Source organism: Ixodes scapularis, unplaced genomic scaffold (genome assembly GCF_016920785.2).
Source record: "Ixodes scapularis isolate PalLabHiFi unplaced genomic scaffold, ASM1692078v2 PGA_scaffold12__126_contigs__length_90152505, whole genome shotgun sequence".
NCBI classification, from domain to species: domain Eukaryota; kingdom Metazoa; phylum Arthropoda; class Arachnida; order Ixodida; family Ixodidae; genus Ixodes; species Ixodes scapularis.
In genome coordinates, this window is record NW_024609838.1 from 77,241,593 (window position 1) to 77,313,681 (window position 72,089).

Below are 72,089 nucleotides of genomic sequence, written 5' to 3' on the forward strand. Positions count from 1 at the left end.
TCGGGACTTACACCTTAGAAACTCTAAGAACACTTGCTGAGCTGCAACAAGCAGGAGTTCGGATTTACGCTGATGGGTCAAGCACGCCTCTACCCATCCTTGGCAAACTAAGCGCCACGCTGACATACAAGGACAGCAGCATAAGAGAAGACATTTTCGTTATGGAGGGTTCAATGAGGTCATTGTTAAGCTTCGCTGCTGCGAACAGACTGGGCCTCATCAAAATCACGTACGCCGTGGATTCGTCCCAGCAAGCAGCACCTCTGAGCCCGAGCGCTGAAGCCACGTCGAGCTCCTTTGGGACACCACTTAAGGCCTTTTCTGAGCTATGTGCCGGTATTGGCAAACTAAAAAACATCCAAGTACATCTTCACGTTGACAGGGGAGTCGTTCCAGTCTCTCAACCTCACCGAAGAATACCCTTTGCGCTGCGAAGCAAAGTGGAAGAAAAAGTCAGCTAGCTTCTATCCTTGGATATCATTGAAAAAGCAACAGGACCCACCCTGTGGTTTTCTCCAGTTGTAATCGTGCCAAAACCGCAAAACCCAGACGAGATTCGATTATGCATCGACATGAGATGCGCAAACAGAGCCATCCTTTGTGAGAGGCATGTCTGCCCTACTTTCGACGACTTGGTCGTCGCACTGAATGGGTCAACGTTATTTACAAAACTTGACCTAAAGGATGGATACCATCAACTAGAACTTGACGAAGAATCAAGAATAATAACGACATTTGCGATACACAACAAGCTCTATGGATGCAAGCGCCTAATGTTTGGCATTAACGCGGCCGCCTTTCAGTCTTTCAGGAAACTATTCGCCAAGTCCTTAAGGAATACCTCACGTCCTCAACATCAGTGACGACATACTAGTGTTTGGTAAAACAAAACAAGAACACGACCAGGCCGTAGAGGCCGCACTTGTAAGGTTGAAAGAATGGGGCCTCACAGTTAACCCAAAGAAATGCCTCTTCGCACAGACGAGCCTGTGCTTCTTTGGACACATCTTCTCCGCTTCTGGCATTACTGCGGATCCCCAAAAGATTGCAGCATTTAGGGAAATGGAAGCTCCTACTAACGCGCATGAGGTTCGAAGCCTGCTTGGCACTGTAAATTACAGCGGACGCTTCCTTCCTAATCTCGCGGACCTTACACACCCCCTTCGGCTCCTCACCAAGAAAACTGCCAAGTGGGTCTGGGGACCAACAGAGCAGGCTTCCCTGGACAACTTTAAGGGAAAACTCTCTGAAGTACATAATCTCGCATTTTTCGATGGCACAAAGGAGATCATTCTTACAGTTGACGCATCCCCTGTTGGACTCGGTGCCATATTAGCACAGAAGACAGACAATATCATTGAAACTGTCGCGTACGCTAGCCGTGCTTTGACCCCCACGGAATCACGATACTCCCAAATTGAACGTAAACTACTTGCTATGGTATGGGGAGTTGAGCATTTTCACCTGTACCTATATGGCAACACATTTCTTCTCCACACAAACCACAAACCACTCGTGTCAATCCTTACCAATCCAAGAGCCTCTCCCACGGCACGCCTAGAGCGTCTCGCTCTGAGAATTCAGCAATATAACTTCAGAGTGGAACATACGCGTGGAAGCAGCAACCCTTCAGACTACTTCTCTCGCCATCCCTTGCAAAACCTTCCCGCTGATGCCAACCTGGATCATGCCACTGATGCGTATGTCAACCTTATTGCTCAATGCCATCTTCCAAAAGCTATGACTAGCGCAGAAGTAGTTGAGGCCACGGCTAGTGAGCAACATCTACAGGAAGTGATCGCTGCCCTCAAGAGCCCTGCCATATGGCGCAACCCAGCTCTCAGGGACTTTGTGTCAATACAACACGAGCTCTCTGTAGCAGACAATGGCCTGCTGCTGAAAGGTACTCGTCTCGTTCTACCCGCCGCTCTCCAGCAACGAGCCATATCCCTTGCACATGTGGGGTACCAAGGGATAACCAAGACAACCAAGCTCATGAAGCAGAAGGTCTGGTTTCCTCATCTCGATACTAAAGTGCAAACAGCTCTGAAAACCTGTATGCCGTGCCAAGCGACCATTCAGTACCAACATGCCGACCCCATCGCCATTCCAGAAAAGCCCAGCCGGCCTTGGGAAGCCCTCTCACTTGACTTCGCCGGTCCATTTCCAAACGGCAAATACCTGATGGTCCTTATGGATGACACGTCCCGCTATCCTGTCGTAAAGATTTTGTCATCGCTCACCAGCCAATCCGTCATCAATAGCATCACCAAGATCTTCAGCATCCTCGGAATTCCAAAGGTGATCAAAACGGACAACGGACCCCCATTCCGGAGCCACGACTTCAAGCAATTCGCCCACACGCTAGGATTCCGCCATCAGCGTATTACACCGCACTGGCCGCAAGCGAATAGGGAAGTGGAGAGATTCATGCGAACATTGAAACGGTTCATACAAGCGACAACACTGGAAAACAATAGCTGGACCTCCAAGCTGGGCAAATTATTGATGGCCTACAGGGCAACACCCCATTCAGCAGCTGAAACCCCACCTTTTGGTGTGCTTTTCGGCAGGTCCATGGGATATCTTCTCCCAAGCTGCTCCTATAACAGCCCACCTCAGAAGTGGCAAGACACAGATCTCCAAAATCGCACAAAACACAAGATATACGCTGACAAACGTAGGCACGCCCGGCCTCACAACCTTACTGTGGGAGACCGAGTTCTCTCCAAACAAAACCAAAGAAACAAGCTGACCCCTGCCTATGATCCCAAGTCATACCACGTCATCGATGTCAAGGGGACGCAAATTACGGCACGGCGGGATCACGGCATAATAACAAGAAACGTTAGTTTTTTTAAACCCATGCCCCCCACCACGAGCAAAGGGTCCGGAGGTGACTGTGACTCAGACAACGCGTGGTATAATGTCCACCTCTCTCAAGATGGCTGCAGGGGAACGCTTCCAGACCCGACTGATCGAGAAACCGAGCAACGCCTCGTTCGGGGGGAGGACGAAAGAGACCGATCTGTTGAAGCCCCTGTCCCTGATCCACCAGGAACATCGCGACCGATCCGTACCAGGTGCCCTCCTGCACGACTCAAGGACTATAATTATAATGCAATTAAATGCATAGGTGCAAGCGAGCTGGACAAGAATGACGAAAGTAATCCACTTGTAATGGAGAGGTCCACTTGTAATGGAGAGGTCCCGGGTTCGATACCCGGACCAGGCGGATTTTTTCGGTCGCTCACCAGTCACCTAGCTGTGTTTGGAGATTTATGTTTGTCCTTTGTCCCTCTTGTTCCCCTTCTCCAGGGATTACTTTCGTCATTCTTGTCCAGCTCGCTTGCACCTATGCATTTAATTGCATTATAATTATAACTTTAAATTTCAAGCTTCACCCTTGTTGGTGTTCGACTCGTGGCAGCTGATAAAACCCGTTTGCTCTAGTGACGTCTAACCCCTGGTTAGCTCAGTTGGTAGAGCGCTCCACTTGTAATGGAGAGGTCCCGGGTTCGATACCCGGACCAGGCGGATTTTTTCGGTCGCTCACAAGTCACCTAGCTGTGTTTGGAGATTTATGTTTGTCCTTTGTCCCTCTTGTTCCCCTTCTCCAGGGATTACTTTCGTCAATCAAGGACTACGTCTGCTCTTAATGGGCCTTTCGTTCTGGTCATTTGTCTGCTTCTTGGGGGGAAGTGATGTAGTGATGTGGATTTTATGTGTGCGCGTGCAACACATATAGCAGAGGGGAAAAGGAGAAAGAGGAAGAATAAATCCACGGAATGGAAATGGCTGCCCCTCGTTCATTCTACACGGAGTAGTAGCACACCGCTTATGCACCGCGACTGCAACTCGACAGGCACCTCGTTCGCCAACATTTTTGTCGACGACGTCCAGCACTGCTTCTTTAATTCCTTCCCACACATGCACCCGGAATTCTATGCTCATTATATCTTTGGTTTGGCTCATTATCTTTGGTTTTGACTGCCCTCTCGAGGTTGACCGCTTCACCAATGCACTCGGTAACGCCTACCCCTCCCTCAAGTTTACCTCACTGATATTGAAATCCGCGGTCAACTTTCCTGACTTAAAGAGTAAATAATAAAAATGAGAGCCGTTTACAATTCTCTGTAACGCCAGTTGGAGCGCAGCTCTTGAGGAGGAGGATGGAAGCATACTGAGGGATAGGTGACTCCCTAAGGTCACGTGACCTCAGGGGTGGTCGTGTGACGTCAGGAGAGTCACGTGACCTCGGGGGAGGGGTCACGTGACCTCAGGGGGTCATGTGACCTCAGGGGGACAGGTGACCTCAGGGGGACACGTGACCTCAGGCGGTCACGTGAGCTGAGGGAGTCACGTGACTTCAGGGGGTCACGTGACCTCAAGGGGTTCACGTGACTTCAGGGGGTCACGTAGCCTAAGGGGGTCACATGACCTCAGGCGGTCACGAGAGCTGGGGCACGTGACCTGGGGGGTCACGTGACCTCAGGCGGTTACGTGACCTGGGGTGTAACGTGACCTCCGGAAGTGGTCACGTGACCTCGGTGGGTCACGTGACCTTGGTGGGGTCAGCGGCGTTGGGGGGTCACGTGACCTCGCGGTCACGCTGACGCCGACGGCAACGCCGCTCAAGCCGGAAACGGGCCCCTAAGAGCTGCGCTCTAATAAAGAATTCTCACCGCTGGTGCCTAGGAGAACTTTTGTTTAAATGCTCCAGCTCCCTTTGTGAGATAGTTTAAGATGGCCTGCTGACACACTTGTCAATGTGTCCTTCGGTGCTTGCTGCCTTGATAGTCTCCCTGGTGAGCTGATTGGGTCTCCTTCCCAGCACTTCGGAGTTGCTCAACCGAGCCGAACACCCACAGTCCCTACAGTGCACTCCCAAATGTCCAGAGTTGGCGTTGACGACGTTGTTGGCATGCTCCCGAAGGCGGTCATTCACACACCTAGCAGTAGTTCCTATGTTCGCTCGCCCACAGGAAACTGGGAAGGAATGAATTACTCCTACACAGGGAAGAAAGTTGGTTCGGTGCTTTTTGGTGCAACTTACAGTGCTATTTGAAGTCGAATTTACCTTTTTACACAGGCTGTAGAGGTTTTTTGGGTCCGAGAAGACTACATCTACGTTAACTCTATTCGCTGCCCTCTAAGGCTATGAGAGAACTTATGCATGTATGAAATTACCACCGGTTTTCTTGGCTTGTCCCTGGGGTTTCGATTCACGCCATCACCTTGCTTGATCTCTTTAAGTAGCCTTTCAACGACCGATGTCAATAAGGAATCAGGGTATTCTGCGGACTTTAACCTTGCAACTTGCCCACTGAAGCTATTTTCAATTGTGTGTGTGCACGATTTGGTGATTGAATTATTTAGACACATTCTCACGACGCCTCTCATCACTAGTTTGGAGTGCGCTGAGTCAAATGGAAGGAGCGGTTTATTCCCTCTAAGGTCATAAGACCAGCACACATGCCCAGCTAACACTTCTAGTCTAAGGTCGAGCAGTATTAATGATCCTGCGACCGGGAGTTGATAAGTGATTTCCAAAGTTTCCATTCCATTTTGAAAACTGGCAGTAGCTTCGGTCACTAAGGCAATAAAGGTGTTGTGGGTTGTGTCTAGGAATATTAAGAAATCATCCACATACCTACACATCTTCACTACTTTTGACATGTCTAACCTTTCTTTTAGAACTATGTCATAGTGTGCTAAATAGAGGTGCGCAAGTCGCAAGCTTAAAGTCAGCAGAATACCCTGATTCATTATTGACGTCGGTCCTTGAAAGGCTCATTAAAGAGATCAAGCAAGGTGATGGCGTGGATCGAAATCCCAGGGACAAGCCAAGAAGACCGGTGTAATTGCATACATGCATAAGTTCTCTCAAAGCCTTAAGTATTCAGCAAATACAGTTAACGTAGATGTAGTCTTCTCGGCCCCAAAAAAGCTCTACAGCCAGTGCAAAAAGGTAAATTCGCCTTAAAATACCACTGTAAGTTGCACCAAAAAGCACCGAACCAAATTCGTTCCCTGTGTAGAAGGATCAATTCATTCCTTCCCACCTTCCTATGGGCGCGTGGTAGGTGTGTGAATCACCGCCTTCGAGAGCATGCCAACAACGTCGTCAACGCCAACTCCGGACATTTGGGAGTGCACTGTAGGGACTGTGGGTGTTTGGCTCGGTTGAGCGACTGCACAAGCCCAATCAGATCACCAGGGAGATTATCGAGGCAGTAAGCATCGAAGGACACATTGACAAGTGTGTCAGCAGGCCGTCTTTAACTCTCTCACAACGGGAGCTGGAGAATTAACCAAATGTTCTCCTAGGCACCAGCAGTGGGAATTCTTTATTGTTTTTATTTTTTATTTTTTAATAATTATTTTTAAATAATTCCTAAATCATTGTTGTTGTTTTTTTGTAATCGGCATTCGGGGGTCGCCATCTCTTTCTTAGGACATTGAAAAAGAGGAGGTGGATTTTTTGCATAGAAGAAGGACAGTACAAATCCAAGAGTTGTGAGTCAGCGCAGAGTGAGTGTAAAGTTTTTGGTGCGTTTGTGTTTGCGAATCTTTTCTTGTTGTGCGCTGTCACGTTATTCGACAAAAGTTTTTTTTTTGGTTCTTAACTCGCATGACAGTTTAGGGACCTTGAATTATCACTCGGCATCAACACTTTTATACTTTGATGTGTAATAGTGAAATACAAGATGTATAGGCTTGAGTACGGCTCAACAAGCACACATGTGTAGAAAGATACTGCTGAAAACTCAAATGTCAAAAAAAAATTTTTAGGTAGAATGCGGATACAATTATGGATATGGTCATGAATTAAGTTAAGTTCTTTGTTAAGTTCTTAAGTTAATTAAGTTCTTTGGGAGAACGTTCATTAACTGGAAACACCTAGCGTAGTTCCAGAAAACCTATTTCCAGAATCTTATCTCAGCATCGTAAACAATATGAAACGTTTGCTAGAGACGAGGTTAGAGCAGGAGTTCAATAAAAACATACTTTGCGAAACTATTTTGCCGTAGTAAACGTATAAAGTTCCCCTAGGTACAGCTAGTCACTACGGACGATTGTGCCCAATGCATAGCATAAAATTTAATTTGCGACCTATAATATACACAGGTTTTGACCAATTCTGAATAAGTGAAACATCTGACATGATAATTTCCATGAACCTATGTATTTCAAGAAAATACTTCGTGCGAGCTGTTAAAAACACCGTGACACTTTTTTAGCACTAATAGAAAGCCTGTAGTGGGCCACAACTGAAGCAGTTTTCACTTCATTATAAAAAGCAAATACACATATGTGAACCTTGAGACTATGCCTGCATTGAATTGTTTTTTTTAAATGGGCAGTGTAACAGTGTTTGGACTTTGGTCAAAAAATTATGCTAGTTGTACCATGTCACGTCCGGATTAAAGAACTGAATACACATTTTTTCCACACGCGTTAGTTCTTTGGAAAAAGGAAGTGAAACGGTCGACGTTTTGGGCGCCTCAAAACCACCATCAACTCGTACACCGTATTCCGAGTAACGTGCGCAGTAGCACGCAGTGGAGATGTGAAAGGACCGATGGGGTTTGTTTTCAGAGCCTCCGGCGCGCGCGGCTCCTGTTTTTCATTCAGATGGCGACCTTGAAGGTTGGTCTGAGCTAGAGTCACTGTATGGGTTCCCAGAGTAACGAAACTCCGAAGGTTCGTCTTAGAACCGCGGCGTGGAACTGAAACCCAAACCATTACAACAGGTATGAGGTGGTGAGAGGGATTTAGAAAGGGGTCATGGTGCCTGGCTTGACTTTTGGAAACGCAGTGCTATGCATGAAATCCGAAGTGCATGCAAGACTAAAAATAAAACAGCGCGGGGTAGGTAGGTTGGCTTTGGGGGCACATTGCAAAACTCCAAACCAGGGAGTACAAGGAGACACTGGATTGGCGTCATTTGAGATCAGGGAAGCGGTGAGCAAGATAGAATTTAATGATCGGTTGAGGCAAATGCAATGAACACGAAAGGTTTTCAGCTACTTATACATAAGGAGTATAGACACAAAGTGGAGACAGCGCACTAGGAAATTAAAGGGATACTACAACGAAATTTCGGTGCTCATTTTTTGGTCTATATGTGTTCAAAACAGCAAAAAAGCAGCATCACATCGAACATACCAATATCTTTATAAAAAGTAACGAAAAAGAATTTTAAAATGAATTAAACGATTAGCAAAAAGCACTTGGTGGATGTCGCTAACGCCTCGCTTGTAATGCCCGTCTAGGAACCTTGACAGCTAGTGACGGAGGTTGTCTCGCCTCCGGCCATGACGAGAGAGGAGGTGCAGGAGGAACTCCCCTTTTCCCGAGAATGCCTTTCGTGTGTCGCAGAAGTCGCTATTGTCCACCTACAAGATTACAGAAGATTAACCCGTCACTCAAAATTCGTACAAAAGCAGCCGCTTCGGTGGCTGGAACGACTAGGCCATCCTCTCGACGTCAGCCTCGCCGTAGCTTTGTTCATCCTGAGACGACCTACGTCACGATTGCGTTGGATGACACGTGGTCTCCGCTGGGCCTCCTCGGAGCGCTTGCCAGAGTGGGCCGTTTATAACGAAAAATACAGCCATCAGGCTCAAAATACAAGCGTGCGATTTTCATTTACGGATATTGTGGATCATATTCATCCTATTTATGAACACGACGGGTATATTTCAAATTTCGTTAAAGTATCCCTTTAAGACGAAAGTTTTTAGGCTATAGTGGAGTTACAGAAGAGCAAATCTCGGTTAAGAAGAAAGTTAAGGCCACAGAAAGAGATCGGTGGCTAGAGGGAATGCGGACAAAGACGAATCTGGAGAGCTTTAGATTAAACAAAACAGTTATTGAAAAAGAAAGCGTTAATGACACTTCTAGGAAAAGCTCATTGTTGTTTTAGGCGAGGACAGGTGTTCTGCCAACCAGAACAAACAAAGCGAAGTACCAGGAAATAGATACAGTGTGCACTGCTAGTGGAGAGGAGGACGAGACGGCTGAGCACTTGATACGCTCCCGTAAAGGGCTTCACCCTATGTCTACCGAAGACAACATAGATTTAATAAAGTCATTGGGTTTTAGAGACAGCGAAGGAAGAGTGGATTTCAAGGCAGTAGAGACTACCAAGCAAAGATTCATTGAATGGTGGCAGAAAGCGAGAGAAAACTAGGTATTTTCTGATTAACTGATGGCATGGGGGTTTTATAACCTCACTTTCTTTGCAGTGCGGAGTGAATATAGTTTTCACATTTAAATATTCTAAGCTTAAATGGTAAAGCAAAATGGTTAGGTGGCGTAAACTACCGCACGATCCAAAGGGCTCAGCCGGATTCATCCATCCATGCAGCGCCGCCAGTTTGGGTCCACGCGTCTACGGGTTTATGAAGGCAATAGGGGCATGCATTGGAGTGTGTAGAAAGAGCTTTATTTAAACTGGTGGATGGGCTACACAAAAAGATTCTGTGTTGCTGTGAGTAGCTTCCGTATATAATTAACATTGCATTACATAATTTTCTCTCTACCGAAATTTGTAAACATTAATTCAAGTCGATATGCCGCACGTGAGTCTTCGGTTTTTTTTTTTTTGTTTTTGTTTTTCGCTGCACTCTGATCTCCACATGCATCCGAGCCCGGACTTGTACAATTACTTTTATTATTGGCATACGTTACACATGCTGAGTAAACTATTTTGAAGGCTCGAAGTTTCGGTGGAAAACTTCAGCATGCGGCCAACACGGTCGCAGGCCCACAACGCAGGCGAAGGCGACCTGCGTATTGCTTCCTCTTGTCGCGGGGAACTGCGTCGCTTCGAACCCAGCATCCTTTGAAGATTTGGTCAAATTAATCAGACGTCAAGCTGCATTGCTTGTGTTCATTTGTTAAAGCAATTAAACGCTGACGAGTCTTGGGCGTATTCTATGCATGTATGCTGACGGCCAGCTTAGGGACATAGCATTTACTTGATTTTCCTGTTCAGACAGGAGCTTTCTTCGCTTGTAGGATATTTTTTCCCCACCTAGATAACTTAAACGATGATGTTCAAAGGCGATTAGTAGTAGGATGGTTTCACCTCACTGTAAAAATACTATGCCAAATGTCATGAATAACAAGCCCATGAATAACAAGTCCCCTGTAATACATACTTATTTGCTTTGTTTTCATTGCCACAAAAACAGCTATTTGCTTTTTAACAGTGCAATATATCGGAGAGAAGACAATACCATCCACAAAACAAAGGTTGACATGTCAACGTAAAAGGGAAACATCAATGCACTCAGGCAACTAATCTGGACTAGATTTTGTACAAAAACACTATACTGATAAAGAAAAGTATGTGCAGGGTGAACGTCATTGATTGAACGCATTTTTAAAAAATCGATTAATCCTGTTTTGTGATCTACGGTACCATAATTTACAATAAGCATGCAGCCATGCTGATAGGTAGTAGATTTGTCTTGTAAAAATATTGAAGAAAAAGCTTGCACAAATTAAGTTTCAAATAAAATTTTTATTTATCTTTCATGGACTGAGTTAGGAAAAGACCTTTTTCGGGCGAAAAGGAAGATAAGTAAGGAACAAAGGTTTGATTCTGTCGGGGTACATAGGCAAATTATCACTTTTATTTGTAACTTTTGATTGAAGCAAGTTTGTTCTTCGCTATTTTCACAAAAAAATTAATCCACTACCTAGCCGCATCTTCGTGGTAAATCAGAGTACCGTAGCTCACGAAATAGGTTTATACAATTTTTCAAAGTACACTCAATCCATTAGGTACACATTGTACATGAACATTTTAAAACCTGAGAACAGTAAAAACCATTTAAAAAAATGCCATGTCGCATACAGATGAAGATTAAATACTTTGCAAACATCATTTTACATTCTTTGCTGAAACTCTCATGCGACGCTGCGGCTACCACATTTTGGGCCTGTCTTCTTTAAAGCAAGGAGGTTCAACTTCTGTAGATAAAAGCGAAGTCTCACCAAAACAAACATGTGTACAAGCTTGTACACCAGGGTGGCAATGGTGGCCCGAGATACGTAGCAATTACTGTTGCAGTCAGCTTGTTGGTAGTGATCTTCAGGGCATTTGTTTCATTCAACCTCAATGTATTCTCTGCATGCTGCAGCAGTTGAAGCACATTGCGAGAGGGCGTAAAGAGGGGGTTGGCTTTGTCTATTGTGCACGACTTAAACTCTATCAAGGTGGTGTTTCTTGTCGCAAGTGCGTCTTTCAAAAATTAAGTGCACACTTCACACAATTTGTGATTTCTCAGAACAGACCGCCAAGTATAGCCAGCCAGATAGGTTTGAGACTCCTGTTCGCTTTCAGTTAACGCTGCCTCCGGTAGAAAAAGTGGGTAGAAAACCTCCTGATCCTGGCTGGGTGCTGGTGGTGACTGCACAAAGGATGTCAGATCTGCACTGTCGTCAATGACGTAATTTCCATGACGGTTTGGATAAAAAAAAATCTGACAGAGCAATCAATCTCACCGCCAACTTGAAGTCAATTGCTCGAGGAAATGAATGTTTGTGTCTCACACACGAAAACAAGGTTTCTAGCGCCTCTTTGCTGACACGACTCAAAAGTACAAACTTAAAGTCATGCTGAGGCAACAGCTTCTTTTGAAGGATCAAAGCGCTCTTGGTTGAAATAATCACTCCTGTCTGAACAGCGTTTGAGCAATCTTTCTGAACTGGCGCTCGGATTGACAGGTGTCTGCACATGCTCTTGAACATTTTGAGGAAAGTCACTGCATTTTCGTGCTCATTTTCCTTCGAATTGCTCATTGCAACTTTAATGCTTCGAGATGTAATTAATGTAAACCACTGTTCTATTGCCTAAAGGAACCAAGCTTTCCTCAACGCCTCACGAGGAAGCAGTCCAATCTTTACCAATAGCCTGTTAGCTGAAGCCACAGCAAGATTAAGAACTGCTACTGCACTTGCAACATTCATCTTTTCGAAGTGATTCCGGTCCAGATGCTTTTCCTTGAGGTTAGGAGCAATTTTCGAGTCTTGCTTCGCAACACTTCCAACAAGCTTCTTGATGTACGCAACAGAGACCTGGAAAATGTTTTCGTATTGTATTGTTAGGCTATCATTTTTCTTAAATTACCCGAGTCAGGAGTGAAAAGCTAAAGCAAGAAAAAGTAGAAGGGACAGATGCAAAGACTTCCTTCTCTGGCCCTCTTTTTGTGTCATCAGTTTGTCACGTTTCTCGAGTCTTTTAAAACATGGTTCAATTACACAAGCTCACCTGTGCCCGCATTGTTTTAGCCCATAACGTTGTCTACAATACATACCTCATTTGTTGGTAGGCCGTGCTTCTGAACAATATCGCCTGGCAGATATATCACCTGTTCACGTGTGAGGTGGCCTCGGACATTTTTTAGAACGTGCTGAGCATGGGCGAAGAACCAACATGGTCCTATCCTCTCCCTCACCAGCACATGGATGGCGGCAAGAAACAACGACATCGCTGTGCCTTGTTGCAGACACTGCACACTGTCACCATAAGCCCTTGTTGCATGCCCCCATGTCCGAAATGGTTCCGTCGAAAAAAGTCCAACTTTTTCTCCCTCCACAATTATTTCGAAGACAACCTTCTTCAGCTCGATCGGTGACACAGAGTTGCATAAACAAAAAAAAAAGTGATTAGATATCGCTCTCTAAAATCAATAATATAGGTCTCCAGACCTAAATCAGGTTAGAAAAAGAGATTACAAAATCTAGTCATTTCCATTCAATTTAACAAATTGCTACATTTACCTGTAAAATAGTAGCCAATGATCTTCTTCCACCTTGATGAAAGTCCGGCAAGCATAAAAACAAACCCGTGTGTAGCACAAGTCCTGATACCATCACTGCTTGCAGAGTGGCAATCTTGCAGTGTCCTTTAGCCTATAACCATCTTTGTTGTTCCATTGTACTCAAGGCCTGGTGTCTACTGTGTTTCATTCATAAGCAGCACGCAGTGACGTTCTTGAAGACCCGTGCTTGCTACCTTACACTCGACTGCAGGAAGTAGTCCCCACACAAGTCCTGAGATAAAAAATAAATAGTTATGCTTACTACTTTTTCGACAAGCGAAGCGCAACAATAATCTGAAATGAACATGTTGAAATAGTTACAATTCAGTTTTCGGTCATACCATGATGAAACTTGATTCCCTCAATTCTTTTTTGAAGACTTCGCTCCGATGGCTGCGGTAGTACATGTTCCCGAAGGATGGCAAGCCCCCTGTGCCTACAGGCAAGACGAAGTCAGAGGGCTCGCCTAGTAGTCTCGTCAGACCATGTATTGTCCCTCATGTTTTGGCGTTGCATGCAGAGAACCTAGTCTTCAGACAAGTCTCGTCTGCAGTCCTCTGAAAAAAAAAATAAGTTCCATGAAAATCATGGTACTGTCTGAATTAAAGAAATTTATAAGCAGCTTTGTGTTTAGTTTTATAGATGAACTCAATAAAATCACCTTTTAAATGCTGAAGATCATGAGAAAGCTTGAGGTTATTTTTGCTGGCCAGATCAGTCTTGCGGCGAAATGTAGCACTGGCTTCTTCATTACATTTTTCATTGCAGATTCTGCCAGTCTTCGTAAATGCGACAAACTCTGTAAAATAAGATAAACTTTGTAGACTAGATTCAAGAACACAATATACAGAACACATCAACCGCATCACACATGTGTACAGAATGTCTATGTTTCCCGAAAAAGAAAAAAAGTGCAGTCTACTGCGCGCTCATTGCTATGTCGATCTGGAGTAGCTGAGTCGGAAACCATTGGCCCTACTAAATGCTAATTAACACAGCTTAAACCAATAGTCGCTAACCAAATGGAAAAAATGCTGTGTTCTAGCTATTGGACACCAGGAACGCCTGTGTCGTGACCCCCACCTGTTTTTCTGAAGTCCGTACTTGCTCTCGTGTAACCTGCAGTGTGCGAAGTGTGTCCTAGTGTGTTTTACATGGCATGGAAATAGAACGACATTAAGAACACTTCAGTCTCATTACATGTGGGCAAAATATCTGTACTATGTTTTTTTCTAAAAAGAAAGAGGGTACATGTGAACTCACTTTCACTGCAGCTTACTTTGTGCTCAGCACTATGGCCTTCCCGAATTGCTGAGTCGGAGATCATGGGCTTTACAAAACGTACACATGTTGGCTGGCATGAGTTCGGCAAGATTTAATGAGACCTCGGTCGACTGTGCAGCCAGTGCCAGGGTAGTCTGTGGGAGATGAATTAGTGGACGTCGGCGCTGCAAAGGGTTGATGCAAACAGATGAAACTAACTTAGTCACCAACACACCTCTGCAGACCAACATGATGTTTTTTACTGGACACTACAAATTTATGTGCTATGACACATACCTGCACTGTTGAATTCAGTTTTTTCACTTGGGCTATCAGCTCCAATGTCTGAAACTGTGCAGCTGAGGTTTCCTGCACAATGCATGTGACAGTGAGTGCCAAAAAATTACTCTATCAAGTGGGAGTCCCTTATTGCCAATGTAAAAGTCATGCTAGGGATGCATTAACCACACTGGAGATTTTGCATGCTGGTACGACACAATTGAATTTAAATGACGAAACAATATTTCCCAGAACTAACATATAATTCCTCAGTATCCTTGTCAAGCGCGCGTCCAGCAGAGAACATAATCCCACGACTTCAGAAACTGTACGAGAAAATAAAAAAAACACAGGTTAATTTTTCCCACAAAGTCACTTTCCCAAACAATACTTAAGAAATCATAGACTTACTTGAACGAATTACCGAACATCGATCCGTTGGCGGCTTCCTTGCCCTTTCTTCCTTGGTTGCGGTTGCGATGACAAGTCCAGCGCCAAGAATCGTAGGACAGCGCTCTGTGTGAGGAGTTTTCTGCCATCGGCTCTGCGCATTTCAAATTGAGAGTCTTCGAAGTGACCCTGGAAGTCATTGTAATAAAAAAAAATAAGCATGTAGAGGCAATCTGAGAGAAAAACACTGCGATCTAAACGCTATTCAGAACCATTTCACGAAACTACGAAAGTTGCAAGAATATAAACGGCATGAAAGTGATTTTCCCAGAATCATAAGGACCCGCTTTTGCGAGGTACGTCACTCCCAGAGGCAACCGCACGCACGCGACCTTCGATGGATTTTTGTTTGCTACACATCTGAAATTGAGCGACGCATATGCGACAGCGAGAGATCTGACCCAACAGCGGCTTAATCTTAGCCCGTCGCTTACTAAACCGCAAGGGCGTCGCTCGCGCGAAACCGAACACAGTTGACGCCTGTCCGACTCCAAGGCAACGAGCGATACGCGAAATGAACTCGCTGTTGTCGGCGCTGACCTCACAATGCTTGCTTGTTGCAGTGGGCTCGAAATCTTTGCGTTTTGCTATGACCAGAAAAGCCGTCTTCCTCCGTCTCGCAGTGGCGTCTTTTTTCACATGGAATCCGAAAGACCCTCTTTTCATTTTCCAACCTGCTGCTGCACCCAAAAGCGCAACAAGCAGGCATTGTGCCCACTAAGTACACAACCACACACACAACCTCCTTGCTTTTACGTCGGTAACTGCTAGGAAAAGACAAAAAGACGGCGCGTAAACGGGCGCGTTCGATGAGCAGCAGAGCGTGCGTGTGCGCAGTTGTTCGCTGGACCCAAGATGGTGGCTATTAGAGCCGCTTGAAGCGCTCATGGGGGTGAGTCTAGCGGTGCTTGTGTCACGTGATCGCTACCGTCCAGTGATGCTCACCAAGCCAAAACATGATGGGCTAGAGTAAGTATGTCGTTGGCAAAACGCAAAAAGAAAAGGAACACGTTACCCTGGGAACCCATACAGTGACTCTAGTCTGAGCATTGTGGAGAAAGGGAGAAAAGGACAGGGGGGCGGCAAAGAGCTTGCTTTTTTGTAAGAAAGTTCGGCTGACGTAGTAGCACAACGAGGTGAGGCTCAAGGGAGGAACAGTTTCCTTCCCCTCGGGCAGACGGTGCCACTAAAACTGAATATAGTACAACTTTGTCGATGACATGAGGTTTTTCACGTATATACTCATTTTGAGACGACAACATTTATTAAATATGGTTTCAGAGTGAGCCCATAATCGTACATCTTCCCACAATATAACATCATACCCACTGCGCGTCACGCTTTAGTTTTCGTGGCCGCCACCACGCGGCTGCAAATCGTAAAATATTCCCGTTCTTTTTTTTTTTTGCAATTACGAAACGGAATTGCGATATTTAAAAAAATTGAGGCGGTTTCTGCACTCCCTTTGGTAAGATAAGCAATAAAAAATTTTAAAACTGGAAAATGTTTCCAAGGTAAAATAGTTGCATCGCCCCTTTAAGTTGAACGTGCTATGCTTTCTTCTCTATGTATAAATATTTGCGGAGTTGACAATGTGCAAGTTCCTGTTTGTTTTAATATTTCACGTCTCCCGACTGCTGGGCACAATAGTTACATAAGATTGATGACACCTACGTAACACAATGATTGTCATAAGAATTCGCTAGGGTATAGCACGAACGAAGCCATCTGCGGTAAGTTATTTCTGTGACACCGACGAACTTACATCTGCAATCTTTAAGTTCACATCGTATTCGCGTCTGCAGACTCCTTTTATATTTGGAACTCTATCCAGCCCTTGGTTTTAATATGTCTTTAGCATTTTAGGGTAGTCGTTCATTTGCCGTTTCACCTAAGGAATAAGTAAGAATGTTTATTTCGAGCGGTATACCTAACACCTGGTGGCAGGAGGACTCCACTGTTGTGACACTAATCAAAAGTCACAGGTAGGTAGGTACTTCGATGCTCTTGTTGCTGGGATTACCTCCCCTGCGGTCCTGGCCAGACCACAGAAGAAGATTGAGTCCAAGCATGTGGCCACTAAGATCTCCAGATCTTGAGGTACCCAAGTAGATAAAAATAAAAAAAAAATCACCCTTGAGTACTTGGCAGCGATACATTACAATGGCTAGCATCTTCTTTCGTGATCACTACAAAGATCGATTTATTTTTATACTTTGTACTTATACTTATTAAAAATAAACTGCTACTTTACTGCCACAGCCATAGTCATCCCCGAGGACAAGGGTATGTAAGTCTTAAAATGATCGGTACATAATTAAGGCGAATGATTAAATGCGTTCGTTTAAGCCTCTTTCGCGCCAACCTGAGAGAATTCTGTCGAATATTCACATTCACCGGCAAAGAATATAAAAAAAAAAATTACTACTGCAATGGAAAGGTTTTTTTTTTTTCTTATGCTCAACGAGTGCCGACTGAGGATACAACTCCAGTTCATACACTCACCGAACATGAATGTAGACTGAACCAGCAGATGTCAGGTGTCTGCATAGAAAGATTTTATTTGGCGCACCAAGAGGCTAGCCGATAAAAATGGGTGCTACTCTGAGCAAAATCCCCAAAAATAGCCGATCTCGACTTGGCACTAACAGTGGCACACAGTATCCATTTTACTTACTAGAGGGTACTCAATAATTATTTTCAGCTACCTAATCAAACTAAATATTCTTCCCGGCTTGCTTTTTAGGAAGATCTCTAAATTTGCGGGAACTATTAAGACAACTGCTAAAAAAAGCAACGACAAAACCAAAAATTGAATTTGCCTGCTTTCCAATAGCGCAGCCTCTATCGCAGGCAGACCTGCAGAATAAGCAAGCAGTCTAAGAAACAGGGTACGTCCTATATATGTTTTTCTTTCGTGCTGCAGAGCAAGGGGCTGGAAGGAGGTTTCACGGCATCCATTTTTCCCAACCAAATTTATTGCAATCAGTTAAGACAAGTTCGAGCAGTGAACTTGTCCTTGCCACTGGCATAACGTTTTAGTGTCGCCCGTAGAGACTCAAATAAATTTCTTAATAAAAACAAGAAAGACCAACCTTCATTGAAAAATCTGCAACTTTTGCAAAGAAAAGTCATCTTGACAAAAGTATGTGAGATAGAATTTTACAGTGCCTATTCGTGTGCTTCAACAATTTTGAGACAAAAAGAAAACGCCTGAGTATTATTAAGGGAAGAACAGAAAGGATGCATACCTACAACAGAAAAATTTAGGACGACCACGGGCAGGAAACGTTGATGAGGCTCTCGGAGTGACACCCTGTAATGGGCCTTCACAGACCAAAGAACAAGATCCGGTAAGAGCTTGCAGCCATGAGGTGCTTCGTACCATAAAGTTCCAGAAACAGCTGCCATTAAAAGTAAAGTGCATTATTTCATTTCTCTGCAGAATCGAGAGTTTAATAGCTATCATGCATTCATTAGGCGATATTGTCATGAATGCGCCGACTTTTCAATGCAGCGCTACATCACCAAATTTTTAACCGTGCCAGGCAACACTAAAAACCGCACTTCCCACATGATGTGTTTTTGAAGGCAATATTCACAACACACTTGATTTAGAAGGTGCCTCAACTGTACAAATGCATATGAAGTAAGTGCACTCGCCAAGCCTGTTCTCCTCAGCTCTGTCCAGGTTAAGCCGAGATAGAGTATAGAAGTACACGCTCACTGACAGAACGAGAGGGGCAAGGAGAAGTCTCAGTTGTGTGCCACCAGCCCGCTTGCTACCTTTGATGATATTTCAGCATTTAATGAGCCTCAAGTGAGCACATCCATTCGAAGTGGCGTGAAAAGTACAACCGCGTGCTGGAGGACGCCCAGCCATTCTCTTGTTGTCTTCGGCTATAATACATACTATTAGCAGGACATCTTTTTAAGTAAGAAAAAAATTATTGCAAATATGCAGTCCACCTATGACCATAGTACAGGATTCTGGTAAAGATAACAGTGTATGCAAATTGCTATCGAGCATTTTCCAAATAACTGCTCCCGCCTATCGGAATATCTACAAATATTGTGCGTGAGGGGGTTCATGACTGAGAGGCTAGAAAACAAATCGCTCACAATGCTTGTCTGGCCCTTTCAAACATGCGGGTACATTCGTCGCAAATCCCTGATTTCTAGTCAATTATTTTCTTTAATTAGCAAATCTTGTTTACGCTTGAGGTAGATCACTGATATGTGATTCCCCCAGACTGTGCCAATCCCCCTTCAAAACAGGGTACAAGCTGCAATTGAACTCTGTTGGGCTGCGGCACGCGTCAATGCTGCCTGCTTCAGAGGAAGACCACTGTTCGTGAAGAAGACGGCATCACAGAACGTACAAGCAACAACGTTTAACGAACTAAAATAAAATTCATATTATTCAATAGACACAGATATGCTCACAAAGTTACGATACCGTGATTGTTGTGGTTGGTTCTGCTCTTGCGTAGGAACAAAAGTGGCCTCCTCTTTTCCCCGATGTACAGTAAAACCCCTTATCATTGTGGCCCTATTTCTTCTTGAATCGGTCACAAGGGACATAATGGCCGCCATTAAATTTTTCGAAATTAAAGGCTGCAAAAATTAAGGGCACGCGAACATTAAGGGGTTGATAGTGCTTCCGTTTGGCACATGATGTTATCATTTCAAGGAAGCTGAGGTCATTGTTTGAAGAAAAAATTGGGCTCTGCATAAAACTCCCTTCTCCAGGTTAGGCACGCGAGGTTCATTTGGACTACCTTCTGGACACCCGCGTGCGCAGCGTGCGCAGAGTCGATCTCACTTTCTCCTCCATCTCGCGGTACTGGGCCTCCCGCAGGCACGGGTTGAAAGGGTAACCCTGCAACGAGGGTCCGCAGCGCACGCGGGTGGAGATGACGAACTGGACGTCGGGGTCCACGTTGACAAGGATGTTGCGGTCTCCGAAATTCGTGGTCGGGAGCTTGTCGCCCGCTTTGAAGCCGCCGTGGTAGTTGTCGATCATCGGGTTGAACAGGTCGGCGAAGAGCGTGTACGATTCGGCATCCGGCGTGGACAGGCCGACACCGCTGTCGAGGTTCTCCACGCCGGACTCTATAATATCGAGCAAGGTGGCTCCCATGGTGGTATTGCGAGTCTTGAGCCTTTCGAAGACATCTTTGGTGAGGTACTGCTTGAGCAGTGACTTGCAGTCCTTAGCATCCTGGAGCTTTTTGAAGCCTGCATTCAGCTTGTCTAGCGTTGCCTGGTCGACCATGTTGCTGCATGAGTTGTGACGACAACGGGAGTTCGACGATAACCAGCCGCCGTTCACGAACGGCACGACCGAGTGCTTGAGAAGCGAGAAGTTTCTTTTGAAGACTCTCATGTTATCTCGAGCCGAGTCGGGTGGGCTATAGCTTCGACCTTTGCGGCTGTAATGACTCGGCCCCGTTTCGTGGTCGTCTGATTCGCGACGTTCGGTGCTATTGTGTCGTCTTTCGGCCGGACGTCGCTCTTCGGCGGATCGGGCGGCTTTACTTCGTTTGGACGTTCTGGGTTATAGCGGGACGAACGGAGGACCGTACGATGGTGGTGGAACTCCGAATGGTATCTGAAGTACGGTCCAAAGGACCTTTGAAGGGGCGTGAATTGGAGAGCTTGGGGCGTCGCGACGACTGGCGGGAAGAACGGTGGAAGCCGACTCTGGCTTTTGGCGCTCTGAGCTTTGACTGAAAAGTTCTGATTCTCGACGCCTCCGTTGGAACGGGAGACGTTCACTGTGGTCCTGGTGTTAGCGTCCACTCGGAGGCGTGATACACTCGTGGCTACGGCGTTGGCAGAGATGTGCTTGGCTGCTCGAGAAGGGCTGTGCCGGCCGCTTCTCTCTCTGCGGCTCTATAGCGACCGTGCCTGCTCGCTGGTATCTGCGCTCCCGGCGCCCTCGGAATACTATGGTCTGAGCACCCCCCTGTCTAATACCCCGTTCGGGATCGTTGACTTCCGCTCATTCAGGGTGCGTCCTTGGAATGGTGCTGGGATGTCGGCCGGCGGCAGTCCTTGTGGGGCTTGTGGCTGTCGGTCCCAGCGTGGGCGGGAAGCGAACCCCACGAGGCTGTGATGCTCCATGATGCACCACGTCGCAGCCTCGTGGGCTCAGGGACGTGGCTGTGGGTGCTGAGGAGGCGGCCGATGGCTGCGACTGCGGCTGCCGGGTGAGCGCGACCGGTGGTAAGAGGACCATCGCGGAGGTGGGTGGCGTGGCCACGACCACGACTGGCCTGGTGGCATGGCTGCAGGTCGTCAAGGTCAAGAAGAGGCAAGATTGGACAAGATGGAGACGTTATTACTTAACTCTTAACACTCTTCGCCGTGGTTATAACTTTCAGAACTCTTCGCCATGTTCAGTAAAGAGGTTTCAAGTTATTGATGTTAACAGGTTCCACGACTGCGCCGGTTAAGGGGCACAGTATCTGATATGCTAGGCGTGTAATTCCCGTATCGTCAACGAATGGCCCGTCCCATCGTTTGGCGAGGGAAGCTAAATCCTTGGCTTGCGTTACTGAGTGGGTGAGTGCGTTGGAGAACCAAATCTCCGATGGGAAATTCGACGTTTCTCCGGCCTTCAATATATGGTCTTCATTGTTGTGATTGGGCTAGTTCGATGTTCCCCCGGGCAATTGTCACTGTATTTCGGATATTATCCCAGAGTCTTTGCGCAAACATTGAGTGTGATTGGTGTGGGTGAGCATCTGGGGCAAGTTCTATTTTGTTTCCCATGGGTACTCCTAGTTCCCGACCAAAATTCAATCGTGCCGCTGTGAATCCCGTGGTTCGGGTTTTTGTGGTATGGACAGCGAAGGCCGTGTCTGGGATATAAGAGTCTCAGTCATGGTGTTGGTTAGTTTACAAAATTTGCATTGCCCGGAGTTTGCAATTTAATCTTACTCTGATATTGACCTGGTGGTGATAAGGGGAAGTACACTTGTATTTGATACCGAGAATCTCACAACAATTTCCGCATACAGTGCTGGTGTAGTAAGTAGCCTGGTCTGTTAAAAGGACAGCAGGATAACCAAACCGGGAAAACGTGTCTCGAGGTTTTTGCCCATATCACCTTGCACGTCAGTTAACGCAGGTGGGGATCGCAGTACACCCCCAATGACGATATTCGAAAGCGGTTCATAGATTGGACCCGAGCATTGCGTGGGCACTCGATTGGGGCTCGGGATAATTACTAGCTCGAGAAACATTCGGGTAGGGGGCCCATGTCCAATCGCTGCAACGACGGCAATAGCCGAGCCACAACAATATCTGGAACTCAGCGCGTGTCCTGTGCTTTGCCAAACCCAGCGCGTGGCTGTGATCAACATTGGCGGCATATAATCGGCTCCAGATCTTGTGGCCGCTTGTTCTGGCTGCGAGTTGAAAAGGTGAATGCTGCTCGTTTTCCTCTAATTTTTTCTGGGACTTCTATTGCGTGGGGTGAAAAACGAACGCGTGTTTCATAGGTCATTAACGTCAGGGATCCGTTCCATGTGGTATTTGCGCAAAGTACAAAATTTCTTGCACCGTTCCTTTAAGCGCGAGACCCATGGACGGCAGAATCGTCCAATCCGACAGTTTGAGACACACGCTTCCGACCTTGCATGCGACACGACGATCCGTTCGGCTCCGCCCAGGAGATCGAACTTCCAAGCACTCCAGCGGAGGTCGGCGTCATAGATCTCTGGTCCCAGATTGACGGTTTAGCTCGCACAAGCGAAGTTAGGAGCTTGTTCTCGCTAGCGCGTGCATTCTTTGCCGGGACCATCTTTTCGAATGGGTCAGCGGGATCCACGCGTCCGGCTTTCCGTCGCCCGTCCCGTTTTCTCGTTTGCCCCGCCAGACCCGTACCTCATCATGACGTTCGCGCTAGCTGTGCTGTCATTGGCTGGACGCTTCCGACAGTCCGTCCGCCGTGCGAAACTATCTGGCACGTTGGACGCAAGCCGATCGCCGATCCGACGTCTGAAGCGACCAAATTTTTCGGATCAGCCAGTCGTATTGCCGGATAGGACGTCGGATCGGATGGATTTCTCGCGCATGTGTCTCGCGCTTTACTCTGTTTCGAGATATTGTTTTGACGTCCTCACGCGCAAGGTAAGCCCTTGAGTTCACTTGCAAGGCACATACGCTTTGCCGCACACCCGCGGGCGTGCGTTACTGCATGAGCCACATATGAGGAAGGATAGATCTTTCAGCAAGGCCTTAAAAAGACAATAGAAAATTGTTTTCTTTGTCAATGAATAATGTTTTATTAATCACAGATGACAAATCACAAAAGTTGAAGACCAGAAAATATATATTATTACAAGGCAAAATATTGCACGGTCGGAAGAGGTCGGTGTGAAAAATGAAAGGAAAAAATGAAGAAATATGAAATGGCTTGAGTTTCCTGAGCCCAGTCTTTGCCAAGATCACTGGCTGAAACTTATCGTTCGCGAAGTGAACCTGACAATAAATGCAGCATCGCATATTTTTAGTTGCCACCTGTGAAGCATCGCTCGCGGAAATATGTTGAACAACAAAATTCTGAGTTTCTCGATCGTTGGTGACTCTTCTTTCACTGACGCAATATGCTCCTGGTAACACTACAACCCTCTTTATTCTAGTGGCACTTCAGTCTCTCATGAAGTGTTCCTAATTCTGCCGACTCAGAACAAGCGAGCGAGTCAGCTTTCATTAGCAGATACGCGGGAAAAGACGTGCCAAAGTTCTTCGTGCCGGTAATTTTGTTCCGGGTTTATCTCGTCTCAAGCTCTTATTAGTCGATTTTCATCGGCGAGACCGAAAGAGACAGGTAATACGATTCAGAGTTTTACAATGACTTACCTGGCAAAGTCCCCCGCCGGAGGCAGTCGAAACTTTTCCGGCCGATCCGCTTGAGCCATTCGAGTGTTTTAGTATATCATTCAGTCACTCCCGTCGCGCTATCCGCTAGCCGCTACGACCTCCGTTCTATGTGGCGTAGCGAAACCACCACGTTCGCAACCCTTTACGGACTACAGCGTTACGAAAGCTAACGCAACGCCACTAGCGGATCTTTCGGGACACTAGACTCGTGTAAAACAGTACTCTAAAGCAATTCTTCGCAATAACTTTCTTAACGTCGTTTTCTAAATAGAATATTTTGTTCTGTATTGAATAACGTGATCCTCGTTGCTTCTTTTGTAAGTAAATGACTATTATGTTTGTAGTTGAATACAACTGGGGGACCAAGCTGTCGAAGCTAATAAGATATCAGTCAAGCGCCAAAGCCACCGAAAAAAATCTCTATAAATATTGGCAATTACTGTTGCTCCCCTGTTGTGCTGTTCACCGAAAGTGAAACGCCACGGAAATCCCTCATATTTTCCTGCTCGCTCGCTTCCTTGGTCAGTTTTGTCCTCACGATAAAGCGGCCGAGCAGGCGGCCGCACCCTTCGCTCGCAACACCACGAACTGCAAAGCTACTTTTTTTTTCTGTGGCCGTATTTAGCATGTTTGCCAAGGAGATTAGAAGGGGAGGAGGGGGACGGGGCATGACATCAGCCGTGTAGCCTCCACAAGCCATGCTCGTCTTCCTCCTTACCCTCCTCACTTATCGGGCGAACGTGACTACAGCACGTGACCATCTCGTTGTTGATGGCTATGGGTAGCAGGGAGCGTGGTGTTGAAGTGTTTGATTTATCAGCCATCACACCTAGAAACTGTGGCCCGCGCCCAGCCGACCGATTCTACAGCTGCTGGGCTTCGTCATGTACCCTCAACTGTAAAGTAAATGAATTATGTTTTCACAGAGCATTACCATCCTGAAAACGATAGAATTCAACCTAGAACACCAGCGCTGTAACGATTGCCTGTTGGTGTGTTTTGGATAATGTACAATGCATCTGCGGGGAGTATTCCTTTTGATCTCCGCGCCACTAATTACTACAGTGGCCAAAGCAAGATAAACTATATATACACATGATTGCGTAACTATGTCGACCCGACAGGTTGGGCCAGGGCCGTACACAAAAAATACCTTCGGGGAGGGGAGGGGGGAGCATATGATCGGCCTATTATTAATAATAGCGAACAACTAAATGTTTCACATGCACCATGGTCGAGACTGATGAAGAGTCTCGTCCTCTCCCGCAATATGTAGGGTTGCTGCTTCGCTAGACCAAGAAGAGGAAAAAAGAGGAGGCCAGAAAACAGACAAAATAGTCTAGCACGCTGGCTGCACACCAGACGGCCGGCCTGCAACGTCTCACTCGACACATACACGTCGTTGGGTGCGCTGTCAAGGCTAGTGGTGGCGGCGTCTTGATGGCTCCGTGGGGAACGTTCAGGAAGGAAGGAAGGATACAGGGAGAAAAGGAACGGAGTAAGGACAGGGGTCTCCAGGTTGTCGATGAAAGAATAACATAGGGGGCCTACGACACACACACAAACACACACACGTGGGCGCATGCGCACGCACACGCACACACAAACGCACGCATACATACACATGCTTCCAGCTTAGGACAAAATTTATTTATTTTCCAAAACTTCTCCCCAGTAAACATGGCTTTGGTGAGAGGCAAGCGGGGGTAAGAGAACATGAAAAATATATACACTCCGTGCGACGCGACTGGCGCGCCGCCGCGCGGCCGGTACCCAAGGTAGGCAGTGGGAACCCCAGAGAGAACGAAACCGAAACCACGCCGCGTACGTTGGTACGCATTGAAGTCGGAGTGGTGCGGTTGCGCTGGGTTCACAGCATGAAAAAGCTGCCTGTGCTGCGTCATTAAGTGCTTCAATAGTTATGCAAAGTATCTCGTGGAGACAAAGTTTCACAGTTTTTCACCTCGCCGATGTTTTTTGGTACAGCGACAACGATAGAGCCGTGCCGTACGACGCGAGAAATTTGGTGTCCCGATCATGTCTGCCACTGTGTCGCACGGCTGACATATTCTACACTGCCGCTTTGCGCTCTGCGTTTGTTTTCGTACCACTAACGCCTACATGTGTCAGCGCAGATGGGACGAACTGAAATGCCATCCCACACTCGCGGGTATGCAGTGCCAATTTCGTTGGAGGAATGCCCTCCAAAGAAGTTTCGTCCCCATCGTACGTGTCGATGATATTTCCGGACAAGTATGGCACGTAATCTGTACTTCATGAAGAAAGATTCTAACGGTGAAAAAAAGTGACAAATATAAATCTAAGGAAAACAACAATGAAACTCGGAATCACTGGAGAATCGGCGTTTGGTTATGGAAGTTTATGTGGTGTGCTTTCTTTCTTGATCAGCCTCCTTTTGGATGTGGAAACGCTGACACCCCGAGTTCTCTAGACAACGTTTTTTTTCTCGGCTTTAGAGCGACCTATCGCAAAGTGGTCCGAACTGGAAGTACCGTCCACTGGTCCCTTCCTACTTGTAAAGTGTGCACCTCCCACGATGAGTGGTATTATCTGACAGCCTTTTACGGTCAAAGCCATGGTTCCGATTTAGTTACGCTGCCCAAACTAAATTTCCACCTGGTTTCGCTATGCCAACTATTTTTGTTATAATAAGTGTTGTGCCAAGTGACGGTCATGTCAAAGTACCTGTGCATCGAAATTCAGCACCTCGCACAACAGGTTATTACACAACAGCTGACCGCAAAAGCCCTTGGCGGCCAAACCGTGTGTTGGCCGACAACTTTGTTTTCTCGGCTTTGGAACCACCTTTCGTAAAGTTGTTTAAATTGGAAGTACAGTCCACTAGTCCCTTCCTACACCGAAAGTCTCCACCTCCCCCGACCAGTGGTATTCTCTTGACAGCCTTTTCATGGTCAAAACCGGTTCCCATTGAGTTACGCCGCGCAAACCAAATTTTCACCTCGTTTCCCTATGGCACCTTTTTTTGTATAATAAGTGCTGTGTCATGTTACTGTCAAGTCCAAGCACCTGTGTGCCTAAATCTGCACTTTGAAAAGCCCGCCATAACACAACATTTTGGGTCCAATATTGGATATACCGTACAGCTTTATTTCTTTATTCGTTAGAAACATAACTTTCACACCTGCTGTCTTAATGAAACTTGGCACACTTCGTGCACAAACTTAGTGAACATCTCACTCGCCTCCAATATCATCGTTCCAGCAGTCCTACGTTTACAGCGATGAGCGAAATTAATTTCCCACTGAAAGCAATTATGGGGGTGGCCGTCTTGCTTTTCGGAACATTGCTCCAACTCCTTTTTTGATCGCAACTAGAGAAATTACACCTAATAACGACTCAAACTCAATGTATAAGAAGTGGAGAACAGCTAAATTCCCTTTTTAGGTCTGCCCCAGCACTCATGCAACGTCACCCTCAACATGTCGGCTCAAAAAGCAAAAGTTTCGTCCGCGCGTTTTTCCGCCGCCACAGCTTGGCATGCGAAAGGGCGCCGCGGGCTGGTGAACGCGCCTCACGGTCGAACGCCAGCTCCTCCGCTAGCGGCGCTGCGCGGGTTTTTCAAAGCGCCCCTATAGTTCCCGCACGGAGTGTATACAGCCATACTTGACCCAGATCCCTAACCGCAGCCCCGCGCATCCTCTGCAGGGTCCCGAGACGACTCAGAACCCCTGCGGCTATAGACCTTTGTAGAAATCCCCTCCTGCCCGCTGCCATGTTTGTCTGCTGGGCTGTGAATCGCCTTCCAAGCATGCGCTGTTAATCTGCTGTGCGGTATATCGGACACTGCGCACGCCTCCACAGCTCAGTGACTCAGCATTTTTTGCCCACTCGCTACATTCGAGACTGCCGCAGGAAAGCTCTATAGAGCTCGGAAGGAATCTCCGTCATTCTCTTTCCATCCTCTTTTCACCGCGCGAAACACCGCATACCCCCGGCGGGCTCCCCAAAGCCCCTCAGGCGCCGCACGCAAGCGGTGTTTTAGGAAGTTGGACTAACGAACAGAGAACCGATACGAGCTTCCCTCAAACGCACGTGTTTATTGCTAGAGCGAACATTTCCTCTGTGTCACCTTATAATGGACTGCAGAAGGCGCTACAAGCCATCCCAGCCAATCCAGCTCCGAGTGCCACCTTACCCTCTGTGCTGTGCTATGCGAAATTCAAGGTCATGTGATTCTCTCTCAGCTCTCGATTGGTGAAGACGGTCTCTAGCATCCGCTACGGTCCACTGTGGGGGTGGAACGGAGCGTGGTATGAGGTTGCGGAAGAGAGTTGCCAGGGGATCTGCTGACAAGCGGGATGGCACGCAGGCGTTTGGATGAGGGCCGGTCGTGGCCGTATGCATTGCGGTTTTCGGGGCGCGGGGAAGACGCGCTGGAATTCGCGCGGCTCTGGTAAGCAGTAATAGTGGACACGCGCACCCCTAACAGCATTGCTGGAACTCTAGCGTGTCCTCCACTGGGTCCCCCGATCCAGTGACTGTTGTGAAATCGAGACCACCCCGGGCTTCTTTCGAAATTACCCCTCCCTTCCCCAGCCCCCAGTGAAAGGGGGGGGGGGGAGCGGCTCCAACATATTTCGGGGGGGGGGGGGGGGTCCAACCCCCAAACTTTCCTCCTGGATACGGCCCTGCCCAATACTTACGCATATTTACGGCGATGATTTCCGCGCTCGCCTGCAAATGATAGCTGCGCTCTTATCGCTCTCATGTTATATCACACTACAATACGTATGGTTTTTTCTTTTTGTTACGTCCACTATGCAGGTCGTTCACTGGAACGTTTTATTGCGGTCGAGGCAAATCGAACCAGCTCAACTTGACTCGAGGTTGGGAGATGTTGTAATGACTATTGGGAGTGCACGGAGCACATCACGCTCCATTTTGATTGGGTCCAGCCACCGCCGCGACCAACGGCCAAAATGCATCGTTTTCGCAGTTTGGCGACCGTCGGAAATCTAAGAGAATTGTTGACCGATCCCTGTTATTGTAAAACTATATGTGTGTTAGACGTCCAGGGCTTACCGGTGAAAGGTAACCCCCGCTAAAGAAAAGCCAGTCCGAATGCGGCAGCCAACCACGCTGCAAGCGCCCATCCCGCAGCCGGCCGAAAATTGTGTCCCGACGACGCCAGGCCTTCGTTTTCTCCGCCGCGATTGCATTGATTGCCCTGATCGTCCCGTGCACAGGTCCCGTGTACTATCGGGGAAAAATGAAATGCGAACAGAGGAGCGCGTGGCTCGCGGTACAGGCTGCGCCGCCTGCAAGCCAGCCTAGGGGCGAGGGTGCGCGGCCTACTTCGACTTGTTCGCGACTCTCCAGGCCCGTTCACACTCTTGCAACCGAGTACGACCGAGAGAGACCAAACCGGTTTTTAAGCCTCTTGCGATCTCTTAGGACCAGCTCCGCTCAGCGCATCTGGTCCCAAGAAGTCTTTCTCGGTCGTACTCGGTTGCAAGAGTGTGAACGCGCCTTCCCTCTGCGCTCTCCAAGCTTCAGCAGTGCGCCTCTTCGTGCGCTGAAAGCTATCACCACTATCTTTGCTGGCTCAGCGCGTGCGGTGCAAAGAAGCTCGCCGCACTCGCCGAGCAGGCAAAGATAGCGGTGACAGCTTTCAGCGCTCTGAGAGGCGCACTGCCGAAGCTGGGGGAGCGCCAATCCAGGGGCGTGAACACATCGAAGTAGGCCACGCACCCTCGCTCCTAGGCTCACTTCCAGGCGGCGCAGCATGTGCCGCGAGCCACGCGCTCCTCTGTTCGCATTTCATTTTTCCCCGATAGTACCAGCAGCGATGTGTTGTCTGCTCGTGATCCGCCTCAACCACTTGTTTGCTTCGACGTCTAGCCTTCGATCTGAAAAAACATACTGGACGGAGCCCGCGCAAGCCTGCAAGGAATCCTAGTACAATGAGCCATCCATCTCGCATGTGACATGTCACGCGCACCAATTGCCAGAGAGATCTACGGTCACGTTGGCCACAAAAATTGTTTAAACTTTCTAGGCTTCAGAAATATTGCAACGTGCCCCCTCCTATTATTTAGAACCTCCTTCTTGCTAGCCATAAATCGCTACCTGTTGCAGTCGTCGAACGGATTTGTCGCGGCTACTTCTCGCAGCAGCAAGATATAACCCAACCCTCAGAACCACGATCGCGAAGCACGCAGACCGGACTGGCGTGGCGTGGCGGCCATCTTCAATTGCGTCCCTCGCTGGCTTTCCCAACCCTTATCTCGCCAAGACTCGTTCTCACGAGAGCCACGCAGGCACGCCGCGCTATGCACTTCGCTATTTTGGTCTGATAGCGCGCCTCCGCTAGCCTCCGCAGCTCCGCAATGTTTCCGCTAGCAGCGCGCATGCGCAGTAGTGTCGTCGCTCTAGCATATACACCAACCCATGTTTGAATGAATGGATGGATGAATACGGCTGAGCCCTTTGGATCGGGCGGTAGCTTACGCCACCTAGCCATTTTGTTTTAATATTTAAGCTTAGAATATTTAAATCTGAAATATTTTACAAACAAATTCACAAATTTGTTTGTAAACAAATTTGCTTACAAACAAACCGGAGCGCCCCTAGCGGACGCCATCGGCGCTGCGCATGCGCGATGGGGGTGTGGGCGAAAAGCTCGCCGTCGCCCATAAACAACCATTGAAATGCTACGTTGTCGGCGTCGGTGTGAGTCCCCCTGCCCTTTTTTGCGTTCGAATTGTTGATTCTACGTCTCTCTGGCGATGTCTGACTATCTTGGGCAGTGTCAGCGAAATCACCGAGGCTCGTTACGCAGCAAAACTTCGCGTGAATAATGTGAAATGTGGCGATTCATTCCGCGTGGACGCCGCAGTATGTACGCTATTGCCTGATTCGCATAATGAGATTTCGCTCGCAATTTTAAGTCGCGACGCCGCTCGGGCTGCAAAAGCGTGAACCGTAGCTGAGATGGTCGACGTCAGTACTGAAAATCGCAAGCAGAATCGGACTAAGCGGATTAGGCATCGGTGATGGTCACTGGTAACAATGATAATCTCCTTGTATAGACCAACACGCGGCCCCGACGTCACGCAGCTGCGGTGGCGCTGTCGACGGCACGGCGCGTGCGCACACGCTTCACTCCTTCCGAATTTGGTTTCTGCGCATGCGCAGTGCCCACACCTGGTGTGGGCAAACGCGGGCTTGTTTGTAAACAGCGTGTCGGTCTATATATTGTTTACACCGAGCTTGCTTACCAACCTTCAAATATAAGTCTCTTGAGGCCTGCACTTACTTCTTATCGCAAGTACCGGGCCAACATTTCGTCTACGAGCCGGCGTCGTCTAAGAGGGCACACGACAAGCAGAAACGTTTGAAACAGCAGACGACATTTCGAACGATCAGGCGGTTGTTTGAACTTGAAGAGCTACTGAACGTAGTCCGCAGGTGGTCCGCACAACTTGGTGGGTTTCTGGCGTTTATGTTGGAACAAAACATATAAATCTCATGACCACAGGTATCCGTGAATTCAACCCAAAGTGTTTCCCGCCCAAGCAATCGTTGTCCGACGGCGCCTGCTTTTCCCTTTTCACGGCACATATCCAGATTCTCGGCCGAACCGAACACGTGAAACTGACCTTCAAACCTTTCTCGACACTTTTGGTACGGCTCCAGTTGAGGCGTTTTGACGAGAAGGCAGGTTTTTGTCTGGTTCCTTTCAAAACAACGCAGGAATACACGTCTGGAATGGGGTCTTCTGCCCACAGCCCCAGAACGGAAGTGCGACCGACGGGTCACCACCGCGCCGTGACGTCACAGAGTCGAGTTCGTGTATAGCGTAGCGGGAGAGCCAAAACGAGTTACTAAAACACAATCGTGTTCGTCGCTGAAGATCATTTTTTCCCTTCGAGACGGCAAAAACGGTCTTCTTTCGCAATGTTGTTTGTGCAATCCTATGCATGCCATGATGGCATCGCGTTGTCGTTCAGATCCTGGTAATAAAAAAAAAAGCAAAAAAAAACAAAAAACGGCCGGGCCGTAAGCAACGGAGCCACCGCTACGCCTCACCCAGTGACGGCGTTGGTTTCTAGCAGACCAGCGAATCGCGCGGGATCATAAGAAGGCAACGGTCACGTGTCGCGCCCAATCCAATTGAAGCGTGGGGAAAGAGTACTTTTGAGAGGGAAAGGGCACGGGTTAGAAAAAATTTCTCTTCTCCATTTCAGACAATGTTTTGCGTTACCTTTCAATCTCGGTGGACGCTAGCGGCCCAAGTTTCAAGAGTCAGTTTCCCAACCCCAGAAGGCAACGCGCTGCCTCGCCTCGCCTCCCTCTTTACTTTGGCTACATGATGAAACAAGAGAGCAAGGAATCTCCACCCGTCCGTCGTTTTCGAGAGAGTGTCCCATAATGCATCTCCGCGCCGGCTGAGGGCGTTGCGAACGACTTCAAGAGGTATTTTTGATGTTTTTTTTAGCACTGAATTGATCACACAGAAAACAAGTTCACGAATACGCATTATTTTATTTCAATCACGTACTGCACTTAGGGGGGATCCGCATCAATGTTGACCGCTCAAAAATCAAAAAACCGCAGCAGGAATCTTGAAAAACCCATGAACACCAATGGAGAATTCAACGCTGTACAAAATGACTTAAGTTCTGTTTTGACTTGGCGGTAAAACTTGGTTTGGGGATATTTACACAGCGTGATGCTTATCAGCCTGGTTTTTTCATGGAGTTACGTTAACACAACATAAAGATCGCTAAAAAATCTCGCCGCCTGCAAGACGAGACAACTACCGCTCCATCGGCTACACCTTTGTCTGCCTTGTGCTCACCGCTGAACCTAGGTTATTTATATTGAAAAAAAAATAAAGAGATTAAAGACTTTATATCCCGCGAGAAATTACGCTAACAGAACCACAGAACCACCACATGTCCCATCGCCACACATAAACCGACGTCCGCCCGCTCGCCGGCTCCCCATCCCGGGGAGGGCGATTTACGGAAGGAGTGAGGGAAATTCGAAGAAAGAATAGGGAAGGGAAGGTGGGGGGGTGACCGAAAGCGGAAAAATTCGAAAGAAGGCGACAGGGCAGGAGGAACGACGAACGGGTTATCCGCCAAGGTCGTCTAGCCCTAACTGGAAAGCTCGGGGCGCTAGAACGTGATCTCGTTCGGAGAGCTCAGCGAGGGAGAGAGAACGTTTACGTCTAAGCCCTTTGCGGCGTACGAGACGATTGTATAACCTCTCTTTCAAACCTTTGGCTGTGAAACCCTAAGGCGCGCGTGTGCTCGAACCTGGGCTAACACCCACCGCATGCACGCCGATGCACCCAGACTTGCGCCCGTTCCTTCAATAGAGTAATTAATTACAGTTACAATTGCTTGGCCTAGAAAGTAATGGATTGCCGTTACAAATTCCTCCCTGTAAAAATAATTCGATTAATTACTTCGCGACGTTTGCGTTACTCCAAAGAAACACGAAAACACGTTATGTACTGAGTGTTTGAAGAGGAAAATTTCGGGCCCCATCAAAAATAAAACAAAAAATGCAACATATGCGGTACTATGTACGCGTCATTTTAGGCTAATATTTTCAGGAGAACGAATCTATGAAATTATAAAGGACTTAAACATGTGCTCAATATAACGAGCCTTGCGCTGTATACAAGCATGACAGAACTAAATTCCATGAACATGCGACGAACTCATTTGGGTGGTGAAGGCATGCACACCATTCGAATTATTTTAAGTTTGGAATCGGCGAGCTCCAAAAACACTATTCCTCTGAAGATATGATTTTTCTATCTTTGCAGCACGTTGACCTAAATAGGGGCTAATTTGCCCACTAAATCGGACTGGCTGTGAGACCAAGATGCGGTACTCGCCTCTGGGTACATTTCAAAACTCCTTTTTGATGAAGGCTGCTATCCGATCAAATGACCCACTTGATCTTCTTTCTTCGTCACCGAACTTGTCAAAATCAAGATGTCACACGAAAGATCAATGCACAATACCTCAGCTGATCTGATTCTTCCGTTTATAACTTATTTAAAAAATCACTATTTTCAGTGAACAGCAGGCTCCTATGTCTTTCACGCGTTCCCTATTGGAAAACCCCAATATAAACAGCGTATTATGGATATTGGTAAACAATATCTTTTTATTGTATTGCAATACAATATAGACAGTGTATTGGAAAACATTACATTTATTGTATTGTATTACAATAAGGATTTGTTATGGGATTCCAATATCCATAATACGCTGAAAATATTGGAATCCAATACCGTATAAACCCTTATTGGATCCCCATGTGTCGTATGGGGATCCAATAAGGGTTTACGATTCCAATATACTCAGCGTATTATGGATATTGGAATCCAATATATTATATCGGCTACCAATGAAACTATATACGAGTTGGAATATCACGTTCAGCGCAACATTTCTCTGCAACGCAGTCTCTTCTTGTGTGTATTTCTGAGTGATAAATTAAAAAAAATGTTGCTGTTGTGAAATTGTGAATAAAGAAGCAAAACACTGGACTTATCCATACCAAATATATTTAACATATTCCTGAACTGGAGGATCTGGCATTTACTGCAAAAGAAAGTTAATTGTTTAGGACTCTCATTCAAAAACTTGATGTTTGAAAACAGAATGTGAAATCCTCACCTTAATGAAAACAGCACCTGCTAGCTGTAGTTATATAGAAACTGCAAAATAAAAATTTGTGATTAGTTCGCGACAAGTAGCAATCCTTCACCAAGCGGGTAGATTCAAAATTATGTCTGCGTTTGATTGTGGAAAAATAAGCTTCAATGCCACTGCCACAGGTCATTCTGAACTCAGTCAATTAAATATACGTATCCTCTCTTCTGGCTTCACTATTCCTGCTTCGCACCTAACTAGAGTATCTGGAATGCTCACCTTTGAGGAAAAACGAACTGGTGCTTGCTTGCTTGTAGGCCGTGGAAACTGGAAGAGAGATTTGCGGTTAGTTGCGTCCAAGTAGCAGTTACTTTGAGTAGCCACGTAAACTACACTAAGTCTGAAAGATTCAAAATTACATGTGCGGGACATAGATATCCTCTTGCGACGTAACTGGGCACGTGTCAATGTCGCCCGCTTGTATTACAGAAAAATAAGCTTCAATGCAGGAGCTCCCAGTCGTTCTGAGCTCCGTCAATTAAAAATGCTGCACCGGTCATATGGCTTCAGTATTCCTCCTTCGGGAATCTGGAATTCTCACCTTTGAAGAAAAGCAAACTGGGACCTGGTGACCTGCTGGCTCTTAGGCTGTGGAAACTGCCAGAAAGATTTGCGATTAGCTGCGTCCAAGTATCAATTTCGTTGACCACCCACCTACAGCACACTAAGCCCGATAAATTCAAAATTACATGTCCGTGACATAATATGCCTCTTGTGACAAAACTGGGCACACGTTTTGTCGCCTACAACAACACTGAAGCCAGACAGACAACAGGTACGGCACCTTTAATTGACGGAGCTCAGAACGAGTAGGGACGCTTTCACTGAAGCTTGTTTTGCTGCAATACACACGTGTATTGCAGCAAAACAAGCTTCAGTGAAAGCGTTCCCAGTTGTTCTGTCAATTAAATATGCCGTACCGCTTCTCTGGCTTCAGTATTGCTGCTTCAGAGCAATCTAGAAAATCTAGAATCCTCACCTTTGAACGAGAACGAACTGGCGCCGGCTGGCTTGTGGGCCATGGAAACTGCAAGAGAGGTTTGCGATTAGTTACGTCCAAGTAACAATTTTTTTGGGTAGCCACCTACAGCACACTCAAAATTACATGCACGGGACACAGATGCCTCATGCGACGGAACTCCCTTCATCCTTGTTTTCTGTTAACTCTGCTCACCTTCACCACTTGCCTCCAATTTCTGCGCTACTTCTTTAATCTCAATTCCCTGGTTCCCAAAGGCCATGCCATGGCTTGCGCCAGTCACGGATCTGTCAGCCCTGCGACTGGCGCTATTGTGGCAAAGGCGCCACAGCACCTGACGCTTGATGTGCTCTTTCAATATTTTGAGCATGGCTCAAAACAGGTGGATGGGTGTCTGGTATGCCCTTTGCTTATTTGCGGATCGTTCCGAATCAGAGGGTAGGCGCTTCTGCGACCTGGGCGCATGCTCGGTATTTTACAATAGTTGAAACCGAACTCTGCAGGAATCTAAAAAAACATAACAAACATAATGTGCACGCCAAAAGGCATAGCAAATGAAACACACACCTCCCTCGCTTAAGCCATTCCTCCCTAGTGTCCCGGTCGGGTCTCATCCTGATAAATCGTCGGTGGAGACCTGAGGAGCGGTCAACATCAGATTAGACCTTTTTGAAACAGAACCATATACTTGCTGGGAGGAAGTACACCCAAACGAATCTCAGGCATGTCATTTATAGTGCGTTTTAAATTGAGACGAATGATGTAAAATGAGACGTCAATACTGATGCACCCCTTTTGCGAACCCAAAATTTTGAAGGCCTTGTCCCCCTCGCTAGGGGGACAAGGCACATGAATCCCGGCATGTGGATGAAATTTTTACCTTAACATCCCGACTCAATGCCCATCCCTGAATATTCGACCACCACACCTTTAGAAAAAAAAAATTTTTTTAGAAAACACCGAATCATCTACCACCCCTACAAACGCCTGAACCAAGCATACTCGTACCGTGGCTTGTTTGCTCAGTGCCGCCCCCGAGTTAATTCGGGCTGACAATGTTGTTTTGTTTTTTTTCAAATGGAACCCACATTCTTAGTTTTGGTTTGTCTTGTAGAAGCAGGTGGATACTTTTATAAAGCTTCCTCCCTATGCGCTTCCGAGTCAACAGTTTTGCAATGGCCAACCCCCGGGCTTTGATTTTGCGCTCCTTGATGAATGCTGAAACTCATATATCGAGCAATAGCTCGCCTTGAAAATACTTGCTTTTGGTGGCCGAGAACAAACTCGTGTTCCTGATTGGCAGCCACTTGCTGCCAAGAATTGCTGCACATATCCTAAAGATTAGTCTAACACAGATGCTTTGGCCGGACAGAGAGACAAAAGCCTGAAACAAGGCCACTATATAGACAGGAAATAGAGTGTCTGTGAGGAATGAAACGCACAACTCAGATAGGCGTGAATCACTCACCTTAAAAACACTCGCCATGAGCGGGAAAAAGCAAACTTCTGGCCTTGATTGGCTGGTGCTTGCCACCAAGACCTGCATGTATAAGAAAGAACCTGGTCTTAGTCAAACTTGGGTGTTTTTGCAGAAGAGAGACAACAAAATACTAATGCAAGACCACTACACATAAGTTATGGCATTCAAGAGGAATGAAATACAAAACTCATAGGCGGGCATAGCTCACCTTGAAAATACTTGCTCTCGGTGGCCGAGAACGAACTCGTGTTCCTGATTGGAAGCCATTTGCTGCGAAGAATACCTGTAGATATCCTAAAGAACCCAGTCTTAGTGTAACACAGATGCTTTGGCCGGACAGAATACAAAAGTCTGATACAAACCACAAAAAGCAGGAAATAGTGTCTGCGAGAGATGAAAAAAGACCCAAGTGGAGAGGCTCGTTCTGTTTCACGTTAGTCAAAAAGTGTAGCTCATTTTGCTAAAACGATGCATATTTGCTAAAAAAAAGTATCTATGTTTTGCCCCATTTAGCAGAGTTTACTGCCAAGGGTACCTGCACACCAGAATAAGTCAGAATTAGTCAGTTTTTTTTTTTCTTCTTTTGATGAGCGACAACAGAATCCTAAACAGATGATGAAACAAAATATGAACACAGCAAGACAGGCTAGTTTGCCTTCATGCAAGCACAGTGCCTCGGCCAACCAAATGAGGTTCTATTCTTTACCACTTGTCATATTTGGTGGGAATAGTAAAGTAAATGAAAATAAGGCAATCTCTCTTGCAGCCGACAGCTGCAAACAAAATTCATATACCTCAATGAACGACCTGGAAATAAAATTGGGTGGTGGCCAAGTGGTTTAAAGTGTCGAATTTCAAACTTACAGACTGTAGTTTTGGTTTAAGTCCTCCTGGTGTATATTTTTATCCTTATAACTATATTTACATTGTTTTTTCTTGTATTTTTGAGGCACAAGTACTTAATTTATACGCTAATTCACCTTTAGAAGCGTTTTAATTACACTCCAAGCCTTTCTAGTGCTCGTAATTGATTCTTGGTGAAAGCGGTCTTAAATTTTTCTTTTCTTGCTGTCACTGCTGCTTGCTTTCTCACCTTTAGAATGCTGACAACTCGACACAAAAGTAATGAAAAATGTGTTTAAAATGTCATGAAGATCAGCATTTCCAAGCTGTACCCCTGCTTCATGCCCCGACCATGCCACCATAACATAGCTGAGTGCAGTGACAAATGGTCCCAGGTTTGTCACCCAACCGTTTTTTGGGCTTACGGTGTGGCGCGACTCATGAAGCACCTATGCTTCGCGATGGAGCCAGTGAACGAGGTGTGACACACTAGAGCTGTGCAAGCCACAGCTTTACAGCCTGCAAAGGGTGGGAAGATCCCTATCCCTTTGCAGAGCTGGCATTAGCTCACCGAGAAGCTATTGCAAGCACTAGAAAGCCACAGAGTGTGAATAAAAGCGCTTCTGAAAATGAATTAGTGTGTAAATTATGCATCTATATGTTAAAATTAAAAAAAGTATATATGTATATATATATATATATATTTAAATACTAAAAAAGGCAAAAAAGAAAAAAAAATGTTTCCAGGTGGGCTTGCTTCCAGAGCTCCACCGCCCTTGAATTCAGTTCCCTAAAGCCCGCTTCAGACGGAACAATTTCGCCCAGCAACTTCATGTCGCAACACCAGCAACACGGGCCGCCCGCGTTCCCATGCAACCGAATTGCTACGACTTGCCATCATCATCATGAAATTTTATTTTTCTTACAGTATTTAGACACACAGTTATATCCTAAAAACATGTTTTTATATCTTTAAATTGGGCTGAGAATACTAACTTGTCTTTTTGAAACAGTTTATTTTCAAAAATGATCCATTTCAAACCAGAACTAAGTCCTCAGTTCTCATTATCACGACCACAGGGGTGTCACGTAAAAATATTGCATTCCTGATTGGCTGCTGCCGCTTCAAACATCTCCGAGTAGTCAGAGTTGCTCGTCCCCTTCGAGCCGGACCCAATCTCAGCAATTCGTGTCGATCTAGGGAAAACTAGGGAACAACCCGCCAGCAGCCCCAAAATTGCTGGAAAGGTTGCCTCGTCTGAAGCGATCCTATACTCTGTTTCATACATAGAGTGCAACGCAGTCAAAGCTAGCGCACCGGTTTGCATTGCTGACCGTGCCTACGTTCGCCCCATAAGATAGTGCTTCCCCTGCAGAAAAATTTTAAAAAGTCGGAAAATGTGCCTCCTCGGGGCTAGTAACTGATATTGGCGTTATGATTTCAACGGAGCACAAATGTTTTTCAAGAAAAAGGAAAAGATAATGTAAACCACCTTAAGTTGTTTCCGTGTTCATCCGTGTGGCAGCCGCTGGTTTTGAGAAGATGGCGTCTTACGCAGCAAGCTCAAGTACCTTTCCTGCTCGGATGTTTTCGAAGATTCATTGTGCGAAAATCTTGAAAGAGTGCAAGCAGATGATCGCCAATGTGTACGGGAGTATAAGAACACATTCCCCGGAGAATTCGGTCGTGAAGTCCTGGAGACGGCCAGTAACGACACTGGAGTGTGCCCTGTACTGTCGCGAAGTGCAAGGCACAGTGCCTATCTGGCAAGGTGGCGTCCCCGAAGCAAAGACCTCGCAACAAGAAAGTTTCGAGCACGGGGACCGTCAAGCATGACGAGTTCACACAGAACGCCATTCGCCTGAAGGTGCATTGCAAGTACTCCGAGAGGGAGATTCCTTCCCTTGACAGCTATTTCAAAATAAACTGTACAGGCCACAACTATTGTCGTTAATGTTTTATTATAATTTCTGGGACAAGGCCGCTATCAGGGCGATTCCTCATTCCACGCTGCACGAAAGAAAAATATAACTCGGTGCTGGAGGCAAATAACACTTGCAAAGCGGAAGACCAGATGGTAGAAATCTGGCCTCTCGGCGACTTATAAATAAAAATCAAGAAGGAGGAACTGGAATATGCACTTCGTCAATGCGCACAATCTTGCAGAAAAATAATGTCTAAAAAAGAAAAAAAAAAAAAACGCGTAAAATGGGTTTGAATTACGGCCACCGAGACGAGACGTCAATATCGCCAGAGCAGCGCCTTCTACCACTCGTCCACGAAACGCGCGGAGTAACACTTTTTCTATTTTTTCATGCGCACTATTTTAGTACCTTTGACAGCGTTGCACGCTAAGTATGAAACAGAGTATAAGACACCCTATTGTCTGGTACAGAGACCATTTATGAACGCTTGGGTGTTTAAACGATGTACTACACATTTTACAAAAAGAAAAAAAAAAAATTGGGTGTTTAAACGTTGTACTACCCTTTTTTCAATAGAGAAAAGCAACAATAAAAAAAATAACACACTTCAGAAGAAAAAGTTAAGGAAACGGAATGTACCATTATGTTCAGTGAAGTTTGGTGACAAGACTCGGGACTCGAGCAGGAATGCAGTCATCCTTGGTGTGACCCCATGAGACGGTCTTGCTGCCTTTGCTGGGGTTTATCTAACTGAAGTACCTGTACGAAAAGTAGAACACATGTGCATAACACTCATTATTCACAAGAAAATTTGTCAATGTCCAAAATGACCCATGAAGAAAATTATGCGAGGAATTTTCAGGCTGCGTTGGCCGAGTCACCTCTCGTGGCCAATGTTTCATAGCAACTTTAATTGTTGTGAACAGTTATAGGGTATATTACGAACAAAGTGCAATTTGGTTTTGTAGGAAACTAACACACAAAACGACACTTGTATACAGTATGTTGAGGTGCCTCTAAACAAACTCCAGGGTTTCATGGCGCCTCCTTCAGATACCTGATGTTGAACATGAAATATGTGCACCAAGGAGTGAGCAAACAGCGACTTCAGATTTGTCTCTAACACCAGCGACATGTCGACAAGGAGTGCAACGTGTAGAAGGTCGTCTAGAAGTGTGCCAAGATGAAAAAGCAAGATGTAACGATATCAGAATAAGATCACACCAACGAGGCACCAGTGTGGTGAGACAATCTACGATGTAGAGACAGTAATCGGGAGTCAACCGACGTACGGCCGCGATTTACTTTGCAGCGACTAAAATAAAACATGGCAAAAAAAAAATTTTTTTTTGAAAATAAAAAAACGCGTTTTTTTTTTGTTTTTTTTTTTTTTACTTTATTTGTTGAGCGCAGCCAGTAGCAGAGCAGTTGGGCGGCGTCAGGAAAATCTGACAGACTCGCTAGCTTTTCTCAACTTCGTACGGCGCCAGTCGGCACCACAGATGACTGGTCGGCACTCTTAGTCTACCAGGGAAGAAAAAAGTACGAGCTCAGAGCCCAGCGTCGATCGCGACTTTCGTAAAGAGAAGCTCCGATAACACTTCGGCGACTCGTGAGCGTTAAACAACGCCTCTTCGAACGAGCCCACGAATCCAACACGTCGAACGGTTTGCGCCGGTAAGCACGCTGGGAGCCAGGGGGCTGGAGGTTTAATATCCGAAAGAGACGAGGCGCTGGTTTCTACGTCTATTTCGCACATGAGATAACAAGCCGAGTGATAGCTAGCCGAGTGTAAACACTGACTGACGTTACATCAGAGTACACGCAGTCGAAATGACGTCTGCAACAGAGCACAGCCAGACGCTTTCAGCGGGGACGCATGCGTTCAAATAAGCTGCGATTTCAAAACATCATGTCTCCATTCTGTCCTTCAGTTGATCTGTGTATACCAAAGCACTCAATGCTGCAAGTAATAAAGTCGTCTATACGTACCTTTCGAAGCGATTGAAAGTGCGTTGGTTTCACTTGGAACCCACAAGCAAAGTGCGCGACGAACTTGACGAGCTGTTATCCGTCGGTTCCGCCGGGTTGGCGCGGTCGCGGTCGTTGCGCAATGGCGGCGCAATCTCGGCGGCTCCCTCAGCCGCTTGTCTGGCAGCGCATGCGCGCAGGCGCGCCGGCTCGCCTCCCTTCGGACAACCTCCGGACACAGAGCGAGTTGCGCGGCCCGAACACGGATGGCGCCACCATAGAGGTGTACACCAGCGCTCGCGTGGTCGGAGGCGCTCATTACTAAAAAATAAACAAAACAATAATGAATCAAACTTCATTCAACTGCAGTTATGACTAGATATTATTTCACTAAATACAAATTACGTATTCCTAAAAATATAACATATTTTTTCAAAATTCATATCAACATCACACTCTCGAAATTTCGCTTTTTTTCTGTCTTTTGCGTTTCTAAAACGAAACCGCTGCCTGTGCGCATGCGTGCTTGCGCTCTGCGCGTTCTGAAACCGGTGGACCGTTGTGGAGGCGTCCGTGGGTCTGCTCGGTGCTTTCGCGCTTTCGCTCGCCTTCGGTGCGTCAAGCGTCGGCGCGTCGATCATCGCATTGCGCGAGCCTCGCACTTTCGGGCAAGTGGAAAGCTTTTCGTGTCTTTGAACCACCTCATTCGTGCGGTTACGCGAAGTCGTGCCCAAGCAGCGTCGGGAACAAGAAGCACCCGTTCGTTCGGATCCCAACTGACGACGGTGAGTTTGAAAGTTTTCACCCCGATTAAAACGTTTCCTAAGCTGATCTTCCAGCCACAAATTGCACCATTTGAGGGTTTTGTACTTTTTTAGGTAATTGAATATATCGTTTCATTTTTTAAATTTACAAAATATCACCGTGATTTCATTGCGACGCACATATTTCGGCGAGCGTTCGCACGGGGTTTTGTGGATGAAGACCGTCCTGCAAATATTTTATGTTCTGTAGACTACTGTTTGCGAAATATCACCTCCTCTACCTCTCGTCAATTTCGTGCACAGCAGTGTAGATCCTCGTTGAGTAAATTGTAGTCTATGTACAAATATTCTCCCGGTTTTTTGTAATATTTCAGAGTTCATCTTATAATATATCTGCCAGATTTTATTAATTTGTCTCGTGTAGATTCTTTTACAGCCCTGCGACTAGTTTTGCCATGTTTTATTTCTTTCACAAATAAATAGAAAGCTGAATAATTTAATTTTTAAAGACACTTTTAAAATCTTGAAAGATTTACGCATAGAAGGGCGGAATGTAGACAGCAGAGCTTGATCGCGAGATGTGCTATCCGTCCTTCCATGTGTAATTCTTTCGAAAGTTTTTACACCTCCCAACGCACTCCCCTCAAAGCAATTAAAACTCGCGTTAGGCATTTTTTTTTTCGTTTGTTGCACATAAAATTCTATCATTTGCATTATGTGTTCTTTTTTTGTGTATCCATACAGATTCTCAAGGCATGAAAATCACTCCAACAAGCCTCAGCGACAGGGAACCCCTATAGACAAAAGGTAGTGTCCGTGGCAACCTTTTTGTGAAGTACACTTGATTGCTGGCCAACCTGTCAAGCTGAATATGTAAGCATCAGCATGCTAGGTTCTGTTATAGTGATCTATGCAGTCTAATCTACGATCAACTGTAATGTAAAGCGAGAGTGGCTGGGGCAAAGAGGATTATAACAAAAACAAAAGGATAGTAGGAGCAGCACTATGCAATGTTTCATAGCCCTGTTTCTCTTCTGCAAGTGTGTGTGTTGTGACAAGACAAACTAATGTGTTCTTACATTGTCCTGTGCAGATCCTGAGAGGATAGAGAACACACATACAGGAAAAACGAGAAAGAACAATGAAGTGGCTGGTTCATCCCATGGGCATCATAAAATCTCGGTGGCCACACCAAGAAAACCTGGTTCAACTCGTGGTTCAACTTGACGGCGCAAGCGACAGGTATCGAAGCTCATCAAGAGGCCAAGAGAAATGAGAAATACCAAAGTGGTCTACAGAGAGCTAGGTCTACACATTATTAAATCTCTAAAGATTCTGGTTCAGGCCTGTAAGTAAGCAACAAATAAGTTTGCCCGAATTACAGTTCATTGTGTTAACTGTTTATTTACATGGACCAGTCAGAATGACACGAGCTTTCAACTAGGCATGAAATCTTTTGGCTGTGCTTCTTGAGACCCTCGAGAGATAATGTTGTCCACTGCATCAGCAGGTTGCTCCTTGCACAATTTTTATGGAGCAAGATAATAGACTAACGGAAGCCTCTGAGCATCCATTTTGTTTCGACACGTTAGCCTGCTGGTGGCCAACAACCTCTTGGCAGTTCTTTTTTAGGTGGGAGGGCGAGGGGGCGGGCTAGCAGGCGCAGATGCGTAAAGGTACTAACCTTTCTGTCTATCCTTGCACGCCACTGAGTGGGCAAACTTTCTCGTGCAAATAAAAATTATTATTATTATTATTATCTGTTGCTTCGAACCAGTGATTCCAGGACCTTTGGCAGCTAGAATTCAAACTACGTACTTGGAAAGTTTCACCCTTTAAGATCTCAAGTTTTGGTAGACAATATCTGACCCAATAAAATTTTGCATTATTGTCTTATTACACAGGTTGAAGAATTGATGTTTTTATCGTAATATACGTTCAGGTTGGTATTTGAGATTCCACAACCAATACCCATTTAAATACTTGGACATACCTCACCGATAGGGCTGTTTGCATACAATTCTCCAGCAAGGCTGCATATTTACTTCACACTGGGTTTGCTTCTATGTAACACTCACCAGAAATTATGATTATTGTGTTTTCATGCTAAGGAAACAGACATTTCTGTTTGCTGTTACAATATTTTCTCTTTAATATGGATATCTCCAGTTTCCAAAACAATTGCCCATAATGTTGGTCATCCATAATCTTGAATCACTGCCAAGATCACAAAGAATAAACAATGAAGGTGGTATGTTGTTCATTTTTGTCACCTGCAACTGGGAAAGGGAAAGAACTGCAAGTGATTCAGGTTGGAAACCCCTGAAAATTGTACCCATTGAGTCACCATTGTCATATCTGACAATGGTGCAGCTCTGGGTAAATTCCGGAACCGAAGAGCTTTACTATTCTTTTTTGCCTCCTAATATATCCCCCCCCCCCTTTTTTTCTTCTTGCGTTTGTCTTTACAGAGACCACAATAAAAAGATAAAAACATGTAATCATCCATTTAGTTCCCAAGCTAGCTATCCATAGTACGTACTTCGGGTTTCTTTATTTAACGTGACGAGTTAGAATGTATGGGGACACATATCAGTCCCCGAAAATATGACCTATATAGCGGCGTGACCGAAACGATCGACGATGTTAGCGAGATATGACTACTGTGTTTTTCAATCGCGAAGACAGATATTCTCGCGCCATAGTTACATCTGAGGTTTACGAAACTTTAAACAGTCACTTGGCGAACTAAGGCAGTAATGGGGTAATGGTTGGTGCGCGCCGATAGCCTTTCAAAGTGAGAAAGCTAAGCTATGTCATGTTCGCGCTAACAGTGTCGCACATTGTATCTTCACTGTAGCACCTCTTGCTAACGTAGATACTACGCGCACTATTAATTTTTTTCCGCATAGCAACGTTTGTTTAAAGTGTTTTTTCTTGTCATGCAAATGACTGAATAAATACGTGAACGAGTGCGAAAAATGCTGCATCTGTTTCGATTCCCTGGAAGACGCCCACGACAAGAAACGGACTGTCAACTGCTGGACACAAGGTAGGCAAGCAGAACTTACAATTCTTTGCCATAACAAGTGGCATGGCACGCGCGAACCTAAATTTCCAAACAAAACCTACCGCGGTAGCGGCGGTACCGCGGTAGGGAGCAGCGGCAGGGCACGGCGGAAGGGCTGCGCCATGTTGGATTTTGGGCGGCTTCGTCTTCGCAAACGGCTAGGAAGCCGCTCAAGCTAGCTTGACGGCGTCAAAAGTAATTATTAAAACGTTAGCGCTTCATTTTACGAACATAATTGTCGCTACTTATTTTAGTTTCGCAATCTACTAATATAGCAATGAGGCTTCAATTCGTTGCAGTAATGAGCGCCTCCGACCACGGCAGCGCTGCTGAGCGCCCAGTTTGCCCAGAAATCGACTCCATTGGGTCTATGACAGTGTCCGGGCACTGCTTCGGAGTTCGAACTGCCTCCGAAGCTCGAGCTGCTCGAGCGCTCGAGCTTTCGCGCGCGCGGGTTGGCGATGGAAACTTTTCTCATAAAACGAGTCTGTAACGTATCGTTTGATGGCGCAAATGCACGTATTTTTCCCGTCGTTTTTTACAGTGTGTGAATCTTGCGAAACAGGCGACGAAGAGTGGTGGGTGAAATGTGCTCGCGTGTGGTTGTGGATTTTGTGTACGACGTAGGATTACCCAGAAAGGTGGGTCAATATCGATAAATGTGCGGGTAAGAAGCACGTGACCTGTCAAGCCCATTAATCCTCATTATTTTATCGTGCGAACTGACATTGTCACGTATCGCGTTCGATTCGGGTTCCAACATCGGTAACCTAACTTTTGTTGCATTAAAACTGCAATAAACATTTGTTTGAAAACGATTACTCCAATGAGCACGTCGTTATTGGGCTTTTTTATTGAAAGGTAGGTCGCGGGTGTCCCAGCTAGTTATTCTGAATGGTTTGGTGGTTGTCTAGCATTTCAAGCGCTCGAGGCTGTGTGTACTGTGTGCCGTACGTACACTTGCGCTTTCGATCAATGTGAATGGGTTTGCAACGCGGAACGTTTGTGTTCTGTGTGTATCCACCTCCAATATCGTTCTCTCTCGTATTGCCGTATGGTAACTTCTGCTGTTCTACGATATCATTCACGCGAAGTCGTATATGTGGGCGTACCGATATCCACATGTTGCTTCACGGGCGATCAATACTGTGATACGTATCCTCTTAGTCCGCGGTATATGCCGACGTAATTCATGTTGGTAACTTGGAATTCGTTCTGAGATTTATCCACGCGATATTGTATTCTTCTTTGGGCCCGTGATCGACGACCGATATTTATATATCGTGTGGCCGCACAGTATGTCCATGTCGGTCACCAATATGCACGCGGTGTCGCATTCTATTCCAATAACCGTAAGTTCTGTCGGGATATTGTGCTTCGATATCGTGTTGTATACCAATAACCGCAAGTTATATCGGGATATTGTGCTCCAATATCCTGTTGTATACCAATAACCGTATACAATATCGGGATATTGTGCTCCGATATGAATTCCCATCGTGCGTATTGGGTTAATCGGATAACAATAAGTTTTTATTGGTTTCCATCAACTTCATTGGAATACAATATTTCCAATAAGCCGAGTTCATATTGGCCTTTTTCAATAGGGTTTGCAGGTGGCTTCTCGACTCCAGTGGCCAAGTCAGCCACTCTTTATTCCCAGACAACTCGGCCTGTGTTCCCTTTCCTTAAAAGTTCGGTCTACGTTCCCGCAGGCGCAATCCGCTCACGAACACCTCAGCTTGGATGTCCGAAGCCGTTTTGTTGTGCTCCCCGACCAGCATATTGCCTGTTGTCGAAAGCTACTGTTTGAACTGACAGCAGGGTTGAGGCTACTTTTTTTTTTTGTTCCATTGAACCGCTGCCATCGCACCCCTTATGTGTTTGCCTAGGCATCCGCTAGTGCGAATTCAAGTGAAAGAAGCCACATAGCTGGTTGGTCCAGCCAGGATTTAGCTTTCACAGCGCTGTCAAGGATGAGCAGGGGCGAAGTCTCATTAGGGCTTTTTTTTTTTCGTATTTGCCGGGGGGAGGGGCGGGGGGCGTGTGTATGCAGAGTCATTAAAGAGGCACTCAAGTGCTTTTTGTAGAAGTTTTCTTTTGAAAGCATTTTGTTTGTTGGGCTTCAGACGGCAAGACGTCGAAATAAACTCGCAGGAATAGAAATACGCAGGCACCATTTCCTCTTAGGGAGTCCATCCTGTGTCCCCACCACCGTCATAAAATTAAACCAATAAAAAGTGTTAATTTCGTGGAGATTCCAAAAGTTATTAATATTGCTCCTTTTAGACACATGCACATTATATTTTGACAACCACATCAAATCTTAGGCTATAGGTGCTGTATTACAGCTATTATTGTTTGAAGACGAGCGAACTATGTTTCCTCCTTGCCTTGTTACGCGGGAGTGATGTGCCCGCGCAGCGACGCGCCTGAGTCGCTCCGTCAAGTTGAACTGTTTTCTTCCCGACGCTTCCACTTCACCCCGTTCTCGAAGCAAGGTTCGCAAAGGCGCGAATGGTTACGCTGCACCAGGCAAAAAAACGACCACTGAGGACCTCCTCCACATTCCTCGTTTCTCTGCGGGCAACTTCGAGGCATTCGCCAGCGGTTACCGTAGTTGTGGACGCCATCAGTCTGCTGTACCGACGTTTCCGCTTCCCGTCGCCAACAGGACCGAGCGAATAACCCGGGAAAAAGTCCTGGTTAGTGTTTTGGTGATTTTTGAGAGCTTCATGAACGTCGCATAGTGCAGCAGTCTGCGTGACATACGTGTTCGAAACTGAGGGTGTTTTGTAGGAGAGAGATCCCTGTTTTTCGATCCGCGTAAATAAACTACGCGTCGTAGAAAGCTGAATATCGCTGAGACGCTAGTGATGGCGTCAGAATGCGAAAGTTTGCGAGCATGACGATACCTGAATCAAAATGATACTAATACTTTATTTGTACTCAGTGGGGGAGGGTTACCCACGCGTGCAGGGTCACAAAGGCAATGCTGCCCATACCGGAATGGAGCCGATGTCCACCTAAGCCTAATAACGTCACGATCTTTTTTCTTCTTCTAGGACCTAGGTTTTTTTCTCTTTTACCACAGACTCGGGTAATTTTGAACATGATCAGCATCCACCAGCTCGCCTGCACATTCATTGTCGTCGTGTTCTGCGGTGCAGTTTATTTACTTGGTCCAGAATGCACGGCTCTGTTTTCTCAAACAGCTGTCATATCTCGCAAGCCACGGGCAGGAATGCTTTTTCTCCCGGCCTGTCGGTTGGAGCTTCATAACTGAGAGCACGCTTCGTTCGCGAGCTTGAAGCGCGTATGCGCAGCCAAAGTACGGCGGAACGAGCGAATGTGGAAACCGGTCATCCACATGAGACGCCCTGTGCTTGTCGTGCCGGTTCCCACGAGTGCGCCAGCCACACTGGACGATCGCAGCGCTCGTCCCGTGTGATTCTTCTACGTCCTCGTCTGTTTTTAGATACGGAGCATCTCTTGCTCGGGTCTATGTCCCGCGGCGTCGTAGTCCGCACTCACACTACGCATGCGCAACTCTCCTCCTTCCCTCTCTCCAACAGCTGCGCGTTACTCTCTCCGCTCTTTTTCTCTCTACCAACAGCGTGCACATCGCGTGCGTTCGCTTCTACTCACACCGCGCGCGCATGCGCAACTCTCCTCCTCTAGTCTCCTCTCCTTCAAGAGTGAATATAAGCAGCGGTAGCGCGCTGTTCAGTTCACCCGCTGTTGACTCACTTCACTCCGTTCTTCCGATGAAGTGTGATGGAACTTGGAAGCAACAGTCCCGTCAGTTAGGGAGTGGGCGCAAGCAAGCGTCAGCACCACCCCACAAACTAACAGCAACGCTACGTCCGCTGTAGACAAAGCTGCGCAGCGAAGGGCACGCGACGCTAAGCGCAAACGCTTGAAACGAGCGGCAGACTGAACTACGGCAACGAGAAGCGGCGTCCATTTGTCAATATCGAGCGGCGGATGCTGAACTCCGAAAACGTGAAGCAGCGGCGGTTCGTGAACGTCGAGCAGCAGAACCTGAGGTTCGGGACCGTGAAGTTCAACGTAAACGTACGAAGCGAGCGGCGGAACCCGACCTTCGAGAACGGGAAGCCGCGTGTAAACGTCAACAGCGAGAGGCTGCTCCCGATGCTGCACGCGACCGCGAGCGCGCAGCGAAAGCGGCGGCTCGAGCCAAGCAGCCATGCGCAGCCCGACGCTCGCTTCAATCGTGACTTCCTGAACCGGAGCTTTGGACACAGTTGCAAGGTGTGTGATAGACTTTGGTTCAACAACAACTTCACGCGCATCGGCGACATCCGTAACGAAACTCATCGGACCAACGCACTGTCAGTTCTTTGTAACGAGTTCGCTGATGCCAGCAACGACGACGACGGTAACGCCGACGGCAAGAGCAAGACTGACTACAACGACTACGTTGTGTGTGCGTCGTGTAAAGACTCGCTGATCGCGGGTCGAGTCCCTGCGATGAGCGTGAGTTACGGCTACCGCTACCCACCTCGACCGGACCATCTACCCGAGTTGAACACGGTGGAAGAACGGCTCATCTCTCCTTGACTCCCGTTCATGAGCATACGACGCTTGACGCATGGTAACGGACAGCACGGAATTAAAGGCCAGGTCGTGAACGGTTCCCATCGAAGTTCCAACGCTCGTTCAGTGCCTGCCTCGCAACGTTCCCGAAGAGGCGGTGATCGACGTTCACATCAAGAGAAGACTGGTGAGCAGGGCGTCGTACAAGCGCGGTCTGGTCAAGCGCAGCAACATCCACGCTTGGCTGAAACACATAGAGCAGACTCCTCTCTACAGATACGTGAAGGCACAGATAGACTGGAGTTGACTGGACCAGCTTGACGGGGACGACGCCGAGTGCAATGACGACGAAATCGAAGCTCTACCCGAAATCACAGACTTGGACAATCCCATGCAAGCGGTGATTGCTCTGAACGCCGTTAGCCAAACGCTAGTGTACGACGACGTCCGAGTGAGAAGCGAGGAGGACGTTCGGAAACTCGTGGACAACACTTACAGCTTGCACGTTGCTCCGGGAGAGAACAAGGTTCCGATCTCGCTCTTCTTCGACGAGTACGCCGAGGAACTTTGCGTTTCCCACCATATACCTTGGGATTCCGCGCACGATCACGGGACCTCGGCCAACGCCATTCGTCAAAGCTAGCAGCGAGATTAGAGGCGCGGACCGACGCGGAGTGATGCCAGAACATGTGCTGTACATGGCCACGAAAGTGATGCGGTTCAACGTAACCGACAAGACCATGAAGTTCCGGACGAACGCAATCACCGACTCGTTTACCCGACAACAACTTGAGAGTGGCGGACGCGAGTTCCTAGAGGAAGTGCTGAACCGGGACTTGGCGTTCATGCGCGGAATTACCAACACGGTTCAGTACTGGCAAGACCGACGTAAGGAGCTCTTTGCAATAATCCGACAGTTGGGCAGACCTCACTTCTTTCTGACGCTCTCCGCTTCGGAACTGCATTGGGATCGACTGCTCGAAACGCTTGAACGCCTGCGCGTGGGTCCGGAAGGCCGTGCTCGCGTAATCGGAGAGCTGAGTGCATTGGAACGGATGGACCTCGTTAACAACGACCCGGTTGCGTGCGCAATCTACACTCACCGGATCTTCGACGTGATCATGAACATCCTGAGAGACAAGCGCTGCTCTCCGTCCAGGCCGCACGTGGTCGTCGATTACTTCAAGCGAGTGGAGTTTCAAAAACGCGGTAGCGCACATATCCACACGATCCTGTGGACTGACAACGCTCCCGAAGAAGAGCTTTGCGGCGACATGCCAGAGACGTTGGAGATGGTCGAAGCTCTGGTAACGTTGGACACTTCTCTGCTGAAACGCCCCGAACGCAAACGCATGCAGACACGGATACGTTCTACAAACGCGGACGAACCAAATGCAGGTTCGGCGCTCCTCATGACTAGCGACACTACCAAGATCGTAGTGCCGTTTCCTCCGCTGGCAGACGACGCCGGCGATGCGGAGAAAGCGAAACGAGGACTGAATTAGCGCCAGTACAACGAAATGCACGAGGCGTTGGCAGTGGGAGAGTTCGTCTCCGTGGACGCGTTCCTGCGCAAGTTCAACGTCGGGTCCGAAGCCGAGTACATGGCAATTCTACGCGCCGGACTCTCGAGACCTTGCGTCCTGCACAAACGAACACCAGCGCAGAAGTTTGTGAACGCGTTCAAACCGTAGATAGGCAAGGTACTCGACTCCAACTCGACTCAATGGATCTGCAAGTGATACTAGACCACTACGCGTGCGCTACGTACCTCGTGGACTACGTGAATAAAGCGGATCGGGGCATGTCTAACCTTCACAAAGCGGTCGTGCAAATTCTGGGCGAGAATCCGGACATGGATTACGAAGCCGTTCTACGCATGCCGGGAATCAGCATGCTAAAGGGAGTGGAATTAAATGTCTGCGCAAGAAGCTGCGTGGTACCTCCTGCGTCAAGACATGACTCACAAGAGTAGAGACGTCGTGTACATTCCGACTTGCTTTCCCGAAGAACGCGTGCGAGTGCGCAGGAACAAGGAGGAGCTCGCAAAGCTGAGTGCGACTTCGACCCACGTTTGGAAACGCAACGTCATCCAGAAGTACGAGGCTCGAGAACAGGCCGACCTGAACGAGGTGTGCCTGGCCAACTTTGCAAGCAAGTACAGGCTGGGTCGCGACAACCGTTACGTTCTGCAAGATCCACCAATCGTGATACGCTACCGCAACTACAATCCGTGCGAAAGCATTGACTCGTACATGCTCGAGCAAGTCTTGCTGTACGTGCCGTTTCGCAGCGAAGCCGTGGACGTGCTCGACAAAGGCAGGAACAAGCAACTGTACGAGGAGCACGCGCAGCTCATTCTGACCAAACGCAAGGAATACAACCCTGCCGACGACGACGTCACCGTGGCGGAACTGATCGATGAACACTACAAGGCGCTAGAACAAGAAGAACCACAGCAGCGCAAAGAAGACCGCGGATCGGGCCGCGTGGTTGTAGTCGATGTAGACGAAGACGTCGACGCCAACTTACTGTCCGGCCACGACTTAACGCGGTCGATGCAAAAGGCCCGTCCGTGTGCGGCGGTGCGCAAACGGCAAGACATCATGGACACCGACTACTACGGTCTCATGCGCATGACCAATGCCGAGCAGTACGAACTGCTGCGCAAAATCATTCACAGGCAAACGACTCCGTCTAGCCCGCCGTTGCACGTCTTCTTCACCGGTCCTGCGGGTTGCGGCAAGACGTTCGTTCTCCGCCTTGCCATGGACATATACAACCGTTACGGCAGTCGGGAAGACTCTTGCTAGAACGCGTTCGTGATTTGCGCAAGCACCGGCAAGGCTGCTGTGGCAGTGGGTGGGACGACCGTGCACGCGGCGTTCAAATTGTCTCGCAAGCGAATTGTAACCACCGGAGACGGCGGCCTGAATCCGAGCGAACTGAACACGTTTCGCGTTGCGTTCCAACGAGTGAAGTGCGTGATCACCGACGAGGTGAGCACGATGTCTGCCGACCAACTGCGAGCCGTGGACTGCCGTCTCCGTCAAATCACACAACGACTGCAAGAGCCGTTCGGGGGGCTGGACGTGATCCTGTGCGGAGACTTGCGCCAACTGCCCCCCCTGCGCGCTAGTGAAATTTACAAACGGTGCAGAAACACGGACGGCCTCTTTGGCGCCACGGTTACCTGGCACTACTTGAACTACTTCCCGTTGGTTCGAGTGGTTCGCCAGGCTGACTCTACGTTCTCCACCATCCTGACCAAGATCGGTGAGGGGAGAGCGCTGGACGAAGAGGACGTGCGTCTACTCGACAGTCGGTTCGTGAGCGCCGAAGAGGCCCTAGCGTGCGCGCCGTCGGCAGTCCGGATCTTCTACTCAAATGACGAGGTCTAGCACTTCAGCACGTTCGTTGCCAACCAACAGAAAGAGCAGCGAGAAGTCGTGTGCTTGCGTGCTTGCGACACGTTCCTCGGCTGCAAGACTCCACACGTACTCGACAACGCCGAACGCAAGGCTGACAAGATGGCTACCAGCGAGTTTGGAACCCTTCCGCGGGAGATTCTGCTGGTGGTGGGGAAACCGTACATGATCACGTCCAACATCGACGTAGTGGATGGGCTCGGCAACGGCACTGCCGGCACGTTAAAGCTTTGCAATCGCCAGGCCGCCGGCAACGACCACGCCTACCCCAAACGCCTGTGGCTACATTTTGACGTTTCCACCACCGGCAGGATCACTCGTGCGCGTTCCAAACGAGCGGTAGAAGAAGCCACACGCAACGGGTACGTCGTTGAAAGCGCGTGGATCCCGATCGAACCACCGTCCCTAACGCTAACCATCGACCGAAAGTCCGGCGTTGCCTGCAAACGGCTCAAATTCCCTCTCACGCAGGCCAGCGCCATCACCGTACACAAGTCTCAGGGCGGCACGTGCTCCGAGGTCGTGTATACGAGTACGCACAGACCACCCGCAAAAGTTGGTGTACGTTGCGCTGAGCCGTTTCACCGACATCAACAACCTATACCTCACCAACTCGTCCGGCGATCACTGCTTCCATCACAGAGATGCCAACGCCGACAAGAACATGGCGGACGAGTTTGTACGCTTACAGAAACACAATCTGGACACCGTCACGCACCGGTACTTGCACATGCTCGAGACCCGCGTTCACGCAGAGACCGAATTCACGCTAGCGCTCCTAAACACCAGATCGCTCAGCGCTCATGCGTTAGACATTGAGCGAGATCCAGTGCTCAGCAACGTGGACGTGCTCTGCTTTACGGAGACGTGAAACGCCGTGAACGTTGACATTGCGGGCTACGCTACGGTCGCGCGTACGCAGGGGTTTGGACGACCTGCGGGCGCTGTGGAAATCTACGTCAAGCGTTCCGACAAACGTTCCGTCAACGCGCTGGACCTACAACTGCGCCCCACTGCTGACCAACGTAGCAACGGCGAGCATTGTGTCGCTAGCGTCTACGGCGTTAACGTCATGACCATGTACTATCGCGGACAATATGAGCTGAAACAGCGCTCCGGCCGGCACACGGTACTACCTGCGCCGCCTGTCGCCTTGCTCCGCACACATGGCGCACCCTGAGTCCGAGATATTTTCTCACTTGCGCTCGCTGCGCCACTGCGCTCTTCCGGCCGTCTGCAAGCGAGACGGTGGGTGCGACAACGGGCATGTGTGGTAGGGCGGCGGGGGAAGAAAAGATTACACTTGTCGTTTCTTTTTTGGTATTGATTTACTTTACTCTATCGCGCAAAATCCCATAGAAAACACGCTGGCTGGTGAAGAAAAAGCATTGAAGTGTCTTAAATTTCAACTGTGATTATCGTTTTTGAAAGTCATATCAAAATACGTTGCAGGTTGTTTTTGTTTGATTATAGGCGCATGCACAAAGTGGGACATCGTGTTTTTTTTTGTTTTTTTTTCTGTTTCACTGATCACAGCTGTTCAAAACGCGGTAAGCATACATGTTATTGAGAAGGTTTTGTAACCTTGACTAGTATGAAAAGGTTCAAAAATATTGTTTCTTTATTACTGGGCCTATGTGTTTGTTTGAGCAAAACAAGTTGCTGACAAGACACCAGTTTTTTGTTTACGAATTTCTAGTCTTAATAAGGTGGGACAAACAGTCATATATTTGTCAAGAGAAGGAGATTGAAACTTAATCGAAAGAATATTTGCAGAGGACATTGTCAGACACAAAAGGGTAATAGTCGGCGTGGAAGTCCAACTGCACTATACAAGAAGATCGGGATGAACGAGGCACCTCTCAAAAATATGCGTGGTTAACGGCGTCAAACAGTGTGTCGCAACCCTAGCATCAAGCTTTGTTCCAATCGGCAGAAGTCCAGTTCAGGGAATCCTGAGGCGCAATAAAAATTGCAAAATAATTTAATACCGCGTCATTTTCCCCTGACCCGCGACCACGGCTCTCATCCTGTCTGGTAAGAAATCACAGAGCGCGGCCACGAAGTCTGGCTCAGCCCCGAAGCCAATCCCATTCACCTCCCACTGCTTTCCACAATTTGTAGGCAGTGGCGCGGTGGAGGGGACGCCGTGACATGGCTACCTTGATGCGCCTCCAAATGTTTTAGATGATATTCAGATCGGCTCCTTTTAGGGGCCAAGGCAGCTTCGTCAGGCAGCGCTCCTCGAGGAGATACGAGCGTGACAGCGCATTTTCCACTTCGGCGCTTTCTCGAAATGCAATGAAATGCATGTTAGATGGAAACGTGAACATTGGGCTAGCAGACGGCCGGAAAAGCGCAGTGGCGCAGCGAGCGCAAGTGATAATTTATCTCGGCCTCAGGGTGAGCCGTGTTTAGGGAGCGATGCGACAGGCGGCGCAGGTAGTACCGTGCACAGGCCGGAGCGCTGTTTCAGCTCATATTGTCCGCGATAGAACCTCGCACCCAACCTCTCACGCACAGCCGTGGAGCAGTACATCGACGAGGCCAAGGGTGACCACCAAAAGCAATACGCAGACACACATCCTTTCATGCGCATTGGCGACTTTAATGTCAACGTCATGAAGAGCCATTGGATAGTTGAGTACATGTCATCACACCACTCGCTGCAACACGTATCATACGACGACCGCAAACAACAGCCAACTACCATTCACGGCACATGCATTGATCAGGTCTTCACCAATTTCAAGATCCACCCACTGCACCAAGATCCCCTCACGGTTTACTTCAGCGGCCACAAAGCCATCCTCATCAAAGCAAAGTGCACACCTCAAGTACTAGACGCTGCTCTATAGAAACCTTTGTTAACCGTTTCACCTCCGTCTACGCAATTAAAAAAATTACACTATCTTCCCGAGGGGAACCATGGGGTGATGCGGAGCATCGCGGAGTTTCCAACAACGTTCCGCGATGTGTGGTAACCAATGCAAGTTAACAATGTGATAACACGCAAGTTAACAACGTTACTAAGACCGTTAATAACACCGTTAATAACAATCCGCGATGCTCCGCATCACCCCATGGTTCCCCTCGGGAAGATGGGTAATTTTTTTAAAACTCTCTTGCCTGGCGTGCGCTGAAATTGCGTACGTTATTCTAAAACTTCCAACTGGCACTTTAGTTAAAATGGCTATTTTTTTCTAGTTGTTTCATTATTACGTTCGAAGCGCCGAACCCACACAAGGACAATAAGAAACAGAACGACCACAGCGCACTGTTGAAGCCCCTTTCTTGTTGCATTTAAAGGCCCTATACTTCGTCTCACCCTAAGATGGACTAAAGGTAAAAGCTGCTGGCCACCAGACCCAATCGCAAGCCACGTAGAAATTGCGCGGTATTTCGCTTCGATGCACGTGTCGGTGCCTGCGTCTAGGATCACTAATGGGTATGGGCGGACAGTGGTTCGAATTGGTTAGCACTGAGTGACTCACCAATTCTACATCGTAAAGAAAGCTACGACATACAGACTCTTTGCAGTGTCAAAGCTATAGAAATGATGAAGCGCTTTTTTATTCGGAGCATTATTTGTCCACGCCTAATCAATGGTAAGCATGTCATAGTTTAGCGTGTAGCGTGATTGGACCTGGCGGCCCGTGGCTTGGGCCTTTAGTCCAACCTAGGATGAGACAAAGTATAGATGCGAGCTTCCTACAAGTAGCGGCATTCTTTGATGCGCCGGCAGCGTGAGGGTGCAGGTTTTAGGAAACGAATGCCGCCATTTTGTTCCAGAGGAATGTGCTTTGTCATTTGTGTCTGTTGCTACTTGTAAAAAAAGTGTCCAGGGACTTTAGTTGTCCTGGTCTGGTTTCGTGGCTTTTAACGTGAACGGTAGGCGGTAGCTTATAGTAGGGAGTTGTAGTAGATCGTTTTTCTCCTCCGCTACGGTATCCCCGAAGAAAACGCCGCAGCTGCGCATGCGTGCAGCTAACCTTCTCTGCATAGTTCAAGGTTTTGCGGCGGATTACGGAGCGCTATTCGGGTGCTTAGCGGGCTGCGGAAGGGGTCTACTACAATTCCCTAATGCTCACGCTCCGTGCTTTAGGATTAGTCCTTCATAACGCTTACCGGCGAATACCGAAATGTCATCGGACGTGGACCGATAAAGAGATGCCTCCAGACACGCCCTGCTTTCTTTGAGCTGTTTGTGATTTTACAAAGAAGTCCATTCTTTGTAAAGAAAGATCTGCTCTTTGAACAAAGAGCAGATTAACATTCACGGACGCTGCTGAGCAAGGCTCCAATAAACTTAAAGGGGCCCTGCAATCGTATTTTAGCGTCTACCTTTTTTGCAGTTTCCACGTCTCTTGGGGTTCGGGAAAGCCAGCGGGCACGGAGCGTGTAACTAAATATCAGAACGTCATATTTTAACCGGACGACGCGGAAACCTCCTCCCCCGACGAGGGCGACCCGCGGTACCAAAAGCGCGCAAAATGTGACGTCTTTGGTCCTGGGCTTACTATTGGTCAGAGCGGCTAAAAGCTTCTTTTTAGTGAAAATGCAAAATATAAGTGGCGCGAACCGTTTCACTTATTTATAAAAGTAGTTTTTGTTCAGTATTTTATATCAGAGAAGAAACAATTGCAGTTTATAAAGTACGAAAACAAGAAATGACTCGTCGACATACCCGCCACCAAGCGGTGGAAAATGCAACGCATACTAGAAAAGAGTAGTGGGATCAGGCGCCGACACGGAAAGGTCCCAGATGTCTGCGGCGGCGCTGCGGTCGTACGGGCAAGAGGATCCGACCGGCTCCGAGCGTTCCGAAGGCCTTCGGCGAGAAGCTTTGTCTTGCGGTTTGGCCGTTTCGCGATATGGCAGCGCGAAGTGGCTCCCATTCTGAACTGATCTTTACCCCGTATTTTATGTCGTTTGTGGCCAGTGAAGTGTCATAACGAATTAGTGTTTAATCGCGCAGCAAATGCAATGAAAGCCGCTCTGGCCGCCCGCTGTGTACAGCCTATCAAGAACATGCTATATTGGCGCCCTCTCGCGCCGTCGAGACGGAGTGCGGAAGCCGTGAGCGCTCGATGAGCTCACTATACCTCCTCTGGTTCACGGCCACTCAAGCAGCCAAGGACGGCATGAGGGAGGTCATTTTTTGCATGTTTTTGTAATTTTAATGTGCCTATAACTTTTAAAATAAAGCGAATTTTGAGAAATGAAAAGTTTTACCAAGTTACTACGTTCAGTGCGTTCAGGTTCGGTGCAAATTAAAAACCAGTAAAAAGGTCCTTGCAGGGCCCCTTTAAGAGACCACCCTGGTTTGCTTCCAGTCTTTTAGGCTGCTCAATTCACAATTCTGGGAGGGGGGGGGGGGCGCTTCGGGACAATGGAATGAGCGGCAAACTCCTTAAAAAGACAGCTTTAGTTTCAATGCTGAATGAGCGGTAAGACTGGTTCACCCACTTTACGTAAGGTCGCAGCGGGGTGTGTAGCGTGCAGCCATGTACTCGCACTTGCGACGAGAGGACAGCCTGATGCCATCTGCAACATAGTCCTGGGAAACTACCGGATAGATGAATCGGTAAATTCTAACGGCTGTAGCCTTTATAACGGACGGTAGCTTGCGCCACCTAGCCAAGAAATTAAAAACCTAAAGTATGGTTTCTTTCCTTTGTCAATTTGCTTACCCTCTGCAATTTCGTAACTATCGCCAGGCGGTGAGATATTACCAGGATGACCAATGGGGGACAGACCAAGCGCTCTCCCCTTCGAGGTCAGGACCGGCGCTCTGCTCACGCAGAAAATAAGGCGCGAGTTCCTCGGGCAGGACCCGATGCGCAGACTCTGCGACATTGGAGACGAGGACATTGTTGAACTAATCTTCAATCAGTGTCCACGCCCACAGACCGGCGAGGTATAGCAGGACAAAACGTTGACAAAGCGCTGGATCTCGCAGAAAACGCCGAGAACGGGCAGCAGTTGCAAACAACACAGGCAGTGGAGACACCGGAGTGCGATCAGATCGACCATGACAGAGCAGCAAGCGCCGCCGTTACAGTGATGGGAGCCGCCACCTCATGAAGTGAGACCGGTAGAGCGAAAGCTCGCACTGCAGAACCCCTTAGGTTCGATCTCCACACCCCGCCCGTTTCAATCTGGATGAGTGTCGTTCCGACACGCGTTCGTGTAATCACTATTGCGTGATGCATGCACGTCAAAAACCCCAAGTTAGCAGCTGTACTGCAGTGGCTAAATTTCCTATCTACAGCTAAAAGACCGGTCACCCATTGAGTCGTAGCAACATCAAGGCTGTATAAATATACAGGCAACACAATTGTCGAGACCGGTGCTGTCGGGCTGGCGATCCATAACTTCCAGCACCTATTGGACGCTGACTCCGCTAGCGGAGTCGCTGTGGTACCTGCACGGGCCTATGCGGTTGCAGAAGGGGGCGCGCCTACTTCAGGACGGGGGCGGCGGCCACAGAGTCAGAGTCGCCGTGTCTTCAGTGAAAGCAAACGCCTTGCGCGGGAGCGCGATTATCGCTGTAAAGCGGGTTTCACATGCAGCGATTTCGGCCCTAGAGCGGCGCGATTTCTGCCGTCGCGGCGCTTGTGCCGCTCAATCGCTGGTGCTGACCAGAGTGTCGCGACGGCAGAAATCGCGCCGCTCTAAGGCCAAAACCGCTGCATGTGGACCAGGCTTGAGCCTGAAGGTCCGTTCACACTATTGCAACCGAGTACGATCAAGAGAAACCAGACCGGTTTTTAAGCCTCTTGCGATCTTTTAGGACCATCTCCGCTGCAGCGGATCAGGTCCTAAGAAGTCGCAAAAGGCTTAAAATCCGGTCTGGTCTCTCTCGGTCTTACTCGGTCGCAAGAGTGTGAACGGCGCTTGAAAGAGATCGAACGAGCGCACCCACGGCGAGCTAAAATACTGGCACATGAACATTTAGACTTGTCTATCGGTTTTCTTCGGCGAACTTTTACTTTAAAGCGATACCTTTATGACTGACACTTTGCGGAGATTTTTTCCTCGTCGCCGTTAGTCGTCGCCGCACGCCAACACCACATAGAGTCTTAGCCGTGGCGCTTGGAGGCCTAACGTCACCAACGTCAGATGGAGCAGGCGATCCTAGAAGTTGGGCTTCTCCTAGAACGACTCCTTGTTTTTTCCACTTTTTTTTTTCGTTTCATTGGCCTTCATCGGCTATTCAAACGCCGTTTTATTCAAAGCGCAGCAATCAAAATGCTGCTAAAAATAATTTTAAGTTCATTTGTCTGTATAAGTTTGAATTTTTCTAAAGAAAGATTTGCTACACCTATATTAAATTTCTGAGATTGAGATTGTAAGTTTATTTATTTTGTGCAACGAAAAAAAAACGAAACTACCGCCGTAATAACACGGGCCGATGCAGGTTGCCGCCGCCATTGAGCTCGAAGGTTGAAACCGCATGGGTGACAACGTGTCGACTCGGGGTGCTTAATCATTCCTTTCTGGGCGTTCTTTCGTGTGTTTGTGAGATTCAAGCGTCGCCGAAGAACATTGAGAAGATGCAGAAGAAGACATGCATAAAATTCACCGGCGCGAGCTCAAGCGCGATGGCGACGTCTTCGGTTATGTAAAGCGCTGTCGCCTTCCAAAAGAAATGAGGCTATACGAATAACGTTGTGCTACTTGACCAGAAATGGCAATACGCACGACGTGGATAGCTGATGCCATTTGAGTCACCCTTGTCGGACGGCGTGCGCACCAATAATGATGCACGCGCCGTCCTTCCGACTTCCGAAAGGAATCAAATTACCCTCGTGATCGCTACCGAATAAAAGGAAGCGATTAGAAGTCATTTGATTGCTTGTAATGATTACTGTACAAGTCCGGGCTGAAAAACACTGCGCAACGCACTGAGTTGCGACAAAGCACAAGTGTGTGAGCCAGTTTTTAGTGACATGTTGGCTATAGGGAGTATTCACTGGCGGCCATATCCGTGTGACTGGTTGCTGAGCGCGTGCTGACGGCGAGCTTCCACACTTCTTTTGCAACGTGCATTCCACGCCATCAAGATTGCCGGTCTTAGAAGGCTATCAATGCAAGCTCGTTCTGAGCACGCGCCCTAAACATCGCCCTTAAATATGGCGTCTAGTGAATGACCCCTATAGACCGTTTTATCGTGGGTAGCGCCATTTTGAGAGCGAGTGAGAAAAGGGGAAAGGGCTACCGGGGCTTACCATTTGATGCAATATTTAGGGTACTCACCTCCAATTTCTATAGCTGGCACGTTCGCTGCCGCTGTTCCCCCCGTCGCCACACTGGCGTATGCCATGACTCAAACAAAGAAACGTGCACACTGGGCTCGAAAACGCAGATCGCAACGCACGAGACGTTCCCTACAGCGACTATCAAGCGCCTCAAAGCGCCTTAGTCACCGGAAACAACCCACCAGCGGCACTCCAAGGACGCTTTTGCCGGCTCCATGGTATCGCGCATAAGATCGCGATTAATACAAAAAAAAAAACAACAATAGAAATACGTTTTCAACAATTTCCAGCCTCACCCGGGGGCAGGAATGAGACTTCAACTAAGTGTTGTAGATGATAAAATCGAGTCAGTCACCACTGCAAATAATCACTATTAAGATAAATTCAGTTAGAAAATTTTGCAAGCTGAAACAGCAGTTATCATGAGAAAACTCGCACGCACATTGCGAGCGTACCCCATGTTCATCGGCGGTACAGCGTTTGGTGCGCGCTCCATTCACGAAATGTTCCGAGCGAAGTCGAGAGGATGGCGTTGAGGAGACGCCTTTTCGGTTTACGGACGCAATCCACTGCCGCCGGAGACAGGGGCCATGTGGAAAGCGGTGGAGCTCAAAGGTATTGCAGCCGCTCTCGCCTTGCCGGATTCCTTGCAAGCTACATAAGTCCTCGGACAGTATTCTATGCTTTCTGTTTTTATTCGTGCAATCTATGACCCAGCAATGGGGTCTCGATGACCGGGGGACTGTTGCCATCGAAGCCTCTGGCTTTAACTAAGTTTGCGAGTTTAAAACCGAAAAGAAAGCGCAACCGAAGTCTGGGCATAGCAGACACCCAACACCAGCGAAGCCTCTCGTCCGGGACTTCCACTCTTTCTACACAATCAGAAAGGGGGAAAGCGCCGGTAGCTCTTTCCCCTTTTCTCTCTCGCCCTCTTTCAGTAAAACGGTCTATAGACCAACACGCGGCCGTGACGTCACGCAGCTGCCGTAGCGCTGTCGACGGCATTGCGCAAGCGCAGTGCCCACACCTTGTGTGAGCAAATGCGGGTTTGTTTGTAAACTGCGTGTCGGTCTATATTGAGTCAAGTTGCCATGTGGCGAAAAGACTCAATTGAAAGGGAAAATTCTCTACTGCGAGAATGCCTTTGCTCCGCTCATTTGTATTAGACAGTGCGCCTTCAACCCAAAATCCTCTCCTATCGGCGCGGACAGCCCGCGTTCGAGTAAAAGCACACGCATCGCGCTGCACCAAGGAAGAGAGAAGTGCCGTGGACGCACCGAGATAACGAATTTGCCTAGACCCCAGAGACGGCTGTGTCCACTTTCTACAAGGCCGTCTTCGGCGACAAATGGCGGCAGCCACCCCTCCCACTTCAAAGAAGGAGACGTCGAGGCTTCGCGCGTCTAGCCATTCCAACTATGCAGAAGGCGTCGGCTCCAAGGCCACTGTACTTTCGAGGCGGAAGATGTCCTGTTGCAGGTCGCAACCCGTACGCTGTACAGAAGGTGAGTCCCTCCTCACCTTCTTTTACTTCCTCTCCAGCCTCCACTCTGCTAAAGTGGAAAGAATGAAAGAGGAGTTTGTCCTGCTTTTCTTAACCCGCAACAAATCATAAGTTAGGGGCAAGGGAAAGGTAAGACCATATCTCCACTTACTCGCACCAAAAGCAGAAGACGCTGCAAGAAAAGTCGACAAGAACAGAATCTTCAACCCAAACATGGTGTCGTTTCAAGGCTTGGGCAGCGGACGTGGCGCGGCTTGAGGTTCGAACAGGATGGTGGATGGCTCTGGTTTCAAAAGCGACACTGGTCTGATGATGGGGCAGGTACACTCTAGCCACAGACTCAAAACAGGTCGAGTTGCAGGTACATGAGGGATGCGGTCTCTTCTACGCGTTGGCCTTGTTTTGCAGAGTAAAGGGCGGATGTGAACGGGCTGTGCAAAGTCGCTCCAAGGCTGCAGGCGCTTTAGAAGTTCAAAATAGTAGATAAATGCGAAAATATTTCTTTCTGGCCGAGCAGGCGGGTTCAGTAAAAACTCACCTGTGTTAACGCGGTGATTCGTTGCAGCTGCGTCGAAATGTAACAGCATTTTCCGCTTTTCACAGTAAAAGGCGATACACTGAAAACAACAGAAGGTAGGGGCGCAAGTAAGAGGGTTTAAATTTAACATTTTGAAGCATCCCTGAGACTGAGGAAGTACTGAAGTTGACACCAAGAAGAAAGAAAGAGAACGTATCAAGCCCAGCTGTAAGGTTCTGGAACCTTTTTATTGGTTGTCTTACTTCGTCCGGAGGCCCTGCGCGAACAGTTTTGGGAAGGCTTGTGGGGTTCGCTCGTGAATGTTTACGACCTCTGGAAGGAAGAAGTTTGTGCGCGGGGCGGGGATCCTCCTTTGAGGTGCGGGTGTCAGGCCTCATTCACACAGCCGGCGTCTCTCCCATCCCAAGGGGAGCACGCCGGGGCGGAGACGCGACGGCAGGGTGTCCGAACAGGCCGCGCAAGCAAAGCGACGGATGCCGCGACGGATTGGATCGGATTGCTTATTTATTCAACTTAAATGACAAAATAAACAGATAATTGTGCCTGAACATTCGTGCGCAAAATGTAAAATACTGGTAAAAAAAGGGCAAGGAAATATTGTCTCCAAAGCTTGACAACAGTGGGAGGCATGATAAATATAAAGTAGCACAATATACAATCGAAGTAACCTTAGCTGTTAAGTCCAAGGAGCCATGACAGTTCGTCAAGAAATGCGTTGACGTTTTGCTCGAACAGCTGCTGGCTGCTGGCAATTGCTGGCGGTCCACCTCCCATGGCTGCGCTCAGTTGCATCCATTGCCTCTGGAGGCTTTGTTTGCGTGTCCGGATGGCGTTATTACTGGCCACGTAGTTCGGTCTCGTTGAGTTTGGCGTCTTCCCATTCTCCAGCTGGCGAATCATCACCTAAGAAATGGACAACGAAGTCGCCAGAACCCGCTATGTAGTGACTTACGATTCATATCTTTCGTTTTCGAGTATAATCTGATATTTCCCCATTTTCATACCCAGCGTGAGTCGGGTCGAACTCGATTTTTCCCCGAGAACCCGCCTTCTTTAGACGCGAAGACCAGGCGAAGGAATGTAAATTATGAGGCATTCTGGATCCCTTTCACAAGTGTCTCGACCATAACTGGTCTCGTTATCTCAAACAAACCTCCACTAGTTTTTCTGACCGCGATTATAGATTGCCTTCAGGATTAGATTAAATGCTGCCTCCAGGAAAGAATCCCCAGAAGGTAACTAATGGCCCAGTGGTCCATTGACATGATGCTAGTGCTCTACCAAAGCTAACCGATACCGCACCGCTGTCGTTGATCTTCCGAGAAACAAAAACAAATATATGAGCCCGAAATCTGCTGAAGTACTTTGTTCGGCGTCAGTGAAGCACTTCGTGGGCTGGAGCTGATTCTTCATACAGTAAAATGTGTACATCTATATAGTTAAATGTATAATAAATAGTGCGCACACTTTAGCACCAATATCAATATTGGAATGTGAAAAGAAAACTTTTCACATTCAAATGAAAACACTAAGAAAAGCAAAGGAAATCCGTATTTACACCTATATTATTCTTCCAGGGCGCAATTAAGTGTAAGAGTAATCGTGGCCGTCAATTTCCTCATTCAGTGAAATTTGCAAAAGGCGCTTCCGGTGTGATGCAGGTCGTTGTAGATGCGATTCCTTATGACAACAACCTGCATCACGGCGGGGAAAGGGGGGGGGGGGGGGGAAGGGGGAGGTGTTTTGCACTTAGTTTACGGTTGAATCAGGCGACGGAAACGTAAAGACTACCTCAAAGCCCTTGTTTCTTGTTTTTTTTCTTTTTTTACGCGCATTGTTGATAGCCTTTGATAATGTCTGCCTTCCAAACTGCAATTTCGATATCGCCCATGGAACCATTATTAAAGAGCTGAAGAAACAATTTTGACTAAGTAGTCAAGAGAATGTGACTCTTATCGATTCAACCATCTCATGCCCGCCCTGCTTGACAAGCACGCAGCGAAAACTGCATCCACATAGCTGTGAGCCAATATATCTTCCTTAAAGCTTTCCCCTTCTGTAACAATTTGGCTTGAACGTGCGGCAGGTAACATAACCGTGCGCACATCACCATGCTAGGAAGAATGAAAACGATAATATCTAACTAATTTGGTGCTTATAAATGAGTCATTTACCCGAGTCATATGGTGGATATTTCTTTGAAACTCCGCCTTGACTTCCCGAGGGGCATCCCCGGTTGGGACTGAAAGCGCGAACTTAGCGATCGATGCCAACCTTCCGCGTGGTTTCCCGGAGGTTGTCTAAGGGCCGGTTGCACCAACGTCGCTTATCTTAACCCAAAGCGGCGCTTTCCTAAGCCGGCTTAGCGCCCTAAACCGAGCTTAGGTAAGCACGGGTTTAAATTCCGGTTGCACCAACGTTAAGCCGGCTTTACAGACGCGCCCCTAGCTAAACGCTGGATTTGCGTAGGGAATCTAGGGACAAACAGAGCAAACTAGGGAACGCTCAGAGCGACGAATACGATTGGCGGAGAGAAATCACGTGATGTAAAAAAAAAAAAAAAAAACTGCCGTAGTAGTCGTCGTCGGTGTCTGCTTTTCGCTGTATTTCTTCGGTGAGTAACAAATTAAAGGTCTCCAAATTCAATCATTTTTTCGTTTAACTTTCAATAACAGAAGTCAAAGCTTCAAATAAACACGAATGCTCTTTACATCTGTGATTGTGTGTTTAATATCGGTTGATAACAGGATATTTTGACAGTGGTAGTAGTTTTCGTGCTCACATTTTGAGGCGAAGGAGCCATCGGGGGCCCCAAAACTCACCGAACGCGAGAAGGACACTCTACTCACTACATCGCTGAAGACAAAACATCATGGATATAAGTAGGCAGGTAAGATGACTACTAAAACCAAGTCAAGCCTGAGACCGATGAAGTTCAAAACAGTGACGAACTCGCCACGGCAGCTGCGAAAATGCCCGGAAATCGTCGAATAGAAGTCGTCGAGAGGTCAGGTCACGAGGCCTTGCATCGAAGGTACTCGTTGCTATCAGCAAGGTGACAGAACTGCACTGTACCGTCGTTGAACATCCGCTGCAGCCTCAAACGGACATCAGTTTCACACTGTCGAGTTCAGAACAAAAAAAAAAAAACTCCCACTAGTACATCACATCGCGCCGATAAGAACGGTCGTTTCTTCGCATCACCTGCCCCAGCCTGCCCCGATACAGCAATGAACGAATCTAACATAGTAGTCGTTACGATTTGTCGTCGCCACGAATGAAAGATATAAAGCAAATATTCCTAAAAAATCGCGATCACCAAAAAAGTTACGGAGGACACAACAAGGCGCAACTTTCAACTGAATTTTATTGAAAACGTGTTCCGGTATATAGTCCCAACCATCGTCACAATGACAACAAACGACAAAAGTAAAGGGAAAACACCATCACAGAGCACAACTCGGAAACAACTGTATCCCGTTCTCGGGAAACGAATGAAAGATATAAAGCAAAGTATATATAAAAAAAATGCGATCACCAAAAAAAGTTACAGTTATGGAACGATACAGTTTTCTGAAGCCAAGATTCTACTCGCGAGATAAGGAAAATTCACTGAAGATTGTCTCAAAACTCAGAAAACGAAAGAAATTGAATTTTCGCTGTTTTATTACCTAAAAGCGCCGCAATTTAATGCAAACGGCAGAGGTGTCGACAATCAGCTGATCGCCGAGATCAGGTACTGCCACTATTTAACGCGCTGATCAGATTGAAGGATACGCGCTGCAAGTGTAAATAAACAAGGTGGTAAATAACAATACGTTACAGCTATGCGAAAATTAGTAAGTACATACGAATAAGCTCGTTGACAGAAGAACCAACGGGAATACAGACGTGAGCCCCGCAGCTCCGTACGTTTCTCGGTTAGGGCTAACACGCCCTGAAAGTGGAGAGCCAACTTGAAAACAGGGGTCGATAAACACTTCACGCGACGATATTTTGCATCCTTGTCACAATCGAAAGTCATTTTGTCGAGGCTTTCACGCTGATGTAGCCTAAAACACTTTGCACAACCAATTTCGTCCACCGCGTCGACCGTGACAAACCAGCCGCCATGTTTTTAATCCAGGATTAAGAAACAACCAGAAGCAAAGCGCCCAATGTTGGGCGCTTAAGTTAAGTGTAGTTTAGTGCTAGGTTTAGCGATAAGCGAGTTTGGTGCAACCGAACGAAACCGAAACTAAGCTTAAGTTCCCGGCTAAGCTCCGCTTTGCGCTAAGCGACGTTGGTGCAACCGGCCCTTAGTCCCTGTTGTGGTTCCAGAGGCTGACTTGCCTCTTTGAATGCAGCCACTGGCTTTGAAAGTAGTCAGCGAGCTCGGTGATGGCTGCGTCCAGCCTCGGGGTTCCGGTGGTCGATATCAGACTTCTGAACGACGTCACCCAGTGGGGAACCACGAGAGCCTCCGGGAGCAGGGCGAGACTAACAAGCTTGCGAGCCCACCTCTTGAGGTCTGGTCGCTGGGGAACCCCGTAGAGCTCCTGAAAGGTGAAGGTTAAATACAAACAATTACTTTGGGAAACGGCGCTTGAGAAGCGCGAGTGATAATCACAAATTACGTCTTGTATAGCTTCAATACAAGTTTTGAGGAGGCTACTCACCCGGAGACCTAGTTGAGCCACCTTGCGTGTGATGCATTGAGCGAAATGGATGAGGCATTCCTTCGACAGTGCCCCAGGAAATTCAGCTTCAAATAAAGTGATGGCGGTCATCTCAAAGTCGAAATGTCCCACCTCAAGTTCCCCGACTTCACCACATGTCAGCACCAGGGCAGAGCACACTACATAAAAAAACTTCGCATAGCTTGTTCGCGTCTTGTCTGGTAGCAATCCAACGACGAGAGGCAGTCCCTCTCCTTGCATGATACCATGAATGCTGTAGAGCTGACTGAACTCTGGAGGGCAATAGTCAAAGGTCCCGTCACGGACCCAATGCTTAGACTTATACGTGTGCATGTCTAGCGATGACGCCATTACAAGAAATGGAGGCTCGAAGAGGACGTAGCTCTCGATCAGGTTTGTGCTGTTCCTGGGCTCCCAAGTGTGCGAAAGCTCATGCCACGCTGGTGTCGGATCTCCTATGCAGCGCAGTGTCGGGTAGTGCTTACTGATTTTTCTGTTTTAATAGGACTTGACGGACCTGTGAAGAACACGGGGAAAAAAAGTGAGTATTTTTTATCTCACGCTTCGCAAAAAAAGAAAGAAAAAGAAAACACCTCTTGGTTATTTCTTAATAAATTTGGGGTGATTTTAAGTCGCCTTTTTCTTGTTATCTTTGTGCGCGAAGTAACCTTGACTGTGCTAAAGGCGGGACAGTGGAGCACTTTTAGATCGCTCCGAATCCATCACTGGGAGTCCGCATAGGTAGGAAACGGTTTGAATCAGTATTCAACACCGCGTCGCTGTACCGTGACACTAACAATTTCTATTGCCTACAAATTGTTTCTTCATTTTTGACCTAGCTATATGGTATACTTAGCTTCAAAGAGACTGTTCGTTTAACTGCATAATCACTTACCTACTTTTTTTAAAGACATTAGTATCCGTGTTTGAAGTCAACTATTTTTCTTTCTTCAGCACAAGTTCGTTTTTACTCCTGATATGCTTGGTGGTTTTATTTAGGCTCAGTCAAGTGAACAATCAGACATTTCGTTGGGGCTACGCAAAAAGTAAGAAAATAACTCACTTGTAGGATGGCAGGTGTCTCTCTATGTCTGGCTGCTCGTCGACACTGTGTGCACAAAACGCTATGGCCGCCGGCATATTCTCGTACGCTTCGCGGGTCGGCTTTGCCGTGCTGGTGGGAATCGCCAACGAATGCTCTATTTCATGATGCTTGACGGCAAGCTGTAAGAGGAACGACGTCGAAAAGTTGAACAAGTCGCAGATTCCACAGGAAGCAATAGAGACTTCACAAAATTAACAAAGAACCAAGCAATATAATCGCTTGCTATAGTCGGCGACAGGTTTAGAGTAAAGGGGAAGCTCCGCCTCCGACACGCGCTTTCTTCTAGCCTTTATTGCACAAGCGTGCATACAGAGCAAAAGTACGGCGAAAGGCAAAAAGTGCGTGCTTTTATTTATTATTTTTTTTTGCTTGTTATCGTCGCTTTTAAGGCCCCTTTAGAAATTAGGGAGTTTTCGTAGACCGCGTTCTCCCCTCCACTAAGCCCTCTGCAACGAAGAAGCCACCACTGCGCCTGCGCGCTGATGGCTTTGACTGTAGAGTTCCGGGTATCGTAGCGGGTTGCAGAAAGTCATTGCGGGACGGCGAAAACGATCTACGAAAACTCACTATTAGCGTTCGCCAGCGCTACGTTCCGTCGGGAAAGGCTCGAGACTCTGAAAGGATTACGATCTTACAATATGGTAGCTTGTGCAGTCTCAAGCGGGTGCAGTGAGGATCGGCGCAACCAAACGCAGATGTCTGAAGCATCCTTACCTGCCACCAACTATAGTTATAAGCGCTGTGCGTCCAGGTGTCTGTAGAATAACGCTTTAAATCAAAAATATAGAGCACATTACAAGTTGCACGCAGGTTCGTCGCTCTTTTATTTTAGACACGGACTTAGAATTGTTCCTACTGGCAAGGCGGGCGCGCGCACCCTGTGCCTACACTGGAGCATAATCCTTGGGCCAAGAGACCATTTTCTATATCACGCAAGCTTCAAGGAGAATGCAGGGAATGGTGTTCCGCGCGCCAAACGCGCACACCTTCCCCGTATAAAAGATTCGAAGTAAATAACCAAAAGAAAGCGCTGACGAACGCGTGTGCTAGATGCCCTTTGTTTTAGGTATTTGCTTTAAAAAGTTACTACTGCTGAGGCCAGCACGTGCGGCGCGTGGAACACCAATCCCAGCATTCCCCTTGATGCTTGGGTAATATAGGGACACGGTGTATAGGGAGTATTCACTGGTGGCCATAGCTGTGTGCGCGACTGCTGAGCGCGCGCTGACGTCGTGCTTCCACAGTTCTTTCGCCACGTGCATTCCGGACCACCAAGATTGCCAGTCTTAGCAGCCTATTAACGTGAGCTCGTTCCGAGCATGCGCTCTAAATAGCGCCCTCAAATATGGCGTCCAGTGAATACCCCCTGTAGTAATAAGTCTATTGCCCTCACCTTTCCTCCACGCAAATGAAGCACGTGCAGGCTCGAATGGGAAAGCCGGTGACATGTGAGTTGAGCTATACGTAAATGAACCTATCGCGTGCTATGACCTACTAATTTGAGGGTGCCAAAGTAACCTGCTTAACGCTCTCACCCAGCACACGCTCGAGAGACCCGCGCGCAGCTGTGGCGCCCAACATACCTTTTGTTCAGAACGGCAAGGGAAATCAAACATTTTTTTATAGAAATGTAACACAATCTACCTGGCAAAAAGAAAAGGATAATTGAAGGGCACATAATCTACCGTGTGTGAGTTATGTGAGCCTTGTTATGATTGGCTATGCCGTAGTCAGCCACCTTATTCATGTACGATAAACCATCTGCGCCTCTAAGAAAAATGACTACCCAGGGTAGTCAAATGGCGCTCTGGAGGCTTTGACTACCCCAAAAAGCGAGTTACTAGCCTTTGGGCAAACTGACGACCCCAAACCGCTGTGGAATGACCGCCTTTCTGCAGGTGACGACTAAGTGTGGTCACTTTCGAATCTGATATTCACATACAGGCAGTTGTAAATGATATTAAAAACTTGGATAACTACTGGAACACTGTAAATGATATGCTTCCTTAGCTTTCGTGATCTTTTAAGATCCGCCAAGATCACATATGTTGTGCAATTCGCGTAAATTGGTGGAATAAACATTTTGTCAGCGCGAGCAGCAACACTGGTCTCGTCAGCCGCGGACCGTGGTGGGGTGTAGCTGTGGCAACATAACAACAACAAACGGCGTGGGTGTTTGCCGAACTGAGGGAGAGGATATCTTTTTGCCCTATTTTATTTCAAAGAATATTAAAAAGAAAAAAAAAAAACATTAGTTGTATATCTGATCGTGTTGAACCATTGAACACTCGGACCGAGGATCGGCAGGGTAAATATGCTCAGAGGTATGTGACTCTGTCGCCCGTACTGTTTTCATCAATCTCGGGACTGGTTGAATTTCTGAGCTGTACCCGCCGTGGTTGTGATTTCCTGGCTGTACGTACGTAGTGCGCGAACTTTCCAATTCAGTAGTAGGTTGAAATTCAGTGGCAGCGTAGTAATTGGCTTTTACTAGATTTTTGTGTCGTCACGGCCGCTTTTTGTGC

At 47.6% G+C, this 72,089-nt stretch overlaps 2 protein-coding genes and 1 pseudogene across 2 annotated transcripts; 2 read left to right on the forward strand and 1 right to left on the reverse strand.

Annotated features, from left to right (window-relative positions):
* Positions 1-1,740: 1,740 nt before the first annotated feature.
* On the forward strand, positions 1,741-3,659 carry LOC120840361 (uncharacterized protein K02A2.6-like). The gene is made up of 2 exons (XM_040210852.1): positions 1,741-2,847; positions 3,621-3,659. The coding sequence occupies exons 1-2, from the start codon at positions 1,741-1,743 to the stop codon at positions 3,657-3,659; spliced, it is 1,146 nt and encodes a 381-aa protein (XP_040066786.1).
* A 15,952-nt stretch (positions 3,660-19,611) lies between these two features.
* Positions 19,612-20,112, reverse strand: LOC115317510 (arginine kinase-like). The gene has a single exon (XM_040210853.1). The coding sequence runs from the start codon at positions 20,110-20,112 to the stop codon at positions 19,612-19,614; it is 501 nt and encodes a 166-aa protein (XP_040066787.1).
* A 914-nt stretch (positions 20,113-21,026) lies between these two features.
* On the forward strand, positions 21,027-51,551 carry LOC115317509 (annotated as a pseudogene).
* Positions 51,552-72,089: the final 20,538 nt, after the last annotated feature.

Excerpts from the sequence above, each read along its gene's own strand:
- LOC120840361 (XM_040210852.1), top strand. The coding sequence starts at position 1,741 with ATGACTAGCGCAGAAGTAGTTGAGGCCACGGCTAGTGAGCAACATCTA. Across the intron at positions 2,848-3,620 it reads ACGGCATAATAACAAGAAAC|GGATTACTTTCGTCAATCAA; the intron begins GTTAGTTTTTTT and ends CCCCTTCTCCAG.
- LOC115317510 (XM_040210853.1), bottom strand. The coding sequence starts at position 20,112 with ATGGTCGACCAGGCAACGCTAGACAAGCTGAATGCAGGCTTCAAAAAG.